Source organism: Pteropus medius, unplaced genomic scaffold (genome assembly GCF_902729225.1).
Source record: "Pteropus medius unplaced genomic scaffold, Ma_sr-lr_union100, whole genome shotgun sequence".
NCBI classification, from domain to species: Eukaryota; Metazoa; Chordata; class Mammalia; order Chiroptera; family Pteropodidae; genus Pteropus; species Pteropus medius.
In genome coordinates this window covers 7,474,855-7,546,943 of record NW_024349800.1, presented here as the reverse complement: position 1 = coordinate 7,546,943, position 72,089 = coordinate 7,474,855, and the positions used below count along the sequence as shown (strand labels likewise).

Here is a 72,089-nt window from a genome sequence, read left to right as displayed (position 1 = left end):
TTATTCTCTATTAATAAAGATGAAATTAACACTGCAATTCTTGCTAATATTTCTCCCAATTTAAAAATAATTCCTGAGAATTACAGTGTTTTTTTAATCTGATTTTTAAAAATTTTATTAGTTTCAAGTACACAGTACATTGGCTAGACATTTATATAGTTTATAAAATGGTCCCCCTAATTGCTCCTTTTCTCCCTAGCCCTCCACCTAGCCAATATATTAATGCTAACTGCATTCCCTATGCCGTGCTCCCCATCCCTGTGCAAATCTATCAACTACTAATTTGTACTTCATTAACCCTTCACCCCATTCTCCCAGACCCCCAACCTCCCTGTTAAATTATGAAATATATATATATATACTGCATTTAAGTCACATTAACTTTAATATTAGTTCTAAATTTCAATCTAGTGACTGTTAATGGACATTATTTTTATCCCTTTGTTACCTGTTAAGTCCAACAAAGCTACTTTTGCTTTTATCATTGCTAAACTATTATTTCCCTGTGTTGGACACAAAATAAAAAAGATGAATTAACTTTGGTGTCTATTTTGCTCTATTATTTTTTCTTAACTAGTCTTACCCCCTGGGTGATGCAAAGTCACTGGGATTGACTGAAGATATATCAGATGCTCAAGTCTCATCCCACATTACATTTGTTAGGGGCATATGTATACTGAGTTGAATGACAGGTGAAACTGACAGCACGCCATCCATTATTCTCATTCTTATTTTAATTCATTCTCTCTCTTTCTCCCTCTCATTATCTGGTGAGCATACATATTTTAAACACAGGCAAACTGTGTATGATGTGACTCCATGGTAAATAAAAACGAATGTGAATTCAACAGCAGTTTCTCCATTAGAATAGGCTTTCATATGCAGTGATGCCAACGGTGAGAAAATGAAAACCCCCTCTGGCACAGTTTACCAGTGATGGAAGCAAAACTAACTTTGTTGGACTTGAGAGTCTTTCGGTTTCCAATTTTTCTTAAAAATGTGGTTTAAAATTTAGTATCTGTGCTATAGTTTTGAAAGTGAGTATTTAATTCCAAATGTGTTCCAAAATCTCAGCAGCAAATCGAGAAGCAATAACTCTAATGAAAACTGAAAGAGCATTCATATCATGGCTAGATGACATGAATAAACCTGAAACCTGGCCATCCAATGCACCATATCTCTCTGGATATGCAAATCTCTATTTATTTAAAGCCAGCAAGGAGTACTTTATATAGTTTAGAAGGCCCCCAACCTTTGGGCCACTGACCGGTACTAGTCTGTGGCCTGTTAGGAACAGGGCAGCACAGCAGGAGGTGAGCAGCGGGTGAGTGAGCAGGAGCTTCATCTGTATTTGCAGCCTCTCTCCAGCGCCAGCATCACCGCCTCAGCTCCACCTTAGATCATCGGACATTAGATTCTCATAGGAGCACTGGTCCCTGGTGCCAAAAAGGCTGGGGACTGCTGGTTTAAGAGACAATTCAATTTAACAGTGTGAGGTGAGACCAGAGCTGCTTCCCAAGGAAGAGAGTTTCACTTGGAATTTTAACATCTGTCCTTAAACACCATTCTGCTATTCTATAAATTTAACTCATATTCATATATTCCCCAAACTACATCTCCACATGAATATCAAATAGACATCTATTACAAAAATAACTTTTTTCTCGCCTCTAATGGATATGCTCTATCCAAGTCATTTTTGTTCTGACTTCAATTAGCAAAAGTCTACTCCAGCTTTTTGCTCTGAAATATGGTTCTGTGACTACCCACTGAGCATTACACGGATGCTATCCAAAAGGACTCGTCTCATACGTTAACTTAACAATTTGCTTATTTTGTATTTATATTATCAGTTAATGAATCCAGCAACCCGAAAGGCTTATGGTGGTGTGAGGCTATTATAGGCAGTCCTAGAATGTAAACTCTACATTATTTGCATTTACCAAGTTTTTGAAATTGTTCACAAAGAGTCAAGTTTGGGCCTGTTTCCACTCCATATTCTCTACGTGGCGTGTCCAGCTTATATTTTGGTCAGACTACCCACAATATCATGAGAACAACTCATGTCCTCAGGGAAAATTCACATCAGTGAAAAATATACGTCAGCAATAATCAGATTGACTGACATTTAAAGTTTCCCTAAGCAGATGCAGAGAAAAAACATTGCTATTTTTCCCTCTTCTACTCAAACTTCAGATTAATGACAAAACGAAACAAAAAAAGTTCATATAACTTGGTAATTTTTAATCTTTTAAGTGATCCACACATATTTTTTTTTATTTTTAATACTATGTATTCTATGGTACTTTCTTCCCAGAGGATTAAAAATATTACTTTTCTAAAATCAGATTTTAAAACAAAAGGAGTTTAAGAAAACAATAAGCACATAGATAAACAAATTAAGAGACATTTTTATTCACTTACATTTACTTTAATAAAATATTTTTGTTTAAAATATTGTGTAAAATAATATAAATAGAGCCACTTGAATATGGAGTTGGAGCTACATCCCAAAGGAACAGCCTTGCATGTCTTACTGCTCAAACCTTTGGAATATTTAAACTGGGCAAAATAACCTTTGGACTGGGCCAAAAGCAATATTGTATTCTAAACAACTGTTTGCAAAATTAACAGAAAAGCAGACATCCTGACTACTGGACTGAAAATTAAAGACATTCTTTAAAATTAGCACCACCATATATAGCTAAAGAATAACTGAGGCTTATTAACACTAATAGAAATACCTTCCTTCTATTTACGTATCTTCCTTCCCTTTCTCACCAAAACCCCTTCCTTCATGACTAATTGGAATGCATTTAAGCTTCTGCCTGAATCAGTGCTTCCTGAATGCTACTCTTTTTGATCTCAAAGAAATGCTTGTTGCCTCTCACTTTGGTCTTCTATTTTTAGGATAACTATATGTAAATTTTTTATTAAAACTATAAGTCTCTTGATATTATTTGAAAAAATAACAACATTATATATGTGGGAGTGTAAAATTTCAGTAGTCGAACTTGCTATCGACAAATGTTTAATAATACCAAAAATTTTTTAAAAAGCACTGTTCTAGGCGTAGAATACACCAAAACATATAAAATTTCTTTTTATTCTCATGTTATTTATGATTTAGAAGGAGAAACAAACAAAATTATTTATAAAAGATTTGAGTGGCATGATAAAAACAATACTCTGGTCTTCACCTTGCACACATTCATTTCATTTTATTCTCACTAAAATATTAAATAAAGAAGAGAAAGAAAAAAGTTTGTGAGATAGGTATTATAATTATCTGTAATTTATAAATGAGACACCAAGATTTCAAGAGATTAAATGGCTCCTCAAAGCCTGTAGCTAATTAGTGGTTGGGTCAGCATTAACCTCAATCAATATGACTCTGGAATCCACATTCCAAGCATTATAACATGCTGATATAGATGCAATTGGGGACAGATAAAAGGTAAACACAACAAATTTTTGAAGTAGAAAAGCTTCCAGGACCCTTAATATCATATAAAGACTTATTTACATGAGAAAGAAAAGTCGTGGAAGGAATAGATGAAGCAAAATATGACACATCTGAGAACGATAGGTCAGTATGGCCAGAGCAGTGGCAGTGTATACGCTGGGATGGTGACAGGTGAGGCAAGGTGTAGAAATGTGAATGTAATTCTGCAGCGGCTTTGTTACTGACCAAAACAACCTTAATGTTTCCTTCAGTTTGGCTAAACTTTAGACAGGTTTCCTCCTGGCTAGAGGCCTCTGACTTTGCTTTGAGAATTTTTATATTACAAAACTTGTAATTGCAAATTTTATGTGCCTCTTTGAGATGGAAATGTTCTCCTGGCCTCTTATTAGTTTAACAACACAGAAATGTGTTTCTCAAGCATTCCTTTGAAATGTAATTATCAAGAATGATAATGCCCCGTTTCCCAGTCTCTGTGGGAGAGTAGAAGTTCAACTTGGATAAGCAACAATTAACAAACACAGACAGCCTGATCACTTTGACCAAGCTCTCCTCTAATATCTTTTCCATTAGTTCACCCTAGCACTTAATAATCCTCTGGCCGTCCTTTGGTTTCAGTAGTTGAGTTGAATCTCTTTCCCCTTTACATTAGTGTTGAACCTATCACGATAGTCTTGAATAAAGTCTTCGTTGCCTGTATTACTGTTAGGTGCAATTTTTCCTTGATATCATCAGTATATCACTTTCACTATTGCCCAGAACCTTATAAGAAAAAATATGTGTCTACCCACAACAGCTAAATTTAACATCTACAGTGCCGATTTTAAGAATGAAGGTATGTGTGTGTATACACATATATTCTTTGGCCTGGTAACAAGTAGATATTTGAGGTTTGGATATGTATTTGAAACACATATTGTTTAAAACAATAAATCTTCCAGAGACAAGAAGAAAAAATATTGAGGAGTTATGGAGATAGAATCAGGATTCTAGGTAGGCTCTCAGGGTCATTTGAGGTTTGGATATGTATTTGAAACACATATTGCTTGAAACAATAAATCTTCCAGAGACAAGAAGAAAAAATATCGAGGAGTTATGGAGATAGAATCAGGATTCTAGGTAGGCTCTCAGGGTCAGGCAATGCCTGCCCGTCAGAAAATGTTAGTAATGCCAGGAGTTTGTCATTTGATGGATAGACTCATCAGAACATGCCTCTGAAGGGATAACAGAGATCAAAAGATCAGTTTATGAAAAGGGAAGTGAAGTGGCAGATTGCAAGAATGATTAGCTAGATGTCCACGCTACAAGGTGTCTGTCCAAGTAAGGGCAACAAGTAGTCTCTGTCTCTCTCTGTAATGGAATGTGCACAGATATCTTTGAGATGAGAAAAAAGTTTACACTTGAACTAACAGTCCTGCATTGCCTAATATTAATGTATTGATGCTTCAAGTATGGCACTGGGTGGGCTTCAGAAGCAGGGTGCAATAGGCAGTTTTGGTTTATACCCAGTTTAAAATATAAACTTCAATTTAAAATTTATTGACAGCAATCTGAAGATGACAAAATTTATGCACATTTATAGCTCTGTCACATTTTCTTTCTTCCCAATTTATTATTAATGTCAATTTAAATATCCAGACATGTTTATCATTGAATTCTTTTCAACTTTTCTATAGCTATTTATATATAAGTATCTGAAATTGATCCAGCACTCAAACTATACTTTTTATGCTAAATTCTCCATTCAAAAACTAATTTGAACCACCATTTGTCTAACTGGTCTCATGAGAAAACAGGTTTTTTCTGAGAAAGTAAGAAAGTTTATGAATTAGGCATATTTTATGAATTCATCTATGTTTAAAATGCATTTTCCTTATATGCATATTGCAAAATTTATACTTTGTACTTTATAGTTGATGAATAAGTTTGTTTGGTATAATATCATTGGTGCAAAAGTTCTTTTTCTCAAATCTTGAACATATTTGTTCTTAAGCAAAGAGTATTTCTGAGAAAGTTTGAAGCCAGTCTACTTCTACCTGGATATCCATAGGATTATTTCTCTTTCCTCAAAATAAAATGATTTATTAGAATATATCTTAATAATTGCCATTCTCTATGTTTTAATAAAGATTTTATTTTAAAATAGGTTTAGATTCTTTTAAGAAGAATTAAAGATAGTGCAGAGGGCTCCTTTAAATCCTCATCCAGTTTTCTTTGTTGTTAACATCTTACATTACTGTAGACTTATCACAGCTAAGGAACAGATATTGATATTTTGTTATTAATTAAACTCCATTATTTGCTCATATTTCATTAGCTTTTCTCTAATGTCCTTTTTATGTTCCATAATTCCATTTGGAATACCACGTTATATTTAATTTTTATTTTTCTTAGTCCCCTGAAGTCTGTGACAGTTTATCAGACTTTTGTTGTTATTGATGATCTTGAGTTTGAGAAGTGCTAGTCAGGTATTCTGTACAATGTCCCTCAATTTTGGTTTGTCTGTTTTTCTCACAGTTAGATTTGTTATTGGTTTTGGAAGGATGGCATTTGAGACAAAATGCCATTTTCAACACATTGTAGCAAAAGCGCATACTGTCGCCATGACTTATTACTACTGATGCTGACTTTGATTACCTGACAGTGCAGATTTCTCCACTGCAAAGTTACTTTTTTTCTATCCTTTTCATATTCTACTTGTGATGCCTAATTTTACAAACTTGACTGAAGTACAGGGTGTCCAGATATTTTGTCAAACATTATTCTGGATGTTTCCATGAGGGTGTTTTTGGATGAGTTTAACATTTAAATCAATAGGTACTGTGATCACTAATAAGGCAGATCAGTCTCTAATGTGGGTGAGCCTCATCCAATCAACTGAAGATCCGAAGAGAACAAAAAGGTTGAGTAAGAGGGAACTCTTCCTGTGTGGCTGCTTGAGCTGATACATTGCTCTTTTCCTCTCTGTGTACTCAAAAGGAAACATCAGCTCTTCTTGGGTCTTGAGCTTGCTAGTTTTCGGAGTGGAACTAACACCACTGGCCCTGCTAGTTCTCAGACCTCAGGACTTGGGCTGGAACTATTCATCAGCTCTCTTGAGTTTTCAGCTTGCTGACTGTAGATCTTAGGACTTGTCTGACTTCATAATGAGCCTGTGCGTGTGCGTGTGCGTGCGTGTGCGTGCGTGTGTGTGTACAGTACTCCTTGGTTTTGTTTCTCTAGAGAACACTGACTAATACACTATTCCTTGGGAGCAAGTCACTAAGAGCAGAGAAGCAAACATATATCACCAGTCAAAACGAAGAAGTGATTGTATGTGCAATAACTCATGTATACACAGATATCTATAATTATTTTGTATTTATCCATATGTATCTATATGAAGCTAAGCATGTTGTATCGATATCTCAGAATCTGCTCCAGTACCATACGATTAATTATAACCTCACTCTCCAGCAACGAGAACCCTGGCTCCCATCATCTGCCATTCATTAATTATTTGTTTAATCTCTATATACAAACACTTCTTTTAATGTTAAGTTCTGTAGTTTTCGGGCAAAATACCATTTTCTAAAGATATTTACGTTAGCACTTTTTTCTATACCACCACATGATGAGGTTATGTCATACATACATGTGTAGTATAGTTAGATCATGTAGTATAGTTAGAACTAACAAGTTCCATTTGTTACATTTCATTGAAACATATCAGTAATATGTATTTCACCATTCACTTCTTTTTCAATGCTATACAGTACAACTTTCATCTTTTTTACTTTTTTTATTTTCTGTCTTTTGATATTTCCAAATCTATCCTCTGGTCAAAATTTTGTGTTTAATCAAGCATGTTCTAAATTTTTAACATCACATGTTTATTAATATTTTAAAATTACTTTAGATTCCAATAATCGCTAAGATCACTAGCTTTTTTACTTACCTTCTCCATGGTTTTATAATCATTTCAAAATCATGTATTTCTTCTTTGAATTTTTTTCCATGAGAATTTGGAATAAATTTCTCTGAAACTGTGATGAGTATTTTTTTCTGAAATAGTATTCTTTTCCCAGGGAATTGACTTTACAGTTTGCCTTATGCTCATATTCTTTTTCTCCTTTCATTTGAAGTTTCTAATAAGCTGCCCTTGTTAATGTATTTATATTTAGTATCCTTATTTTGAACAGCTCAGATTGTTAGCTAAACAATTGTGTGAGAGGCAGCAATATGCAGTTTTATATGGAAATTCCATTGATACTATTTACCTGTGATAATTAAAACCTTTTAAAAAATACAGTAGCTAGGTAGTTTGGTAGAAATCTTTCAAATAATGTGTATAAGGTATATGTGTGTGTGTGTGTGCAGTATGTTTGTTAAATATTTTATATATACATATATATATTATTCATGCCAAATACACATATGCTCATGAATGCATATAATTAAAAGAATGAGAAGACTGAATAAAAACTGAATAATCACTTTGTTTTTAGTTTTCTATCAATACACATAATTATATTCTTATGTATCATTTAACTAAAGATTAATTTTTTGTTCATTAAAACTGTAATATTTGTGGGAGTACCAAATATTTGAGGAAATGCCAAATGATAAGGGCACTGGAGATAATTTTAAAATGTGCATACTATGAATAAACTTCATCCCAGGGATTTGTTAATTTGATAGTTTACATTTTTATGGTAACCAACTGTCATTATTACACATTGATATTTAGTTTACTCTTACATTCAAAACATTTTTATATGTTTCATAAATGGGTCAGGCCAGTGAATATTTGAATGGAGAATCAAGTCTGATTAAGACATAGATTGGCAACTTAGCTTTAGGCTACTAGTCATATTTAGGCTTTATGCCAAATTAAGTAATGTACGATTTCTTTAAATCACATTGACATAAGAAGACTTCAAGTAGAAAAATTACTTCTCCATTGCAGTTTAATGTTTTGTTATAAGCCTGAAGAAAGTGAGTTTTGCACATTGGTTAAAAGGCAGACAAGATGTGCAAAGCACATATTGCCATATACATCTCAAGCCCTTAGTATATATTGTTTGGCTTTTGATCAACAGCATGCTTTTTCTGCCACTAATTAATAATTTTGGATATTTTTTAAAATTCAACACACTCATGTGAAACTCATATGAAAACACTATAGTAAATACGTTTTATTTCAGGTCTAAAATTCTGTGACTTTAAATAACTTGCAAGTTTAAAGAAATAAAGTAAAACATATTATAAGGCAATATAAATGTATGAAAAGGACACTCTATCTCAAATGAACATTCACCTTAACATTTATTCAATGTCCTTTCTTTCCTTTTCTCTCCTGTAAGAAGTTATTCTTTATATTTTTAACCAATCATTTGTATTTTCTCTATTTTTATGTTTTACTCTCCTGTCTCCTTTCTCTTTCTTTCTTACTTCCCTTGGTAATTAAAGATTAAAATCTAAATAACAGGATAACCGATGTACACATATACTTTGTTAGAATGTTACACTAACATTCACACAGATGTTATTTCTCATCTTCCCCAAGTAAATAAATGGCAATTCCACTCTTCTACTTTCTTGGTAAGTTACTTTTCATTCTTCCCCAGAAGATAAAACTTGTTCTTTCTCCTATTCTACTTATTATAAATCCTTCTTTCCATTCTACCTAAATATAACAGAATCCTATCATTTTACCACTTATTTCACTATATTGTTTTTTTAAAATTATGAATATCTCTGACCTTGATAACTGCAGCAATCTCCTAAAAGTAACCACTCATTATCTTACCTATTTGCACCAACACAAGCTATTCACAGTGCAACTATTATGATCTTTTTAAAACTGGGTCTGTTGTTTTCCCTCAGAACAAAGGTTCCGGTAGCTTCCTATATTACTTTCAGTAAGATCCACAGTCTGTACATGACTTACAGGACCCCAAAATATCTAGAACATGGCTGCCTCTTGGGTCTCAACACAAGATAACTCCTTACTTTGCTTAATCTTCACAGTTGTAATGACCCTCTTGTTCATTCTCAAATTTGACAAGCATGTTCCTGACTCAGGGTCTTTGAACATTTGTTTCATTTTGCCTGTGATGCTTTTCTTGCAGATGGTCATACAGCCACATCTCTCACTTTCTCCAAGAATCTGTCTGAGGTATCTTTTTCACAGAGACTTTTTCTGGCATATATCAAGATAGACACATATTTACTTATTTCTTTACAAGTTATCATCACCAAATTGAATGTGAACTCCATGAAAGCAGGGACTTATTGCTATTATCTTTAATGCCCAGAAAGATCAGAAATATGGTAGGTGTTCAAGTGGTATTTATTCAATAAATAAAGAAACTTTCCTATCTAATTTCACATATGTGCTTTACGTGTATATGTGTATTCTAATTTAATTGCCATTTAAAATAATTTAACAAAAAATTCAATTACTTCTTTTCTCTCAGTTTAGTGAGATCCATTTATATTTTGACAGTGATGAGCAATCAAACTGTTATGTAACATATGAAAAGAATTTCATTATTTTATTCAACAAGTTAGTCAACAAGTATGGTGCTTTCTATCCATCAAGACAATGTTCTAAGCACTGCCGACAGAGCATTAAACAAGAGGTCTCTGATGCTTTGAAAGTTACGTTTTAGTTGGATAGTCAACAATATTCAAATAAATAAATATGCAAATATTCTCTGATAAGTAAGATCAAATAATCAAAATAAAGCAATGAGCTAGAAAATGAATGAATGAGTAGACAGGTAAGAAAAAAAGTTTTAGTTCAAGGGTAATAATTATCAAAATGTCTGGTTATGTCTCCTTTTATAATACCTAGTCACCCTAGAAAATGGTAGTATGTCCCTTTGGAGAAGGTTAGTAGGAAGTTTTATAGTATAAATTTTTGCAATGTAGCAAGGTTCTTCCTGAAAGAACCCAGTTTCTTCTTTATTACAAGGGACTTTGGGTCTTTTAACTGGCTGAAATCTTTGGGGCTGTGTTTCTACAGTGGTGATGAAAATCAGAACTTCCCACTAACAGGATCTAACCATGAGGAGTTCGAAAATTATATCATTTCATGTCTTCTTTAATAGATGTTGGACTTAAAAATTAATTCAATAGAAATTATTAATATTCGATGCACATAGGCAAGAAAAAATGTAATAAATTATTTATTCCTTTATATATATTTGAATAGATAATAGTGTTACCTGTTGATATTGTCTATGTATAATTTATAAATATGCAATGGTTCTCTGGTGTTTTTTGGGGGAAAATATCTGATCTAGGTTAGTTTTATATCTGATCTGGCTTAGTTTTAAGACTCAATATCTGTAGTGGTATATTTATTTCCATCACGAACTCAACTCTTTGAAAAGTATTGGAGGAGAAAATAATCTGGCAAGAGACATGAAAAATAATAAAAAAATTCTGTCATGTGACTGAAAGAGAATTACATATTGAATGCTAATTGAATATTATAGGAGTGTATGTGGAGTTCAGTCACAGACATGGAAGAATAAGGGATGATGCCTATGACTGGGTCCATCTATTCTGGTATTTTAACTCTCAGCTCATAGCTGACAAGTTGAATAATTGGAGAATATATATGTTGGTTTAAAAGAGAATGTTTTGTTTTATGTGATCTGGAGTCAGTATTTCACCAGGACATCTGAACAGTTTCAGAAAGAAAAATAATGGGCATCTACTCTTAGTTTCCCAAAACTGTAAAAGTAAATTAATTTTCCCTGTGACAAATCGTCAAAAAATAAAATGCTTACTCTTCATATAACATGGAGTTTGAAAACTGCATCTGATCTGATAAAAATAAAATAGTGGTGAATGGCATTTAAACATCTTTATAGTGACATATGTGCTTTTATTTTTTTACAACTGTGCTTGCATGTGACATGATAATTTTTTCAGATAATTACTTATTATTGATGAACAACATAATTACTCTTTGAGCAAATGCATGTATAATTTAGTGGTACTTATGCTCCTACAGCTGCTGCTACTGCAATACCATACATGGTTTTTTATTGCTCTTTTAATATTTCTTTGTCTCATCCATAGATATGGACATCTATTTTCTCTGGTTTTGTCTTGTCTTTATTTTTCCTCTAGAACACATAATGTGTGAGGAAATAAATCACCTATGCTTTGTTTTTCATGAGAAAGGATAGATTACATAGTTATATTCTTGTTTAAAAATATCTTAGCCATTTGACAATTGTGAAGTTACTGTTTGAGAAAATTGTGTTAAATTGTGTTAGATATTACCTCCCCACTCATTATATACACTCCTATATTGGGAAGAAAGATAGAAAGAGAGAATGAAAAGAGGGTGAGAAGGGAAAAATAGAAAAATAGAAAGAATATTAATAACACAAATAAGCACTTATGAAATATATTTTTTCATAAGAGTCGAGCAACAGGTGGCATTCAATGGGTTATTTTAAAGCAATCATAGAATCAAATGTTACTTTGTTCAATACTTGCTTACTTGTTATCTCATCTTTGGATAGCATGTTCAAATTTTTAAATGTTTTTAATAAAAATATGAAAAAGTAAAACAAAACGTAATCTTTTTATGTAATTTTAGATTAATCATGTATAATGAATATTATTAAGCCTTTAGAGTGCTATATTTAATGCATTTAACTAACTGTATCATTTATTCACACAGTATGTATGTTAGTTTTCTCAGATTTTTAAAGCTGATACTATTTAACATGTACTAGGCCCTGTTCTATGCTCCTCACAGGCATTGTGTCATGTCACCATCATATCAATCTCAAAAACATGTGCTACTATTACAAATGCAACTTATTCTACAATCGGTTATTGCTGAAAATTGGACGCAAATTCACATCTAAGAAGTTTTCAACTTTGGCTTGTAAAAAATGTATGTATACTTCTAATAAGGATAATAAAACCTTAAACACAAGTCCTTATTAATCAAGAATAATATTTTTCTAAAGTATTTATAACAAAAAAAAAACAATTTAATATCATCAAAGGGAACAAGAAACCAAGAATAATTTATATTTTCAGTAATTTGACAAATGATTTTCATTTTTCTCATGTTCCTAGCTTTATTTGTTTAAACTCTTACATTGTGATGTTATAATTACATATAATTGTGCAATATGCTTTTTAAATTTTTTTTTCCAACATAATGTTTACACAGGAATGTCCTGTGCGAGAATCACTGCATACATTTTAACTTTAATTTTATTTTTTTCTTAAATTGCTATTATTTCCAATTTATATATATTATATCATTCCTTACCAATAAGCCACTTATTAATTTCATATAATCATTCCAATCTAGTAAGATATGTGATTTGAATTAGCATTACATTATTTTTTGTATGAGTATAAAAACTATGATGAAAGCAATAATAGAAATAATATTTAATTTAAAAGATATTTTTCTTTTTATTGTTCCTTAGATTCCACATATAAGTGAAATCATATGGTATTTATCTTTCTCTGTCTGACTTATTTCACTCAGCACAATAACCTCAAGGTGCATCTATGTCATTGCAAATGGTAAGATTTCATTTTTTTAATGGCTGAGTGATATAAAAAGAACAAACTAGTCAAAAAAAGACTCACGAATATAGTAGACAATTTGGTGATGGACAGAGGGGAGAGGGGTTAGGGGACTGGGAGAATGGGGTGAAGGGTTAAAGTACAAATTAGGTGTTGATAGAAGGTCATAGGGATGGGGTGCACAGCATAGGGAATGCAGTTAGTATTAATACATCATTGGCTAGGTGGAGGGCCAGGGGAGGGAGGGAGCAATGGGGGGGATCATTTTATGAACTATATAGATGTCTAACCAATATACTGTATACTTGAAACTAATTTAAATAAATTTAAAAAAAGATATTTTCCTTTTTCTTTAAAATTAAAATCTTAATATTATCGGAAAGGATTCCTCCTTTTCTTTTAACACCAATACTTACTGTCTAAAAGTTAATTGGCTAGAAAAGCTTGTTAATGCATTCATCACAAACATGTGTTCAGCTATGAGATTTTTAAGCTATATTACAATATATACCTAATGCAAAATTACATTTATATTGTCATATGTTTCTTTAAAAACTATTAAAGTTTTTCACAAATCACATATTTTTAAGTTTTCTTTTAAGAGAATGCCTGAGCATTTTAGGAACTAGTAAGAAAACTTTATTTCTAATCTTGGGAACAATAGCTCTTTAAATATAACTTCTTGAGTTTTAAGTGTGATAATAAAAAAATAATGCCTGCATTTTAAATTCCAATATCTATATTATCCACTAAAGAAAAATAAAATTACCTGCTACTGCAATAAAGAAATATATACTATCATATATTAAGTATTAATTGCATTAAATACTACCAATTACGATTTTCAAATAAGAGAAAACTCATGAGAAAAAAAAATGGAGACAAAAAAGGTTTTGTACATCCACACAAAACATGTCCATATAATGATAGGATATTAATATCTGTCTACATTTAAACAAAGATTTTGTTATCAATTAATTCTCCGCTCCCACAGCTCTGAAGCCTCATGCCCTGCCCTTTGAAGACTGACCTTATATCCTGTTAAGCATTTCTTTCTATTCTATAGCAACCTAGACCATGAAAATAATTATTCAATCCTTTCTCATCAGTAAAATTCTCCTTTTCTTATATACCTATTATAAATCTTTAACAGCTCACATTTATCATTGCTGATGAGTAAAAAATATTTTGTCAGGACAAAATATGTACGCTACGTTACATTTATTTGATCCATTGCTGTGTAATCAAGGATAATTCAGATTATGGTTGTCCTATTCTAGTGAAACACTGCCTCATTTACTACACTTCCTTGAACGAGTTTGCATTAAGATGCGCACATTAACTGGAATTACTATTACTTGTTATTCTCATATTACTCTGTTTTCTTCCATGAGTTTCATGGTGAGGCCTTGACAAGTTAGAGCACTAAAATGCACTATACAGATTTTCTATTAAAAAGGGAAATTTGTACTTTCTACAATCTTGGTATTTTATATTTATTGCCATAATAATTTGCATGTTTCTGTTTGTGTATGAGTGTATATAGCTGTAAGTATTGCCTATATTTGTCCTTTGCATTAATGAACTTGTCTTTATTGCATTTGTAAATTACAAAGGAAATAGAAAGGAGAACTTTTTAAAATTTATTTACATCTAGCTACTATGCTGAGAAACATTTAGGAAAATATAGTGTAACATTAAAAGTAGCAGACATCAGTTATAAATCCAATCATTAGTAGGCACAAGGCTGTTCCTGCAGTAATGGCTAACCAACTTATTTCAACAAATGCTCCCTTTAGAGTTTCTTTTAATATTGTTTTGCAAACTATCTTTGGTTACGTTAAGGGTGGAGTTAATTAAGCAAGGACTACTTCGTAAAGAGAACATGTAAAGGCAATGAAATCTTTCCTACATTGCTGATTAAGACTGAGGGCACTTTTCTTAATATAACTTGTATACAAAGTATAAAGGCATTTGTATAACATCCTCTGTGCTTCTAATGCATTTATGTGTTTTGTTCCATTTTAGATGGTCCTGACAAATAGGCTGGCCAAAGAACTGTTGGCTGCATTCTTGCTTTATATTTTGATAAACGTTGAGAGCAGTGGTAGTAGATATTTTCCTTACTATTGACAACTTTGCTCTGTAACTTATTTAGGTTAATGAAATATGAAAGCGACACATGCCAATCTAAGTAGAATATTTGAAAAATAATGTAGCCTCACTATCTCTTCTTTCTTACATCAGGATAAACTTTGTCACAGAGAGGGGCTATTTTTTAACCTGTATTCTTGAATAATGGCATTTAGGATTAGCGACATGACTGACTCAACACAAGCAAGAAGCAAAAAGTAGATGCTTGTTGTTGCTGTGGGAGCTAAAAAAATAATAACACTTTTTCTCCCACTTTCTAATTTCTTCTAGATGGGCTAGGAATCAAATTAGAGACAGATTAACAGGAGAAAATAAAATTTTAATACCTGGAATTCACGTAAGCACACAAATTCCAAAGACAGTGAGGTAAAATTGAGTCAATGTCATTTTGGACAAAGGAAAAAAGTAGGAGGTGGGATGTGAAGGGATTTTAAAGAAGTAGGCAATTTATAGGTAGTTGAGAAAGAGCAGAACATGTACAGCACATAAATTCTTGCTTCCATGGGACATGGGTGATCTAGCTACCAGGCCCCTGCTTGGCACCTTCCTACCTATTATAATTAATTTAAAGTAATACTAAAGTGACATCCTAAGATTTACTTACTGAAGCAAGCTTTTCCGTTTGAACCTATTAGGCAGAAAAGGAGGGGGTCAAAGGTTCTTTCTAACTCTTTTGTTCCTTAATAACCAGCTTAAAATCAATATCCACAAGGCAGCATTTAGGTGGCAAAACTTTGGTCTCTCATTATGAAGTTCTGGAAATTATTTCTTGTTCAATATAAATTAGCACAATGTAGATTATTATGACTAATGTACATACACTACATTAGAATGACAATGTAGATCAGAAGTGTCTCTGAATTTCATATTGTATATTTAAAACTTCCAGCTTTGGCTCTGATGTAAGAGTGTGGAAGTTCTCACTACTCTGATTAAGCAAGAAAAAGATGAATAAATTGAAAATCAATAATTCTGCTTGGATTCATCAGAGAATTGAGGTTTCAGGGAAAACCACCACCCCAAAAACTAGAGAGACAGGCACATACTGAAATTCAGAGGTTGGATCTGGTTACCAGAAACAGTAGCCACTGGAGCTATAAATGAGTAAGCATATCCAATGGGTAATTTTGACAAATTTTAGTAGGCTGATTTACACTAGAGTTAGAGTGAGACACTCCTGGGTAGGGGTACAGACTTAGGGGAACCCATCTTTTTTGGAGTTTTATCTCTAAGAACTCCTGAATGTGCTTACGATGAAGGCCAAGAAAAAAATACATCACTCTGGGAAGGGTGGGAAAAATGAACTATTCAAAAATACATTCAGACTATTCCCCATAACAAAGGCCATTCTCTATAGGAAAATAATTTACAGAGCCTTGTCTCACATAAATGGAAGGGCATTTACCAAACTCTGTTCAGCACTTTCCTTCCTATCTAACCTGAAGGGGAGTAGAAGCTAAGAAACATTCATGAAGATAATAGACAAGGGTATATGCCCATGAACAGACTTATATATAACATAAGATTATAGAATATTTCTCCTTCCTAATGCATTATTACCATATCAAAAAGTCCCCAGCATAACAACAATGAATTATAACTGAAAGAACTGAAAGACACAGACTCTATCTAAAGAGGAGTTCTTATGATAATCCAAGACAACAGAAGAGTCAAAAATAAGGACAATAATGAATTTGGGATTCCTTGTCATGCACAGCTATAACAGAATTAAACATAGTTCAAATTCTAGTCAAATGAACATAAACCTACATGCACAAAAAGCCTTTTAATTCAGTTCATATTACCCAAAACATGTCTAGCATTCAACAATATAAGACATGATAAAAGACAAATAGAAATGGTCAGAAGAGACAGTAAATATCAGAACCGAACTTCAATATGATAGATTTTAGAAATGACAAGTTAGGAAATTAAAATAACTATAATCAATGTTAATATTAATAAACTAATAAATAACTGTGGAATCATTACAATGGTAAACTCAAGTAATAGTGAAGAAGAATTTTCCACTCAAATGGCTAACCTTGTAATCAGCTCTTTTGTTCTGCTTCTGTAGACATGCTTGCTACATAGGCCGAAGGGCAGGGTGACCTCATGATCAACTGAAGATTCACCCTCCTCTTTGCTTGTTCTATCTAGATAACAGATAAATTGCCTTTGCTTGATAAGCCCTATAAAAGTAATGTTACCTCTGAGCTCGGGGACCAGATCTTCAGAGCGCTAGCTGTTCTGGGACCGCCGGCGTAATAAACCTGAGTTCTCCAACTGTCCAAGTGGTGCTTGGTTTCTCACTGGCCTAATTTTTCTGCAATAATTGGACTATTAGAAGGAGAAGAAAGAGAGAACTGAGAAAAAAATATGTTAAAATAATAGTAACCATGATATTTCTAAAATAAATGACAATTAACCAACAAAGCACAGGTGTAGGAATCTCAAAGATAAATACTAGAAAACTTACACCTAGACATTTTATATTCAAACTGCAGAAAATCAAAAACGATGTGAAAATTTCAAAAGAAACCAGCAGGAATGAGGGCAATTTAACCATAGAGGAATACAATAAGTATTACAGTAGACTTTATTAGAAACTATGCAAGCGAGAAGAGTGGAGTAAAATTTTTTAACGTATTAAAATTTTAAAAACAAAACAAAAGCCATCTACTTAAAACTCTCTATCTGACTAAATTGTCCTTCAAAAGCAAAAGCGAAATAAAGGCTTTCTCTGACAAAAACAGAGGGAATTCATTGCTACCAGCCTAGACTACAATAAATGATAAAAGAAAATTTTCACAGAGAATAAAAATAATATAGGTCAAAAATATGGAACTACATAATGCAAGAGCTTCAGAGAAAAAACATTAAAATGAAATACTTTAGATCAAACGAGACTATGAAAAATAAAGAATAACTGTTTAATATAACAATAAGAATGATATAATCTGTGATTATATCATGTAAACAAGTGAAACATTATGAGATGGGAGGGATAAACTGGGAATACTCTTATAAAGTGACAACGCCATGCGTGAAGCAGTATGCTGTTATTTAAAGGTTTTGTTACAAATAGTTTTGTTGTAAATGTATACTGCAAAACCTAGGGCAACAACAACATTTTTTAACAATAACAGAGCAGAAGTATACAAAAAAGAAAAGTTAAAATATGGTAGATATTAATTCAAATATATCAATAACAGCTTCTAATGTGATTGGTTTAAATGTACCAATTAAAATATAGAGATTGCCAGAGTAAATTTCAAAAAGCAAAACCAAATTATCTGCTTCTATAAGAATCTACAAATATAAAGATTCACATATGTTAAAAGTAAATGGCATAGAGACAGATAAACTTGCTCACACTAATCAAAAAAAAAAATATGGAGTTACTATATTAATCTCAGGCATGACAGGCTACAGAGCAAGGAAAATCAAGAGAGGTGTTACATGATAATAAAATGTCGATTGTCAAAGAAGAAATAAAATTCTTAATATATATGCACCTAATGAAAAAGTATAATAGGTGAAGCAAAAACTCATACCGTTGCAAGGACAAAGAGACAAATTTAGTATTATGGCTGAAGACTGCAATAGCCACTTTTTAGACTTTTGTAGATCAAGCAGATAGAAAATCAGTGAAGACAGTGGACCTGTAGAGCATTATTGATAAATATGATCTAATTGACGCTTAGAGAATACTCCATGCGACACCATAAGAATACACGTAATTCTCACGATCATATGGAACAGGGAAAGAATGAGTTGTGTGGCTTCAGGGCAAAGTCTGTAGTGACAGCTGCCATAGTCCCTTTGTCTAGTCCTTCCCCTGTGCAGCCTGCAGGTGAAAGCCATCTTGTCTGTGTTGAGCCCTCCCCCAACATGGCCAAAACTGAATCTGCATTGGCCTGGTGAGATCTGCTTGCTCCATCCCGTGACTCCCTGAGACCTCACACCACCCAACTTGCAAATTGCTCCCCCCCACCACCGTGGCAATTTCTCATGGTAATGAGCAACAAGCCCTATCTGGCCACACAGGACACCTACTACATAAGACCATCTGCCTAAGAGTGGGAAATATAGCAAATCTACCTAACACATAAAAACAAACTCAGAGAGGCAGCCAAAATGAGAAAATAAAAAATCATGTCCCAAATTAAAGAACAGGAGAAAACTCCGAAAAAAGAAATAAATGAAATGTAGGCAAGCAACATACCAGACACAGAGTTCAAAACTCTGGTTATAAGGAGAGCAATGAATTTAGGGGAAGAAAAGATGAGTTCAATGAGAATTTTAATAAAGAGAGAGTAAGCATAAAAAAGGACATAGAAAGAAACCATAAAAAAAAAAAGTCAGAAATGAAGAATACAGTAACTGAAATTAAGAATACACTAAAAGGAAATTGCAGTAGATTGGATGAAGCAGAAGATCGAATCAGAGATTTGAAAGACAAGGTAGTAGAAACCAGTCAATCAGAACAGCAAAAAGAAATAAAGAATAAAAAAAATAAGGATAATTTAAGGGATCTCAGGGACAACATCAAGCATAACAACATTCATACCAGAAAAGTACCAGAAGGTGAAGAGAGAAAGCAAGGGATTAAGAATCCATTTCAGGAAATAATGACTGAAAACTTCCCTAACCTGGTGAAGGAAATAGATGTATAAGTCCAGGAAGCGCAGAGATTCCCAAACAAGGTGTACCCAAGTAGCCCCACACCAAGACACATCACAATTAAGATGGCAAAGATTAAAGACAAAGAGAGTCCTAAAGACAGGAGGAGAAAGGCAGCGAGGGAGCTCCCATTAGAATGACAGCCAATTTCTCAACAAAAATTTTGCAAGCCAGAAGGGATCAACACAAAATATTCAAAGTGATGAAAAGCAAAGACTTACAACAAAGACTACTCTACCTAACAAGTCTATCAATGAAAATTGAAAATGAGATAAAGAGCTTCCCAGACAAAAAAAAGGTAAAAGAATTCACCACCAATAAGCTAGTGTTATAAGAAATGCTGAACCTTTTTTAAGGAGAAAGAAAAAAATAACATAAATTTGATTAATAAAATGGCAATAATTATGTAACTATCAATAATCACTTTAAATGAAAATGGAATAAATGCTCCAATCAAAAGACATAGGGTAGCTGAATGGATAAGAAAACAAGACCCATATATATGCCATCTATGAGAGATGCACTTCAGACTGAAAGACACGACATTGAAAGTAAAACAATGGAAAAAGATATTTCATGCAAATAGAAATGAAGAAAAACTGGGGTAGCAATACTTATATCAGACAAAATAGACTTTAAAACACAGGCTATAATAAGAGACATAGGACAGTGCATAATGACAGAGGGGGATCAATCCAAAAAAAAGAATATAACCCTAATAAACATTTATGCACCCAACACAGGAGCATCTAATTATTTAAAGCAAATATTGACAGACATAAAGAGCGACTGACAGCAATGTAGTAACAGTACGGGGCTTTAGCACCCCATTGACACCAGACAGATAATCTCAACAAAAAAGCAACAGCCTTAAATGATACATTAGATCAGATTTATTTAATTGTTATTCTTAGAGCCTTTCACCCTAAAGCAGCAGAATACACATTCTTCTCAAGTGCACATGAAACATTTTCCAATGTTAGGCCACAAAACAAGTTTCAGTAAATTTAAGAAGACTGAAATTATATCACGCGTCTTCTCCGACCATGATGATATAAAACTAGAAATCAATTACAAAAAAAAAAACTGAAAAATACACAAATATATGGAGGCTAAATAGCATGCTACTAAACAATGAATGGGTTAACGATAACATCAAGGAAGAAATCAAAAGATACCTGGATAAATGAAAATGAAAGCATAACATCTCAAAATCTATGGAACACAGCGAAAACAGTCCTAACGGGGAAATTCATAGTAATACAGGGCTTAATCAAGACACAAAAAAAAATCTCAAATGAAAAAATCTAACCTCATATCTAAAAGGAATTCGAAAAAGAAGAGCAAACAAATCCCAACATGAGTAGAAGGAAATAATAAAATCAGAGCTGAAATAAATGAAATAGAGTCTAAAAATACAGTACAAACAATTAATAAAACCAAGAGCTGGTTCTTTGAAAAGATAAACAAAATTGATAAAACTTTAACCAAACTCATCAAGAAGAGAGAGGACCCAAATAAATAAAATCAGACATGAAAAAGAAGTAACAAAAGACTCCACAAAAATATAAAAGATTGTAAGGAAATACTATGAACAATTATATGCAACAAATTGGGCAATCAGGCAGAAATGTTCCTAGAAACATATAATCTCCCAAGACTGAGTTAAGAAGAAACAGAAAATCTGAACCAACCAACTATTACTAATGAAATCAAATCAGTAATCAAAACTTCACAAAGAAAAAAAGTTCTGTACTGGACAGGTGAATTTTACTAAACATTCAAGAAGAATTAACACTCCTTCTTCTCAAACTATTTCAAAAAATCCAAGAGGAAGAAAGGCTCCCAAGTTCATTTCATCCTTATCCTGATTCCAAAACCAGACAAAGGCATTATGAAAAAATAAAATTATAGGCTGATATTATTGATGAACACAGATTAAAAAAAATGCTAAATAAAACAAGAACAAACCAAATTTAGCACCACATTAAAAATATCATGCATCATGATCAAGTTGGATTTATTCCTGGGCTACAAGGTTGATTCAATATCCAAAAATCAATTAATGTGATATACCACATTAACAAATTGAAAGATAAAAATTATATGATCATATCAATTGATGCAGAAAAAGCACTTGACAAAAATCCAGTATCCATTTATGATAAAAACTCTCAAGAAAGTGGAAATGGAGGGAATATACATCAACATAGTAAAGGCCACATATAACAAACCTACAGCTAACATCGTACTCAATGGGGAAAGCTAAAAGTATTTTCCTTAATATTGGGAACAAAACAAATATTTCCACTTTTAAAAGTTTTATTCAATGTAGTATTGGAAATTCTAACTGGAGCAATCAGTCAAGAAAGAGAAATATAAAGGCATTCGAATTGGAAAGGAAGAAGTAAAACTGTCCTTATTTGCAGATGACATGATACTATATTTAGAAAACCATAAAGCTTCCACCAAAAAGCTGTTAGAACTGATAAATGAATTTGGTAAAGTAGCAGGATACAACATTAATATAGGAATAAATTTAACCAAGATGGCAAAAGATCTGTACTCAGAATATTATAAGTAACTGAAGAAAGAAATTAAAGAAGATACAGATAAATGGAAGCATATCAGTGTTCATAGATAAGAATAATTAACATTGTTAAAATGGCCATATTACCCAAAGCAATCTATAGATTCAATGCATCCCTACCAAAATACCAATGGCATTTTTCACAGAACTGGAACAAATAATCCTAAAATTTATATAGAACTCTAAAAAATCCAGAATCGCCACAGCAATCTTGAGAAAGAAGAAGAAAGTTAGAGGTATCACACTACCTGGTATCAAACTATACTGAAAGGCTATAGTAGTCAAAGCAGCATGGTACTGGCATAAAAACAGACACATATGTGAATGAAAAGAATAGAGTGACCAGAAATAAATCCACACCTATATGGTCATTTAATCTATGACAAATGAGGCAAAAATATAAAATGGGTAAAGACAGTCTGTTCAATAAATGGTGTTAGAAAACCTGAACAGATAGATGCAAAAAAATTAAACTGAACTACTTTCTTACACCATATACAAGAATAAATTCAAAACAGATTAAAGACTTAAATGTAAAATCCGAAATCATAAAACTTTTTAGGAGAAAACACAGGCAATAAATTCTCTGACATTGTTCTTAGTAATATTTTTTTCTGATATGTTTCCTCAGGCAAGGAAACAAAGAAAAAACAAACCAATGAGACTATATTAAACTAAAGAAGTTTTCACCCAGCAAAGGAAACCATCAACAAAACAAAAAGACAATCTACTGAATAGGAGATATTTGCCAATGAAACATCTGATAAGGGGTTAATATCCAAAATTTATAAAGAACACATAAAACTCAAAAACAAAAAAAACAAACAACCCAATTAAAAAATGGTCAAAAGATCTCAATAGGCATTTCTCCAAAGAGGACATACAGATGGCCAATAGACATATGAATAGATGCTCAATGTCACTAATCACCAGAGAAATGCAAATGAAAACCACAATGAGGTATCACCTCACACCTGTCAGAATGGCTATCATCAATAAATCTAAAAACAAGTGTTGGTGAGGATGTGGAGTAAAGAGAACCCTCATTCACTGTCGGTGCAATTGCACATATGCACAGTTACTGTGAAAGACATTTTTGAGGTTCCTCAAAAAATTAAAAATAGAACTACTTTATGACCAAGCAATTCCACTTCTGCGCATTTATACAAAGAATACCAAAACACTAATTGAAAAGATTTATGCACACCTATGTTCACTGCAGCATTATTTACAATAGACAAGATATAGAAGACAATGAACAATTGTATAAAGTGGCATATATATACATATATATATATACACATATATATATATGTATATATATATGAACATTACTTGGCCATAAAAAATAAAACCTTACTATATGCAACAATATGGATGGACCTAGAGGGTATTATTCTAAGTGAAATAAGTCAGAGAAAGACAAATATTGTGTGATTTCACTTACATGTGGAATCTAAGGAACAAAATAAATGAACAAATAAAACAAAAAACAAACAGATACAGAGAACAAAGTGGTGATTGTCAAATAAGGAAGGTTGGGGACCGGGTGAAAAAGATGAAGGAATTAGGAGGTAAAAATTGGTAGTTACGAAACAGTCATGGGGATGTAAAGTACAGCACAGGGGATATAGTCAATAATATTTTAATAACTATGTATAGTGCCAGGTGGGTACTGAACAAACCAGGGGGATCACTTCATAAATCATATAAATGTCTAACCACTATGCTGTACATCTTGAACTAATATAAATAAAATTGAATGTCAACTCTAATTGAACAATAAAAATTAAAAAAATAAAATAAAAATTAATTAAATTAAAAAAGATCTCATGGAACATTTACAAAGAGAGATCACATTCAGAGCCATAAATATACCTTAACTAATATAGAAGAATAATAATCATATTAAATATGTTTTCTAACCACAGTGGGATTAAACTAGAAATCAATAACAGAAAGAGATCTGGGAAATCCCCAAATATTTGGAGAGTAAACAACACATACATTAATTGAACACATATCAAAAAAAAAGTCTCAGAAAAATTTTTAAATATTTTGAAACAATGCAAATGAACATAATTTTATCAGAATTTATGATACTTAGCAAAAAACAATGCATAGAGAAAATTTTATCAATTTAAATGCTTACATTGAGAATAGAGCAAATTTTAAAATCATGAATCCAGGCTTTTGCCTTTGGAAACTAGAGAAGTAAGAACAATTTAAGCTGAAAAAAAGCAACAGAAAATAAATAATAAAAAATAAACCTAAAACTAACATAATATTGTATGTTTCTGGCCATTGAAAAATAAACTAAAAAAAGAAAAATAAATTATAAGTGAAAAAATACAGCAAAAATTAATGAGACTGAAAATAGTAAAACATGTAAATAATCAGTGAAGCCAAAACCTGATTCTTTCATAAGAACAATAATCTTCTAGCTGGCTCAATGTAGAAAAAAAATTCAAAATTATCAAGATCAGTAATGAATAAGGAGTTAACACTACTGATTCCACTGACACTAAAATACTAAAACACTTTTGTAAAGAAATCTTATGCCTGCAGATTTGATACATAGATAATATGGATTAATTCCCTTAAAGAAACAAATTTCAAAACTTGTATAAGGAAAAACAGATAATCTCACAAGGCTTATACATATACGGTCACATGCCACATATTTGATGTTTTGGTCAATGACATTTTGAATCACATATATGATAGTGGTCCCATAAGATTATAATGGAGCCAAAGATTCTGTAAGAAATGGAAAGATATTTTCTTTAGGAGAATTTTTTTTTTTTCTCTGATGAGAGCTGTATCTGTGGGCCTTGACAATAGATTCCCTCTCACTCACACCTCAATTTTGAGTGCACAGATTACAGCCCAATCAGTCAGCCACTGACCTGTTTGGCACAGTGGAGCCTGATCCCACAGTGCTACATACCCAGAGGGCATGAGAGCCCCCCTAGATCTAGATTGATGATCTTTAGAGCACATTGCTGTAAATTCTTGATGAGGACCTAAGATGCTATACAAGGACATAGGTCCACTGGAGCAACCTTAACAAGCATTAAGTGACATTGCCACTTTAGTAAATGCTATATGGTAGTGTGGAGCCAGTCTGTCCCTGCACTTTGGAGATATTTTCAGGTGGCAATGATGTAAAGCATATGTTATTTCTCCTTTCAATTCAAGGTCAGTGAGACCTCTTTGTTCCAGATAGGGTCAAGAGAACCAAAAACAAGTTCCAAAGTTGAAATAGTGAGTCCTCAGTTCTACATCCTCTCCACGCTAAACACCATTTTTTTATGAATACCACAAAATTCTTTAATCTGACCACTGCTCTAACATGTAATAGCTAAAACCACATTATGAATATCCCCTGTTTTCCTTTATCTATCCATCTTGATTTCTTATTCCTACTGACCCTCAGGCCACCTTTCGTTCTTTCTGACATTCACTATTAGGGTTATTTATGCCTTACCTACTCAGTTTCTCCTCAATATTTATAAGCAATCTAGCCCACAGCCTGGTCATGGAGCAGCAATGACAGCTTCGGTGTTCTATTTCTAACCCTGTTGAAAGGAAACAGGAGGAAGTCTTGTAGGACAGTGTTTATAAAGCCTGCGGTGGTGTACAGTAACATCCTAGACCTTCACAGTCATTCACCACTTATTCATTGACTCACGCAGAGCAATTTCCAAGCTTGCAAGTTCCATTTATGGTAAGTACTCTATATATGAGAATCTTTTTTTTTTTAACCTTTTTTACTATAGTTTTATTGTACTTCTCTATGTTTAGATACATGAATACCAGTGTGTTACAACTGCCTACAGTATTTAGTACAGTAACATGCTGTATAGGATTACAGTTTAGGAGCAATAGGCCATATCATATTAGCCTAGGCATGTAGTAGGCTACATGTAGTAGGCTTAAATGACTATTGCTAGGTGAAAGAAGCCCATTTGAAAAATGACATTCTGTATCATTCCTATTACATAACATTTTGGAATAGAAAAATTACAGAAATAGTAAAAAGATTAGTGGATTTCAGGGAGAGAAGAAATGGAGGTGAGCAAGTGAGGACTGAATAGGTAAATCAAAGAGAGTTTTTTAGGTGGTAAAATTATTATCTATGCTACTGAAATGCTGGATACATGACACTATGCATTTACTAGGGCCATAGAACTATACACCATAAAGAGTGAATCTTAATGTATGCAATTTTTTTAAAAATTTAAGAGATAAGAGAATCTCAGGATTGAATGAGATTGAAACAAAACAATCTAACTGTATGAAAAATGTATGAAACAATCTCGCTGAAAGGGAAAAATTGCTTCCTTAAGTAATTTTGGAAATGAGTAGAGACTGTAAGACTAAGCCAAAATGAACTGCACACAAGCTTTGCATTCAACTTTATAAAGCTGTTTTGTATAGGGGTACAAGTCAGGTTAACAATTCTGATGGTGCTCTTATTCATGTATATTGGAAGCAAACAATTAAACTTTTGAATAATAAATGCTAGGATCCAGGGTACTCACAGTTGGAATGGAAGGTAAGAAAGGAAAAAGAAAGCTAGAATGATGAATGTGGTAATGGATTAATTTTGGAGTCAGACATATAAGCTCATGTCTGGCTTAATATAGATACAGATCATTAAATGGAAAAATAATTATATATGTGTATATACACAATTTTGTATACTCACATATATTCCTTTATCTGTCAGCTAGGAGGGCCTAGAAGAAACACTATCCCAGTAGCAAAATGTATACCTGTTATCCAGATCTTGGTTTCATGATTTTCCAATAAAAGGGGCCAGAGTAATGAACAAATGGCTGATTCTGTGACTGAGACAAGAAATCTGTGAGAAGTCTTAAGAAATTTATAGTGCCATCAAATAAGGACTTGCTAAAAAAAAAAAAATCATATTGATGAAAATATGTTAAAGATATAGAGGAGACAATGAAATGAGCTCTCAATGGCTGAAGGTAGAATGATTAGAGCAAGAGAATAAAGGAATGTTAGATTTCAATGGTAAATATGAAACAAATATCCATAGATCTATACTTAAATCAGGAAGGAAAGAAGGAAGGGAAGAAGGAACCAAGAAAGGAAAGAAGAGAGCAAGGAAAAAAGGTAGGAAGAAAAATGGAAAGGAAGGAAGGAAAGAAGGAAGAAAGAGAGGGAAACATAAAAATACCTCCCCCACCCCCCACAACCACCACACAGAACAATATCATTGTCTTAGAAACCTACTCATAGTCGAAGGGGTAAAATATGCTGCAAATGGATACAAAGAAAGAAAAGAAACAAAATATTCTTATTTGCTAGTACAAAGGCCCAGAGAAAGGAGTAAGAGCACTTTGCCCGGGGTGAAGTGAAAAATATCTGATTAGAGCATTAGCAAATACTGGTGATAGAACTAGATGATGGGGTACATTAAAATGATATAAAGACTTCTCTTTAATATAATTTATTTTTCTCTACTTGTGCACCATTAAGAACATTTAATATAACTTTTATCTCTGCCTAGTAACATTAACATTTTTAAGTATTTAAGTAATTAATATAAAATTATTTTAAAATGTATTGAAGTGGATTAAATGATGTGCACCTTGCTATTTATACAAAAAAAATATTTTGTTAACGGAATGGGAAGAAAATAAAGCAAATTCTTAAACGAGCATAGACCTGGATGAAGAACTCGGGTAGCATAATCAGCGATAGCAAGCATTACACTCTTTTTAAATATACAGTGACCAGAAGAAATATTTTGTTGATTATTTGATTTGATTTTTTCCCCCTTCGTAATGATACTTTGATGGTGTTTCTTCATTCTTAAACTTCAGCTGACCTCCTTGAACGTATTCCTCCTATACAACATTTTTTTAAAACACATTTTCCAGTTTTGACTCTTAGATCTTTGTACTGATATCTGAGAACCAGCTTTTTTTCCTGGACCGTAGAAACTTGCCTGTGATATCTGGTACTGAATACTTTATTGGTTTTTGTCACCCTGTTCCTGTTATGACCCACTATTCAGTCTTTGATCATGTCTCTTCTAACATGATTGAATAGGCAAGTGTAGGGGTGAATGATAGACAAATCTCAGTGTGTTCTGAAGTTTAAAAGGCTTGAACAAAGTGTAAAAATCCATAGAGAGATTTGTTAGTGAGGTCTGGAAAACGAGAATATTCTGCAAGTTTCGGATACACAACAGTCAATAACTGTACAATTTGAGGAGTTCTGCAGACACAATGGATAATTAAAATTAAGTCTATTGAGGAAGAAATTTGTCACAATACAGTATATTCGATAATGTCGGGCACTTTAAATGTAGATAAATGATCATAAGTAGAAAGTTTTGGAATCTATTATTGTTTCCAGGTATTTGTTTGGTCATTTGTAGAATTAGTTAAACTGCTTCTTTTTTTTCTTTTCTTTTTCTTTTTTCAGGATTTACCCATTAGTGGGGAGATAGAAGCCAATACCAAAAGTTAAACGCCCCACTTCTCCTTTCTCAAAATACCAAGGTCCTACTTCTTCTTGCATGCATAATCTTAGCGAGTTTTGTGTAGAACAAATATTTACATGGAATACTAGACATCAATAGTAATGCCTTTTGGAAGCACAAATGCTTAAATGCCTCCCTTAGTAGTCAATTGCCAAATGGAATGATGGGCCATGTTAAGTCAGACCCACAATTAGATATTTTAAATACAAAAATACAAAAAAAGTATTTTTAACAATGTCTCCTAAATCACTGTCCCGCATTAAATGACATATAGGGAAAACTATTAAAATCCGGCTTATCTAATACATGAATATAGAAAATACAGTTTATTATTCACCTTAAAGTAAGTTATGGTAACATTATAATTAATGGCTTTTACAATCTAAAATGTAAACATTACTAAAGTCTTAAATCACTACAGTGTAAGAATGAGAAAAATTTACCTAGTTATATATAGTTTTATATAACTAGGTAAAAATGTGTATTCCAATTGTTTCATATTTTAACTAGCAAAACCATAGCAAATTGTTTCGGCAAGTAATATTTTTTCAATGCTATGTATTAAAAAATATAAAACTATAATAATTTTTCTGTAATGTAATGTGTTTTTTTTTATTATGTGTGGTAGGTATTATCTATTATTAAACTTTCAGGTACTATTTATATTGTTCTGTCATTTGAAAACAAATAAGGAAACTGCCTTTTAAAAACAATTTGCACAAACCATTCTGAGTGAGCAGTCAGAATTTCAGATTCAATACAGAGCTAATTAGTGTCTCTTTTAAATTGAGATTGCTCTTTAACACTAATGGTATTGGAATACCACAAAATTATTGAAAAAATGCACAGAAAATTAATGTTATTGAAGGAAAATATATCCACAAGAATATGTGTAGTTGAACACACGCAAAAATTGATAAACGTATAGTTTTTCCTTCTAGCATTTCCTTCTTTTATGTTCCATTTATTTTTGTTGTAGCTGAAAATATTACTCATATCTACTAATTATCAGATTCTCTCAATTACCTACAAAAAGAATTTGAAATCAAAGAATGAGAATTAGAAGAAAAATGTAAATTTCACAGATCCTTTTACAAGTGGTTTGTGATAATGAGAAATGTTTGATAGACAAAAAAATACCAAGTCACAGATTCCTTTAAGATTAGCTTCTATTTTCAAACCCATAAAGATTAGCAGTGTTGAGAACAAATATTTGTGTGAAATTTGAGCTAAACAACTACAGAATCTTTAGGTACAATTAAAAACTAAATATTATTTTAGAGTCATCCTTTACTTTCTATAATTCAATTTCTAAATTCAGTAATTTTCTTTTTCCAGAAAATTTTTAAATTTTTCATCTACCCTATAACTCTAATGAAGACTTATTTGCCTAGCACTGGACTATTTATTTTTACACAGATGGCATCACTTAATCTTTTAGCTATTTAATGAAGTACAACCATTTTCCCATTTTATAGATGAGAAAAACCAGACTAGAGAAATTATATATAATTTGTCCAATGTCAGATGTCTAATAAATGATATGTAATGAAGAAAAAATAATATTCCCTCTATCCTTCTGAGTCCTAAACTGAGATCTCTGTAATAAATGACAGATTAACAAGAGAAAACAAACAAAAGTTTATTACCATGTATACTTCACGTATATATGGGAGATATCCAGGGAAAAATAAGGAATTCCCCAGGGTGGCTAGAATTCAGACTTAAATACCATCTTAATAGGGAAATGGGAAGGAGAATGTAGGCCTCTTATGGAAGAGTAAATTATTTTTAGGAAAGATGAATGGTCCCTTAATATTATAGATGAGAGATGTGATAGTTTGTGTGAGAGTTTGTTTGGAGGTGGTATCACTTCTAGTCTCTTCTCCCTGTAATAAGAGTCAATTATCTCTGGTGATGAAACTCCTGGGAGGGGATTTATGACAATTTAGTTCCTTCTGGAGGATCTGTCTTCAGGCAGATAAGGGAAGTGCAGAGAAAGCCTCTCCATGAATTTGCTGTTTCTCAAGTGCTTATGTGAAAAGCTCAAAAGAGTCAATCTATCAAAGTGGTGTATTTTGGGGTGGCATGTCATGAACTTGTACAGTCATATTTGGGGGTGATATATTCTCCTACCCTTGGGCAATGCCAGGCATTTTGATTATCCAACCATGCTTTTGAACACAGTATTATATCTCTCTGTCATCCTAATTCTTCATGCTCAATTGGTTAAGAAACTCATTCATTCATTCTTTCATTCATATGTCTATTGGTTCATTCATGAAAGTTAAATGAATTTACTGGTAGTCCTGAAGTTTCAGTTTACCACCCCATTGGTCAAGTTTGGCTCACAGATATGTTTAATTTGGCATGGAAACTTGTTTTGTTTTAATTGAGTCAACTAGAAATATTAAAAATTTGGAGAAATCCAAATTCCTTGCTTCTCCTTGAAAATTCAGAAAATGTGGAAAATTGAGCTTGCAAATATACATAACAACAGTTGAAGCTCAGGGACTCTTCCACATTCCTGATCTTTTCTTATTGAAACTTTGGTATTTGTGTATGTATTAGTGGCAGTTTAGATTACATGCTCACCAATTACCTGAAATTAACAATTTTATTAGGAACATGGAGGGAATTAGCTACTTTTCATGAATTTCAGTAAACTCTAGTATAGATAAAAGAAAAAAGAAACATCACGGTATTTTGTTAGTCTTTTCAATCTAGTGCCTACATCCATGATTGTTGGGTATCAGATGATTCCATGCCATGATAGATTTCGAAAGTTAACTTTTTCAAGCTATAGTCAGTGTTCAAATTCAAGGAGTCAGTAAGAATAAGAAAATATATTATTGGCAGCTGAGAGATTTATCAAAATAGAATAAACCTGAATTCTTCACTCCACTAAAATATTTTCTGTTGTAATCTCTGCCTTAGAAAGTAATACACCTCTATATCTTCAAGCCCTATCTATATTAAGGCATCTTCCATTAGGATGCAGCTTAAGTCAGGGACCAGATTAGCCATGCATTTCCATCTCAGTCTATTGTTTCAAAACAAAGGCCACAGAAGTAGCCAATCATTAGTCAAGCTCTAGGCACAGTTTAGAGACTTACTTCTAAGACAAAAATAAGAACAATGTTCAGATTCAAAATCCTTCTGTACTACTCAACATGAACAACAACAAAAAAAATGTGTGGTTTGGGTTGCTACATTATATTATGCCCAGAGATTTAAAACACAATTTGCCTATTATTCTTACAAAATTTATGGCCAGAGAAATCCCAGCCCTGGCATAAAGTATCTTCTATAAATATGAAATCATTGAGGCGGTCTCAGAAAGTACTGAGGCCTCTGGTGTTGATATCCTTCTATCAGGCAGAACCAAGTTTGTCCAAACTGACTGACAAAGAATTTACTACGTGACCAATAGAGCAAATTGTTGCTTACTTGACTCAAGGTAAGCCTGTAACAAGTGATGTAAACTAGCGACAACTATATGTTTTTTCCTATATTTTTCAGCCTAGGTTTTGTGCAGAAACAAACATCCTAGGAATCTCAGTGGCTTCACTGATATTAGAGAATAAAGCAAGAGAGAAATTTGAGACAGAAAAATAGGTAAAAAAATATTTTTAAAAAATGCCATCACTAGAAGTAAATTCAGAATATATTCCTTTAAATTCTTAGTGAGAGAAACAATAAAATATACATAGTAATTTGTCCAAGCAAAAAACCAAGAATTGAGAATGCAGTATAGAATCAGTGATGGTTAATATTCAGTGTCAACTTGACTAGGCGAAGGAATGCCCAGGTAGCCAGTAAAATGTAATCTCTGGGTGTGACTGTGAGGGTGTTTCCAGGTAAGATTAATATTTGAATCAGCAGGCTGAGTAAAGATCAGCGCTCATCAACAAAAAGTGGGCAGCATCATCCCATCTGTCAAGGCCCCAAATAGAACAAAAAGGCAGAGGAAAGGTGAATTCTTGCTTTTTTTTTTTTTTGAGCTGGGACAATCATCTCCTCCTGCCTTGTGGGTAGCAAGGCTCCTGGGTCTCGAGGCTTCAGACTCTCAGATTTACACCAGTAGCTCCCCTTTCTCAGGCTTTGGGCCTGGGGTTGGGTGTTAACCCATTGGCTTCCCTGGTTCTCAGGCCTTCGGATTTGGACTGAATCATATCATCAACCTTGCTGATTCTCCAGTTTACAAAAGGCAGATTATGGGACTTCACCTTCATGGCATGAGCCAATTTTTGTAATAAATCTTCTCTTACGTGTGTGTGTGTGTGTGTGTGTGTGTGTGTGTGTGTGTGTGTGTGTGTATCTATTGGTTTAGTTTTCTGAAAATATAAATCAAATAGTCACAGGAAAAAATATAAAATCACAAGTATGATAAATAGAACTGATTTAAATATATAGCAGGGGATCCCACCCTGAGTTTCAAGGAGAACTTTCCTGATTAAATGGCATTCAATCTGAGTCAGAAATTTTTAAGAGCGAGAAAGTATTTAATTTTAGGTGCAATGGTCATATGGGCAAAGGGAATGAGATGAGAAAGAGCACAGCACCATGAAATAAATGATAGTTCTACTATAGAAAGAGAATTTTAATTGCTTAACAAAACTCTACCCACTTGCAAGCTCTCTAAAAGATATCTCCATGGAAGTATATGCAATTTAGAGTAAAAACAGTGGGCTAAGATATTAAGAAAAAAAAAGTTACATATTTGAATTGGATTTAATAGAACTGTATATTAGAGTTCTCAGGAAGAGCAGTGTTTTGAGAGGGATTGTTGAACTAAGAGTCAGTGGGGTTCTGGGGAACTGCATAAGTAATCATAAACCGTTTTTCATTCACTTTTAAAAAATGAAATGACTGAGAGAAAATATTAACTGAAGATGGATTAAAAAAAGGTCTACAATTAATTTTATAATATTAAAAATAAGACCAACTACTAAATCTATAGAACACAAACATTTCTCACTACTTCCATCTGCACCACCCCTTAGTTTTCCTAGCATCCTACTTGATCACACATCCACTCTCTTCTTCTTATGGTTGAATGTCCACATGAGGGATTCAGTTAAGTTATAAGACAGATCACATCACTCTTAAGCAAAATCCTCCAACTGCCTCCTATATAACTCAGAAGAAAACTCACGGTCCACACTGTCCTACATAATGTGCCTTCCTCACTCATCTTCAGATATCATGTGGACACACACGGCAAGCACAAGTCCCCCCATCCCCAGGGCCTCTGCACTTGAGGTTCCCTCTGTATTCAATATGTTTTCTCCATCTATTTGGTTGGATCACTATCCATTTCATTCACGTCTCTGCTAAAATAATATATAAAAAATAGATTTTTCACGATAACCCTGCTTAAAATAGCAACCCTATCACTTTTAATTATTTTTATGGTTATGTGTCTTTATCTTTATGGTTATGTGTCTACTTTTTGTTTACTGTCTGATCTCCACTATTAGAATGTATGTTTATGGGAAAAGGAACTATGTTTACTTCAATGCTGCATTCTCAGTACGGAGAAAATTGCCTAGGATGTTATAGGCACCGAGTACATGTCATAGGCATTTAATGATAAATGAATGAATATAAATAAACCAACTGAGGAGTGTTTGTTACCTATTAAATTAAGAAATATTAAGCCTCATAAATAACATGTGTTTTTATTGGTATAATCCTGGTTTACTATTAGTAAAATGTCAGTTTTCTGAATTATTCTTTGCATACTTGCCATCTCAAAAGTGTTTGGTTTGGTCTTCTGAATCTCTGATGTTAAAGCTTAGATGAATATAGAAGGACTTTGCCATGGAAAAGACATGAAGTATGAGCTGCTGTGGAAAGGTATGAATATGAATTATACTCCAAAGCTAAAAATGAGTTAGAAATTTTTCTTTGTTTTAATGCTACGTAGACCTTTTCTTTCCCCTCCATTAGTGTGAATAATTGAGAATTAGATATATATTTAATCATTTTCGCTCATGCTTTTCTGAATTCTAACAAATGAAAAATCATGTAATTGCCATATGCTTAAGTTAATTCTGGATTTCACCATTAAACGTTTGAAAAATTATATCCAAATGGCATATATTGTGACGAAGATTTAAAAATAAAAACTGTACATTAAGATTGTCTTATAATGAGAAATTAAGAGGTAAAATTCAGATACAATACAGAAGAAATTATGATGATTTTCAACATTTTAGTTTAAGAAACAAAAAAATGAGTATAAGCATACTAATAATGTCATACCTGCAACCTTGTTTCTTGACTCTAGATTTATAAATTGTAGAAGCACTTTGTAATAGTAATTTTTTGGTCTTGGTTGAAAGTGAAGACATTTAATTGCATTACTTTTCCAATATTGAGTATGTTAATTGATACCACTTTTGAATATTTTGCAGAAAATACAAATACAAATCATATATTCCTGAAAGTTCCTTACCAATGTTAACTCACATATATGTGTATATATTTATATACATTGAGGTTATGACCACACCTATGTGATAATTTACTAAATAACCAACTTAAAAAGAAACTGTTAGAAGAAGCAATGTGTAGAATGAATGGTATGTATAGTCTTCACCTAACACATCTAATGAACAATCTATATCTCTCCAGTTCAAGTAAAAGAAATATTGTAGTCCCTCTTTTTCCATGGAGGATACTTTCCAAGACCCCCAGTGGATATCTGAAACCATGGATAATACCAAACTTTATACATACTGGTTTTTTTTTTTCTTATAATGCATACCTATGATAAAGTTTAAACTATCCTTGTACTTTGGGGACATTATTAAATATCACAAGCACTGTGATATTGTGACAGTCAATCTGATAACCGAAACCACTACTAAGTGACTAATGGGTGGTAGCATATATAGTATGAGTATGCTGGACAAAGAGCCAATCCACATCCAGGGCTGAATGGAGTGGGACAGAGTCGAACGTCATGCTATTTCGTCACACTACTCAGAGCAGTATGAAATTTAAAACTTATGAATTATTTATTTCTAAAATTTTTATTTCAGATTTTCATTTATTCACACTAATGGAAGAGAAATGAATATTTTCAGACCACAGTTCACCATGAAACCACAAAAAGAGAAACCACAGATAAAGAGGAAATACTGTGGTCATATGTGGGATGTGTGTTTATGATATTTAAATACAATGCATTCATCATGAACAAAACTACTAATTGAAATATATATATATATATATATATATATATGTGTGTGTATATATATATAAATTGTTAAGTGTGTTGTTACCAAAATTATTTTTTTAACTTTTCTCTGAAAATGATGAGTTAATAATCAATGTTGCTTTGCATACAGATTTTATCAGTCTTTATAAATGAATATATACAATGCTGAATTTGTCTTAAGGAGTGACCTTGCGGCTGATTAGCAATCTCTATTCTAGGCATCTTCATTCCCTCATATTTATCTCAGAGATTCTTCCATCACTGAACAGTATTTTTATTTTCGCCTCTTTGGTATATGTTTATCTTTGCTGCAGTATGTGTCCATCTGATGCTACACTCCTTGAATAATGGCCATTGGAAAAGCATATTAAATTGTAAGTAGTACTGGGTTCACAACAAACTGCCTTGTAGAGGAGAAAATAACCCAAACTATATTTTGTTCACTTGTAAGTCCAAGATAAAAATATAGAAAATACAGCATACATCTCTCTTAACGCTTATGTTAGTCTGGGTTCTCCAGACACACACACGCACACACGCACACACACACACACACACTACAATATACAATAAGGAGTTGAGATCATGTGATTAAGAAGGCTGAGAGATTCCAAGATCTACATTTGGCAGGCTGAAGCCCAAGGAGGACAAATAGTGTTCCAGTCTGAATCCAAGTTCTAAGGCAGGAGATGACTAATGTCTCATTTCAAAGACAGGCAGAGAGAGAGAATTCTTCTTGACTAATAGTGACTTTGATTCTATTCAGGCCTACAACTGATTGGGTGCGACCCACCAACATTTGGAAGAGCAATCTTCATTCCTCAGCCTAAAGACTCAAATGTCAATCTCATACAGAAACAACCTCACAGATACACCCAGAAGGTGCCAGTCAAGTTGACACATAAAATTAACCTTCACATAGCTTCACAGCTAACTTGCAAACTGAAGAAGTCAATATCTTCAGGGATTCCAAAGTCCAATCGTTTAACATGAAAAGAGAAATTCTACCATTTTCATTTAAAATTAAACCACATTTTTTTCTAAAGTGTTTATCTTTAAAATTAAAATTTCTATATTATTAAAAAATAAGAAAAGATATAGGTAAAAAGCAGGTTCTCTTAACAGTTGTGTTTAGATTGGAAATGTATGTCATTTTTACATTGATGGAATTGTTTTCGAAAATAAATGTGAAAAACGTGTTATTCAGAGTACGCAGTAGGATTAAATTAATTTATCATGTTATGTAATAAGTTCCAAATTGAACTTTAGAAATACTTTATAAAAGACATTATTTAATAAAATCAAAGTTCATACTGTACATGTGTTCATTTTGCTGAAATTACTGAATGTCAACAAGACAAAAACTGGAGATTCTCTTTTGGATTTTGCGATTGGAAGACTATCATAATCTAAATAGGTCCATTCTAAGTAGAATAATGCAGGCAAGTGGAGACATTAAAATTTAAAAGAAAATTCACTCTGAGCAGTCATGGTGCATCGCCTAGTTAAAGAAAACAAAAGATGAATCAACAGTAGGAACATTGGAAATAGTCCTAAAGAACTTAAAATATGAGTTCCAACAGTGGAAGCATGTGAGAATCACTGCATGGCAAGGGGAATACGTGTCCAGAACAAAAGAAGGATAGTTTCTCCTGAACTCATATACCACGTTGGAAGATATAAAGAGTAGTGGTAGAAAAAAAATCAGAAAGACTAGATTAATTTTGAGGTGACTGAATTACACCAGAGGTAATTAATTGTCTTAACATTCTAGATTGTTCTCTCATTCTACTAATATTGCTCAAACTTCTTGCCAAGTCTTCTTTATCATACTTTATACAGAATGCGTGTGGTCTCTGTCATTTTTGTTACCTCCCCCATAATAACCAACAACAATTATTTACTTGATATGAAGAATTGTGATGTGTGATTTTATTCCATTATTAGCTGATGGTATAGGTTTTAATATATAATGTAACAATTCAATGCATTTTTGAGATAAATATAAACTTAGAAAAAAATTTGTCTTTAGAGAATAATTAATTTTGTATAGCTCATGTTACCTGAAATTGATAATGAATCATTGTTGGAAAAATATGTAAAGCCAATGAAAATACAATTATTTAAGTACTTACGAAGAGTTATGCTATAAATTTTTCAATTATAAGATGTGTTTACAACATGCTGATTAATTCAGTGGAATCTGGCTCAGATACATACTGCAAATCTGTAAACAAAGTTTGTTAGTATAAGACAAAGCAAAAGGTTGGATAACCTACTGTGACAAAGAAAGGATTAGGGCTGTCTTAATATCCTAAATATTGTTATAAGAGAGTAAATGCAAAGTCAGGAATCTCACAGCTGGTGCTAAAAGAGAAGGTAGAAAAAATGCTAATAGGGACAATGAAATAATAAAAGAAGTTGAGAGAGAAAAAATGTGAGAAAAATTTTCATGAGATGATACGAAAAAAGAAAAGAGTGGGTTTTTTTTTTGTTATTTTCAACATTATGATAGTAAGTATGTAAGATTGATGGAATATATTCAAAAGAGCTTGAAGAAAGTTCGGAGACTTAAAATCCTTTATGAAGAACAATTTCAATGGGTTGGGCAGAGTGATGAGGAGAAGCATAAGGCTAAAACAGTACCAGAAAAGATTCTTGAAAAGGAATTTATTACACATATCAATTTATTAAACATATCAACAATACAAAGAAGATCTCTTTAAGTGTTGGCTGGAAGGGTGGGAGTGATGGGTTATTTCAAAATAAAAAGAATTTTATTGAAATGTAGTGTTTTCTCTATGATACATAGCTTGTATATCATCTATTTGTCATCATTTAATACCCAGATATATGACTGAACCCTATGGCCACAAAATCTCATCTTTAAGATTCCCATTAAGAATTACTTTTAGATAATTAATTAAGTGTGGAAAAGCAGGAGCTCAGGAGATAGATTAAGGCTAGAATTCCCTACTCCAACATTTATTAGCTTTGTGAATTAAGCAAGTTAGTTGAACTCTCTAAATTACTATTCTCTCACATGTTAATAGAGCCGGTACCACTAACTTACAAATCTATAATAGCAGAGTTCGTGTATGTATAGAAAATACAGGTTAGGGTTGTTGTGAGAATCAAATGATAATAATATATGTAAAGTACATAGAACAAGACTTAGCACTATATTTGTTTGCTATTTTTATGCTATTCCATGACCTCAATATCACTTTGACATATATGTAACAGAAGTTTTTGTTTTGTTTTGTTTTCTGTTGAGAATCCGTAAATTGGGAAACTTAGTAAATAATAGGTAAAGTGAGTTAGTTTAAGTAGTATACAGTTATAAGTGTTCAGTTATAGCATTTGCCTTTTGCTATACCATTTAATGATTTTTTAATATGCAAATATATGAAACATGTAAAGTTTATTTTGTTACATGTACTTAACCTTTGCAACTATAAATGCTTAAGTTACTTTTGTCTAAAGTCACTTTATCCACACACAGCTTTGCTACTTATATTTTAGCAAAATCTGCTATTTTCATTATGGCATAAATGACTATCCTTCCAAGTAAAGCAGCCGAGTGTGAGAAAAGGCTAAAGAGCTCCCACAGTGGGCTACAAATATTTTTAGAACCAGTGTCCTAGATCTGCAGTTCCAATAAATAGTTGATAATAAATTCATCTGGGACTCTTTTTTTAAAAAAACAAAACAAAACAAAAACAAAAACAAAAACAGATTAGCGGGCATCTTCCTTGGAGATGCTGAATATCTAGCACTGAAAGAGAGAATTCATAGCTTTATAAAGCTCCCTAGGTGATTCTTATCATTAGCCAAATTTGGAAAACTGGCTTAAGCCACACCACTGGTTCACATTTGTATCTTTCTATGTTTTAGGGAGGAAGCAAATGTTCCTTTGTCTCACTGTGTCAAAACAAAATTTTGTATGTGTTAAATATATAATTCTTATTCAAATACATATAAGCACATGCAAAAGTTCTGTCTAACTCAATGAAAGGACTGGCAGGATGATAATGGAGTTCAAAAAAAAACTGTGGAAGAAGAAAGTCTAAAGTAAAATTGCTAAATCAGATGCAATCTGGCTGATGTTCTATAGAAGAATAAACCCATCACTTTTTGGATCGTCTTGTCTTCTAAATAGAAATTAGTTACGTCTTTAAAAGCCTGGAAATCCTTTTTTATCTTTTCAATTTGCTTCTCATTATATGTAAGTTTCCAGGGCTGTAAAGTGGCAAAATATCTGGAACCTATTTAATTGTAAATAGTGTGTCAGAGTTATGTTTTCCTTAGAGAAGGAAATGATCCTTCAGTGGACCTCTAATGCCCCAGTGATACTGAAAGACTTGATGTTTTGCTTCATTTCTAAAGCTTGAGTAATTTTTCTTAACAAGCAAGGGTACATAAATCATATATTTGCTTTTACTTTTCTTTACATTTACTTATTCAGAATTTGTTTTTTTGCAAATCGAGTAATAATGTATGGCCTCGCAAGTTGAGAAAGATTTTTTTTTTTTCCTTTAAGAGGTTTGGCTCTGGGACAAAAATGTGAGTTGAAAACTGATTGTATTGAGTGGCTATACCTAACCCAAACAAAATTGAAGTGATACAGAACTGGGGAAGTTTATCATAGGTAAATCTCAAATTAAAGATTGAAGTAGTTTTAAGTAAATTACCTTTACTATGAAAATATGATTAATTGAATATTTCATAGCAGTACACGCTTTCATGCACATTTTTTTGTGAAGAAGTGATGGTTACTGAAAAATCATCTTAGCGAAAGCCATTATTTCATTCACATAATGATGCTTAGATACCATGAATTGATTTCAACTATTTTATTTAAATTACTTTACCCTGCTTGACAATATTTTTAAAAATATATAAATATTCTTTTCTCTTGGTAAAATCATGAATATAGACTTAGTAAAATAATGGTCATATGCTTCTCAAAAGATTACAAAAGCTGGTTATAAACTTCCTTTTAATATAATTCTATGCATACCATTAATTCATATATTTTTAGGTATAGAAAAATGTCAATAAAAACAACATTTAATAACCTTCAAAAATGAGAAACTAAAACATCCTACTCCCAATAAATGTAAGCCTTGGGTTCAAAACAAAGTCACATATTGCACATGCATATGAATCTATCTAACAGAATACCACAATAAATTATATGAGGTAGTTAAAAAAAAATACCAAATATTTTACATAATTGTCATATTTATACTCGCCTATTTACCCCTTTTTAATTTTTCTGCAATATCATGAGATAATAGAAAATCTATCTATCTATCATCTATTACCTATCTATATTGGTCTCTTCCTCTGTTTCTTGACCTAGTGCTCCTAAAACCCTTGTGATTTCCTCAGTAATAAGAACACTAGAAACATCTTTGTTGTAATGTTTAGTCTTTGAACCTGGTTCCTAACACAGAGCTCCCTAAGTCCCTTGAAATTTCCTGGGTGATAGCAGTGTGTTTTGTTCTAATGTGATTCTTTGTGGATTCTTGGATAGGGGCTGGTCACGAGAATGATCAAGCCATGATTAGAAGCTTGGAATTGTCAGTCTGCCTCTCATTCTCCAGAGGGCAGAAGGACTAGAAATGTAGGTAATGACTGATCATACATACATGGTGAAGCCTCCATAAAAATCTCTGAAATATGAGGTTCAGACAGCTTCTGGGTCAGTGACTACATGGAGGCATAGGGAGAGTAGTGGCCTGAGAGGGGCATGGAAGCTCCATGCCCCTTCCCACATACTTTGCCCTCCATATTTTTTCCATCTTAATGATCACCTGTATCTTTTATCATATCATTTTATAAAAAGCTGGTAAACATTAAGTAGACTATTTTTCTTACTTCTGTGAACAGCTCAAGAAAATTGGAAACCGAGGAGGTGGTTGTGGAAACCTTCAATTTACAGCAATGGGTCAGAAGCACAGGTAACAACCTGGACTTGCGATTGGCATCTGAAGTGGAGCAGGGGCAGTCTTGCAGGACTGAACCCTTAACCTATGGCATCTGATGCTATCTCCAGGTAGATAGTGTTAGAATTGAGTTAAATTGTAAGACGCCCAGCTGGTGTTACAGCATTGCTCAGTGTAGGAAAAACTCCCACATATCTGGTGTCAAAAGTGTTGTGAGTGTGGGTGGGAGTAGGGTGAGGAAAGAAAACACACAAGAGAAGTGCAGTTTTCTAAACAGATATCTTATTCTGTAATGTCAGTTAAGGAGAGATTTTAAAAGACATTTGGCATTGACATATGATTATAGCATGAAATACCTACATTTCACTTTTATGTATTTATTTATTTTTAGGCAAGGCAACCCTTGGTTGACCTCACAGATTGCAAGGACCTTGACGGCTTAAAAAACCCTTATTTTTTTTATTTTTTACGCCTACGGCACCTGGTCTTCCGAGGTGGTCTCCCATCCAAGTACTAACCAGGCCCGACCCTGCTTAGCTTCCGAGATCAGACAGGATTAGGCTTGTTCAGGGTGGCATGGCCGTAGAAAATTATACATTTTAAAATAGAAATATATATATATATATATATATATATATATATATATATATATACACACACACACACACACACACACACACACACATGTTATATAACATACATAAATATATGCATATATTTCATTATGCATTTCATAAAATAAAAGCAAATTTTTTTCTAAGAGATAATATAAAATATACCAAACCCAATGTTATTTATGTGACATTTGAATACATTTGTTTTGTTTCATATTTTCTTATATGTTTATTATTAAGATTTCAACCATCATTTTGTGTCAGTAACTCTGCGGTGACACTCCTCCTTTCAGATGCTGTTTCTAACGTGTCATGATGTAGAGAGAAGGCAAGAGAACCATAATGTTAAATCAAGCTATAGTCAGAGATTGCCAAGGCCATCAAGGAGACAGCCTTTGCCCTGACTTAAATTCAGAAATAACTGGATTCCATAGCAGGCCTAGTACTTCAAACTTGAAGAGCCTTGGATCTTTTGACAGCAGGACAAGGGGGGATATGTGTCTACCTCAAAGAAGAATGCAGTTTCTATGTCAACCAATCAGGAGAGGTTTCCACATCTATCCACAACGTCCTTAAATCTGCAGACAAGATAGAACACCTTGGCACAGGCACTCTAACTGGAAACTGGCAATTGTGGTTACAATCCCTTCTCCTACCGCCTGTTTTTTCTTTAATCTTACTTTTTATTCTCCTTCTCCTAGGACCATCCCTCCTAAATCAACTTGTTTGATTTGTTTCTTCCAGGGTCCAGGCAATTTATCTTTAGATGGTCCTCCAAGGGAGCCATCACTGCTTCAGTCAACAGATCCTATACCATACTGTGGAAACTTAGCTGGACATCAACGAACATCAGCCCCTGTTGACAGAGAGCAAGTATAGGGAACCAGTCTTCAACCTTCAGCCATTCTCAGCCTGAAGTAGCTAGAGAGGTCACTGCCCCCCAAACCCTATGATTTGGGTCCCTAATACTTTAGGTGGGGAATGTTAGGTAGATAGGTAGACATGAGCACCTGGGGAATGAAGGCCTCACCTAAAGACCTCCCTTAGGACCTCCCTAGAACACCCATTTTACTGTTATAAATTATCCCTACATCTTGAGGCACAAAAGAGTGAGGAACCATAAAATAGCCACTGGTTTGGTGTGGCCAAGAGTGCTTGCACAGTTAGTACTACACTAATCTCCCTGTAAACTTAGTCACATTATACCATCATTATAATATTATACATATGCCCAGAAGTTCATTAATCTAATTGTAACAGACTGAATTCCGGGTAAGTGCATACACATTAGGCAAAGTGTTATATAACAGCCAAATGTCAATCAAATGACCTCACATGCCAATCATCTGGCATCACCCTAAAACCACCCATCACAGCCACAATATAAGGTTTACTTCCTGAATTTTATGGCGCTACAGCCTTCTTTGGCATAGCCTTTTTCTTTCTTGAAACGTACTTTCAATATACTTTACTTTTCCTAAATCTCACTGATCTGTAATTCTTCAGTGCATCGACAGAAAGAACCAAAGACCCCTCCATGTCACCAGGCAACAACGGATTTTAGATTTCCCCAATGGTAACAATGACTTAGGATTATAGATAAATCAGTATAATCAGAACATGATATAAGATATAATAAAGGCCTTGGAATTACTAGGCTTTCAATAAATGTATGAATTAATTCTAAATTTGAAAATGTCTGACTTCATGATAGTTATTAATATAAGCAAAGGTCTATTTTATGAAATCAAGTTTTAGCTCGTATTCCAGAAAGTAATATTTGCTAAAGTCTGACCCTAAGGTAAATTTATACAGCTATAGTAGGTTTATCTCTAAATGCGTTAGCTTAGATTGCTTTTGAAGAGATCTTTTTCACTCTCTCATGAGAAAACAATGTGTAAATGCATAGATTTATGTTATTTCACATTTTACCCCCAGAGGTTGATTTTGATCAAGGCCAGTGCAATTGTTTATGGCAGGGGACTTTTATTCCTTATACACCACAGAAGCCAAGTTGAAAACTAAGCATTTCATTAAGGTTATATATATTTAATAACTCAAATTCTTATTTTTGGCTAATAAGTTTCCTTCAAGCACTCTCTGAATGTCCACTCTTTAAAAAATCCTCTGGTACCATTTCATTAGTGAATTTGCAGATTTACTCACATGCAGCCTAATGAGATAAAGGCTGATATATAATTAGCATATATAGTAACGTTTTTATATTTATTTTCATAAAGTATCACTGTAGACTGCATTAGCAAAATTGGCGTAATTCTTTATAAGAGAACCATGTTTTCCTCATTTTTTCTGGCCATGATTCAATTTAACAAATGTACACTAAGAAATCAACACTGCAAAGTAAAAATATGAACGACAAAACATATTATTTGTTATAAAGGTGGACATAGAAATACTTTCATGAATCATTATCCCCGCAAATCGAATTTTATATATTGAGTCACTAAATCTATCATCATTTATACGTCAATATATACATCCCCCTTTCCCACTTTGGGAGAGATATGAATAAATCATGTTGCCTGTTTCAAAAGAAATTACAATCAGTTTTGGAGATAAACACATAAACAAATATACGCCTCCTGAAATAGAAAGTGTCATGCTACAACACAGGAATTACAGCGGAAGGAGAGTCAAAAGTAATGGAACAAAGAGATTTGGAGATTTTGCCTTCTTCCTTGAATCCCTGTATGTGCTTAGGTATCTGTGATCCTCACCCAACCCTGCCCCTTCTCCCTTCCCTTGACCGAATTCAGGGTTTCTCTAAGATGGATTTGAGAAAGCAGTAAGGCTCCCCCATCTTCTCAAGCAGGCACCTTCTAAATAAACCTTTCCTTATTGAAAAAAAAAAAAAAAAGTTATATGAAAGTAATATGGCAGTCTAACTACCTTGAAAATTCTTCATGCTAAAATCCAAGAAAATTATGAATTAAATAAAAATTAAATCTGTATATATGCATACATAGAGAATATGTGTGCATATGTACATCAAATATATAATAGTTTAGAAATTAAGTAAAAATCATCAAAGACTAAAACATATAATGAAGCCAAAATCCAGAAAAGTAAGCAAACATACATGCTAATTTATGGTATTCCAGAGCTTCAGTTTTAATTGATAAGAAATAGAGAGAAAAGAAAAAGAGAAGAAAAAAAAAAAAAAAAACTAGGTCCAACCAAGGTCAAGAATTAGGTAAAAGACCCTGCATAAACCTTGGCCATGCCCACAGTGTGTAAACTTGAAATTTAACAAGAGAATTAGGAAATGTGTAATCTCTATCTTTACTCTTGATAAAAGGGCAAAACACTAAATTTATCCCACGAATTGCATCCAGTGGTTTTGATCCTCCAGTTGCCCTGCAGAAACAAATTGAATTTCTCTCTGTTGCACATCTTTAATCCAGGATTCAATTAATTTCTTCAGAGAAAAAAACAATTCTAAAGAATGTGAACTCACAGTTCATCTAAAAAACATCACTTAGAAAGAAAGGACCAATTATAAACACAAAGATTAGAGTGACAACTGACTTCCCACCATCAATAATGGACAGAGAACAACAGTAAGAGAAAATGCTGAGCAAAAATAAATGTTAATCCATAATTATATGTTAATGGACGATTTCCTTCATTCATAAGAGAGAAATTCAACAGGCTTTTTGGAAAAAATACAGTCCTTATCATTAATTAATCTTTCTTAAAGCAACCCCTATATCATGTGGAAGAAAACAAATGATCCCAGGAAATATTTTTGACAAAAAGAAAGCATGTTTAGGAAAAAAAAATGATTTAAATACAAGCAAATGACCATAGAAAATAAAACATAACATCTAAGTATTTTAGAAATGGCATAGTCATAAAACTAAAGAGAGAAGGTATCCAATTAGGAAAGGAATATTTAAAAGAAATTCAAGTTTTCTAAGCTCCTTTAAATGAGTGTTGAATAACTTAAATTTTGCTATTTTAAATAAACATATAAACAATATAGAGTAACAATATAAAATATAAAATATAAAAATATTGGACAGAACTTCAAAATCAGTAGTTGGTAAACATCAAGAGAACGTAAATAAGAAAGGAAAAAGAAGCTGGAAGTAGGAAAATGGCAATTGTATAATTGGGGTACCAACAAGAACACTGAAATGCTGGATCCTCCCTTGCTTCTCATCCATTCACCTAGTGGCTCTGGACATTATTTCCAGAAACAAATGTAAGATGGAAATCCACAAACATATTAAATCCCATTACTGTGATTTTTATCTATTATTCTTTATGCTTTAATAAATTAGACCAGGGATTTAAAAAGGCTTCTGGAGAAGAAAATGCATGCTCAGAATTGAAAAACAATAACTTGTTGGTGACAGGTATAGAGGTATCCATACAGACATACCAGCATGTAAAAAAATTCTGATCATCACAGCTAAGATTTATTGTCAGGAACTTTCCTGAATGTTCTATGTACATTAGTTTATTGAATCACTCAACTTACGACAAAGTATACATTTACTTATGTAGGCTAAAATAGTTTGTGAGTTTAAAATCACCTAAGATCACCACCATGAAGTGGTAGAGACAGAATTTAAATCCAGGCAATCTACCTGCCACACAAGCATTTCCCAATGTGGGTTAGGCATTTTACCTATCATACATTTAGATGATAATGAAGGTGCAGAAGGAAATATGTTAGGAAGTAGGGCTATACAGGAAGTAGGGGACAGGGACAGGGACAGGGAGAAAGAATGGAATAAAGAGAGAAAGAACAAAGTCTGGCTGACAAATGTGGCCCTACCATGCACAAACATTTCCGTCAAAGGCTCTGTTGACTGAAATAGTCTTCATAGGACTTCTGGAACAAAGGTGTGCTAGTGACAGTGATATTCCCCAAGGATGGGTCATTGTGGCTCTGGGCCAAGGCGCTTGGTGATTAACTTGGGTCTAGCCAAGTGAGGATGCCAGGGTTCATGTTCTCTATGGCAACTGTAAATAATATGTGTCACTAAATTCTGATTTAGATCTCATAGAAGAAAAATACTTGAATGTGTAGAGCATATTTCTGAACATGCAAATCCTGGGTTCAAACCTTGGCTCTGCTACATATGAGATACGTGTCATACAAGTCATTTTATCTCTCAGAACTTCCAGAAGCTTCTGGATGTAAAATGAGGACATTGTATCTAACAACAAGTCTCCTGGGGCCAAACATAATTAGATGATAAAATACTGGAGTAAGTATTTTCATATTTTGGGGGTAGATACCCAGAAGAGGGATTGCTGTGTCATACAGTATTTCTATTCTTAATTTTGTGAGGAATCTCCGTACTGTTTTCCATAGTGGCTGTACCAATTTACATTCCCAGCAGCAGTGTAAGAGAGTTCCTTTTATTCCACAGTCCCTCCAACACTTGTTATTACTTGTCCTATTGATGATAGCCATTCTAACAGGTGTGAGGTGCTATCTCATATGGTTTTGATTTGCATTCCCCTAATAGCTAGTGAAGTTGAGATCTTTTCATATGTCTGTTGGCCATTTATATGTCTTCTTGGGAGAAGCGTCTATTTAGGTCCTCTGTCCATTTTTCAATTCAATTGTTTGTTGTTGTTGAGTTGTATGAGTTCTTTATATATTTTGGATATTAGCACTTTATCAGAGGCATTGTTTACAAATATATTCTCCCATTCAGTTAATTGCCTCTATGTTTTGTTGATAGTTTCTTTAGCTGTGCAGAAGCTTTTTAGTTTGATATAGTCCCATTCATTTATTTTCGCTTTTAAGCCCCTTGCCTTTGAGGTCACATGTTCATTGCAGCATTATTTACAGTGGCCAAGACATAGAAACAACCAAAATGTCCTTTGATAGATGATTAGATAAAGAAAGAGGTGGTACATATATACCATGGAATATTATTCAGCCATAAGAAAAAAATGAAATGCTACCATTTGCGATAACATGGATGGATATAGAGACCATCACGTTAAGCAAACATCAGACAGAAAAAGTTGAGGACTGTATGATTTCACTTTTATGTGAGATATAAAACTGAAAGCAACAAATGAACAAGACAAAAAAACAAAAACTCATAGACACGGACAACAGTTTAGTGGTTCTCAGAGGGAGAGCAGGGAGAGGGGGAGGTAGGTAGGGGTAAAGGGGCCAATAAGTGCTGAAGAAAGGTAATTTAACTTTGGGTGGTGAGCATACAACACAGTACACAGATGATGTATTATTGGATTGTACACTTGAAACCTATATAATTCTATTAACCAATGTCACTTCCATAATTTTTTTAAAAAAGAATGCACTCTTATTTCTCAGATTAAAAAATAATAATAATATTTGAGTAACTCATCAGGACAAAACACAAGAATGGATGCCAATCTGGGGAGAGAATCTTCACAGTTCCCAATATATGGTAGTAAATTATACAAAAGGATTATCGTGCACAATTCAGAGATTATAAAAGGTTCTCGTAGATATAAAAACCATCAATGAAAATTTCACTGACATTTATTCACTAATGTATGAAGCATTAGTTTAGAACTTACGATATGTCTAAAATAATATAACAGGCAATTAAATTTAAAGGTTCCTAGTGCTCTGACTTTTACAACCTTGTATAACACATACTCACATAAACTAATAATAATCGCACAAAGACACGACTTATAACACAAAAGTAAAACTATGTTTACACTAAGGCTAGATCAAGAGTCCCATTTTGGTATGAAACTTTAAAACTATGTTTTACACTAAAAGACACAGGGAAAATACATCTTCAGAACCCCCCTCTCTATTATTGAAATTACTGACACTAAACAAACTTTTTTTTAATTAGTTCAAATAATATTATAGGAAATAAGTGCACATATGCCTGTTTTTATATAGCAATACCAATGTGCTCATGATTATGTATGCCAACTAGTGATTTTTCTAACATTTGCTTCTGAGAATTAATATTGAAAAGAATATGCTTCATTTGAATTTGTATTTTAGGGTAAAATTAAAACTACCCAAATAACAGAGGATAACTATAACGAAAGGCATTATCTACAGCTTCACTTACTTTTGGGACTTCCAGTTTAATCTAAGTGCACACAAAATATTTGAGGTTAAAACACTTATATTTCTGTAAGAATGCCTTCAAAACATGTCTTTATTCATAATTTAGTACAATTACTCATATGTTTCAAATATGGAACTGTGCATCTATTTAAAAATTAGCTGCCTTAAGGAAACAACTTTTAACTTTTCACCTAATGGTCAAAATCATGGTTATAGTATTAAATGTGTTGTGAACTACACTAATATAATAAAATATAATTAACAGAACCACACTTTCAAAGGTACAAGGAAAATTTTGAAGTGCTCAGAAAACATACACACACACACACACACACACACACATATATATATACAAACACACTTATAACACATACATATTATGTGTGTGTGTATATCTTTTTTCTGTCTTATGAAATAACACCATTGTAGGGGTTACACCCCAAAATATGTCTCTTTGGTACAAGGATTATTTTAGGCTGATTATTTTTATGGAACAAAAGGCTCAGAGCTTTTTATTTTCCCTTAACCGTCTGAAATAATTTAGGTAAAAGGCCTAGTCCAAGAAGAGCGCCATCACCAGAAATCTCTACAAAGACTATAGGCCAGGTGTGCTAGGGGGGAACTTAGCAGGGCTCAGAGACCTAAGTCCTCTCTGCGTCCCACTGTCGCTGCACGGTGTAGCAAACACTTTTTACCAAACATTATTTTTTCTATCTCTAAGTGAGTTGCCTTCCTCCCCTGTTGCCAGACCCCCACTTCTTCCCCTTACTTTAGAATGTCATATAAGCACTAAATGCCTGTCCACCTGTGGGCCTGAATATTCTTATGGAGCCCCCGTACATACGAAATTAGATTTGATTTTCTCCTATGAATCTACCTCATGTTGATTTAACTCTTAAACCAGACTGAAAAGTATAGAAGGGTAAGGGTAGAGAAAATACTTATTTAACGGCTTATTTTCATTGTAATTCTATTTTTCAGTTTTATACTAAATTATGTAAAATCATTTCTTCAGAGAAGTATAAATTCTGGAAATGTATCAAACTTTAGCTACTCACATATTAAGCCATTAGAAAGAGAATCAAAATAAATGAAAAGTTATCTTAGCTCGTGTGTAAGATAATGTATGTTCTCTAATGCATCCCTAATAGTTATTTTTCAACAATGCTTTATTATCAATAATAAATTTTTATTCTCTGCATAAAACAATATATATTTAATATACTTTAACAGTAAAATCACTTGTTTTAAAGATGAATAAATAAACAGTAGTAAAACTTCAATTTTAGACTATTGCCAATATTTGAAGTAATTATTAAAAAAAAAAAAAAAAAACAATTAAATCCAAGCTTAAAAATTTGAGCTAGCTAAAAAACTAAGAAATTTCGTTTCTGGTTTTTATTTGCTTCTAAAATATCTGTTCTTGGTGAATAAAATAAAAGAGAATAGTTAGACTAAATAATCTCTAATATTCATTTAAAAACCTACTATCAAATATTTAATTAACTTTCTCCTACATGCACAAAATAGTATTTGTGAAACATAAAAATCTTTATTTGTTAACATTAAAAAAATTAATATGAATTATATTTTCTACAAAAGGTAGTACAGAAGTTAAAATTAGTATAGAATTTACATTAGAATAGAATTTAAAGTGATTTGATATGAATTTGGTGGAGATCTTTGGTTTTAGGTTTCATAACCAAAGTAAAATAATATTTAAAAATTCAAAGGAAAATATGTCTCAAAGATTTTAAAGTCGTTTATATTATCATTTAAATATTAAGAAAATTGGTATACATATGCAATCATATGAGAAACTATTTTAATATGACACAGACAGCCAACATATTAATAAAAATGAAGAAGCCACAAGAGTAAGCTGATAGAATAAAAACCAGTATAGAAATGAAATTATACAGTGATGTATATAATGGTTAGAGAATCAGTTACAAAGTCAGTAACCACAAACCAAATTTGTAGGAACTTTAGTTTACAGACTAGAACATAGCAGAAATAGGGATGCATTACGATTAGCAATTGTGTTCAGAGCAGCATATAATTACCACCAATAAAGTAGTGGAATGGATAGGAATATCCTGGGTTCTATGTCCTGAAAATTCATTTGTTAAAAAAACCTAATGTCAAAGGTAATAATACTTGCACATGGGGACATCAGGAAGTGATTAAGTCATGAGAGTGGAGTCTTCATGAATGGGATTAGTGTCCTTATAAAAGAGACCCTGAAGAACTCTCTTGCCCCTTCTACTATGTGAAGACACAATGAGAAGACACCAGTAATGAACCAAGAAGAGGGCCCTCACCAGAACCTGAGCACTCTGGCATGCTAATCACGTACTTCCCAGTATCCAGAACTGTGATAAGTAAATGTTTATTGTTTATAAGCCACTCAGTCTATGATATTTTTAATAGCAGCCTGAACAGATGAAAACACTGGGTAAATAACTAACTTTAGATCATAGGTCGCTATATACTCCATTGATTAAGGGTTTCTAAAAACCAGTCTATGGGTCGGTGTCAATTCCATATAAATTTGCCAACATATCATCAAGTATCTACATGTCCATCATTGGACATCTTTTACTCTGCTGGTGAAAAACACTAATTTTGGATAGATTTAGTATTTATTTGTTGATATGAAAAAATGAGACTTCTGGAAATAATTTGCAGAACAGATGAGAAAATCACTATGAAATTTTAAAGAAAACAGTATCTTGAAAATGAATGGAGTACCCTATTTTTCAATTCAATGGGTTGACAAGTGCAATAAGTGCATGTTTAATTTTTAAAAATACTATCGAAGACAAAAAGACATATTATATACAAGAGAGAAAAAATCAGAATCATCCCTGATTTCCCTCAGGTAGAAGACTTTTTTTTTTTTTAATTCTTGATGTACAGGTCTCCTAGTACAAATTTTTCTCAAGATTTTTGTTGTGAAATATCATTATTCTGCCTTCATTGAGAAGAATGCTTTCTTGCATATAGAATTCTGTATCTACAATTTTTATTTGTTTAACTTTTAGCATACTTAGGATGTCATTCTATTGTCTTTTGCCTGCATTTTCTTAAAGATAACCATGGAAAATCTTATGTTTTCTCCTGTGTATGTAATATGCCTTTTTTGTCATTTTTAAAATATCACTTTTTTCATGATTTGATCACAATTGACTTGCAGTCATTTTGTTAAGAGAAAGTTGCATTTTATTTTGATTAGTAATTAAGCTTAGAAAATTTTGTTTGTTTAATTTCCACATATTTGGGGAATATTAAAGTGTCATTTTGTTACTGAGTTCCAAATATTTTTTCACAGTATCCAATTTGTTTCAATGGAGTGGAATTTTTATTCCAGTGTGGTACTTTTCAGTTCTAGAAGTTCCATTATTTCAGATTTGATTCCCTTTCTATAATGAGATTTCCCATCTGTTAATGCATTATGACTGTTACTTACTTTATGCCTTTGAGCACATTTTTAAGAGTGTCTTCCAAGTTGTTAGCTGCTAATTTTACAATCAATCGTCTCAGGGTGTGTTTCTGAGATATATATATAGAGATATTTTGGACTTGGTTATTCTTCTGTGAATAGTTTTGGTTTTCCTCAATCAGGCACTATTATGAATTGATAACCTTACATTGTTATGGCTTATTTTATGCTTTGTGAGAATGTGACATTTACAAAACCTGGGACATTTATGAAGTCCCTCTAACTTGGTGGAAACTAAATTTCTCTTTTGTTAAAAAAGCAACTAAAATATCTGATTCAGTTTTCCAAATTTTCAATTGTTTTGTTTTGTTTTTATGTTTTAATACTATCTGGCTCACTGGCTTCTCCCCCACACACGCACATTGGACAACTAAGAACATAACACGTATTTTATGTAGATATTGGGCCTTACTAGCTATGATTCTCTCTTTTCCAGGGCCTACCTACACAACTTCCAATCCCTGTAGCAGGCCTAAACTTTGGCCTTTGCTACGAAAACCCAATAAAACTTCAGATTCTGTATTTATTTCTTTCTTCATTTTAGCACGTGAACTGAAATATAACCTTGGCAGAAAGGGCTTATGGATGTGGATATCATGCAGTATGCTTTCATTCTTTCAAAGATAAAATTTCTAGCAATTTCTGTCTGCTTTTATTTATCCCCAATGTTTTCAAATATTTCTTCCATCTTTATTTATTCCAAATTTCATAATACTTATCTGCAGGAGAAGTCTTCCAACATGGTGTCACCTTTTGTAAACTGAACTGTATTGTTTATGCTTGCATTGCATTCCTACTACGATTGAGTATTTGCAAAAGTGACCTCATGGCCCAAAATGACTAAAATATTTACAATCTGGCTATTTACTTAAAAATTTGCATATCATGGATGAACAGAGTAAAATTAGTCAAGGAGTATTCTTTCCAAGTGTAATAATAATATATAAAAATTTCTTAAGGATAAGTAGTTTACACATTCTCCTTTTACTTTCAAAATTTGAAAAATATTTATCACCTCTTTCTGTTTATGAAAAAAAATTTCCAGACATACTGAGTGGGAATAATTTCAAAATAGAAACAATTTATACATGTATATTTACAGAGACTACTGTCATAATATGAAAAGATTTTCAGCTCTACAAAATAATATTATAAAGGTTAGTTTGAAAATACTTGTAACTTTAATAGAAGCATGATATATTTACTTTGGTTGAATTTCAGGATGAATACCTCTATGTACAATATTAAGCAATATATTTTCTCTTTTTGTACATTTTTTTATTTCACACATACACTTTATGGAAAAAATATAATTTCCTACTCTTACCCTAAGAATTTTCCACCCACATAATATCCTATTATTATTTTTTGCTTTGATATAACTATGCAGAGATTTTACTAAGTGTAAAGGCGCTATCTTCATCAATATGAAAATAATTGCATACTTCAAATGTTTCAGAGATATATTATTATCTACATTATGACTTATTATTCATTGTAATCACTATTCCTTCTTTATCCACTTTTTTTTTTTTGCTCCTTCTGTAGGTGATAAAAGGCAATTTATGCATGATTATCCAGCTACATTTAAATTTGACTCATTTCTGCTTTTGTTTTTCCTTCTACATCAGCAATGAATCTAACACACTTCTAAATTCAAATTTTATAATTGGTGTTATAACATTTGCTGGTGACTAGTTCTATTGTACTTCGAACAAAACACATGAGCACTTTTTTTGTGTTTTTTTAGTGCAAAATCAAATGAACGAATTTGGAAAATAAGTAAATCAATTAATTAGAATGGTATACTATTATTCTAGAAAAATTCAAAACTTAAATGACTAATGCAAGAAAATTGCTCAGACTAATATGAAATTCAATTTACATTATGATTTCTTTCAAAAGAAATTATATTTTAAGACATAGTCAAGAAAAGGTTATCAATGAAGTATCTCCATAGATGTACATAAGAAGCAGGAGGATATAGATCCTAAGAACACAGGGTCTGGAGCAAAGCTGACCGCATTCACAATTTGACTACCACCTACCTACAGTTGTGTCCTTGGGCAAGATACTAAACAGTGTGCCTTAGTTTTCTTTTATTAATATGAGAATAACAATATTACTTTTATCATAGGGTTGTTATGAGGATTAAATGTATAAATATATTTAAAATGTTTAGCACAGTTCCCAGCACAGTGTAAGCAACTAAAATTATTAGGTGTTCATTTATATGTGTATATTTTCCATATTAAATGGAATTATGTATGTTCTTTTGATGATATTTATTAATACTTAATAATTCATTAATTTATTAATGTGTTTATTTAAAATTTAAGTGAACATAGTTATGAATATAAAATTCTGATAGTAAAAATTTTAGCTTAATACTGGTGAAGAGAGCTCTCACAAGCTAACGAAGAAAAGGCAAGCAATTCATTAGAAAACAGAAATAAGAAAAAAAATAGAAGAGCAAAACGATGAACATCAAAATGTTCAGCAAACAAATGAAACAATATTCAAATAGATTTGTAGCCAAAGAAGTAAAAATTAGAGATATAAACGAATATCACTTAATGCTTTGTATATGATGGTACAAATTTAAAAAGTGCTTTAGCATCTTTTGTTCTTAGAGATTAAGGAAGAATACTTCTAAATATTGTTGGTGGACGTGCAGTGTTAGAAATTCTGGTAATCGAGAATATATGTAGAATTAAAAATACATTTACCTAGCATAGCCTTCCTGTTTCTAATAATTGTTAAGTGTCTTTACCAGAAAAATTCTCCTTCCAATGACAATTAACTTTTTAAAGACACTCTAGAGTGTACAAATCAGACTGAAACTAGAGGTTAAATGACCCTAGAGAAAATGGAAACCCATTGGGTGATATTGCGGTTTAACTGACTTTTCCATAAGGACACTTCCTAGTCTGCTTAACACATAGAGTATTTCACTAAACAGAATTTAGTCTTACTGGGTAGTAATACCATGAGTCAGAGTTTGGGACTGAAGAATAACTTGGAAATGATCGAAAGGAGGCATAAGCAGGCATCTCTGAAATCTGAGTATAAACTCTCCCCAATCTTTCACTGGCTCATGATTTGGGCATACTTGGGGCAAGACCAGAGGGTCTTAGGGGAAAAAACAATGGCTGAAAGGTTGAAAGACCTGAGCTGAAATTTCAGCAGCTAATTGCCGGAATGGAGATAAGCCAACTTCTGCCCGTTTAGGAGAATTTGGTAAGCAATTAGAACTTTTCATAGAAAGAGGTCATACTTTAGGAAAAAAGGACCTGCAACCAAGGTGTAGATCCTTGGACACAAGGCAGCTGTGCTAAACCTCTACTATCAGCCCACATAAGGTCAAAGTCATCTGCAAGTAACTTGCCTCTCTGTCTGAATGAAAGCCAACATTCATTAAAGAAGATAATAATCCAGATCTAAACAACACAACAATGACAATGGCCAGTGTAAATGTAAATTATGAGACAAGCAGTAAACCAGGAAAAATGTGACCCTTAATCTAGGTGGGGGGAAGTTAAAAACATACATAAGTTTCACTGATGTTGAAACTAGTAGACAATGATTTAAAGGAAACCCAAAGTAGGCACGTTAGATTTAAAGGGCAGAGCTGAACTACATGACAAAGATAGCATAAGGACAGTAGAGGATAAATGGAATCATAGGACTAAAAATTTCTTACATTATGTATGATATGGAAATATCGATTTCTAAAACAAAACTCATTTAATAGACAAAGAAGAAACACAAGTAGCCAAGACAAAGGGGAAAAACAATTAGAATGATTACTACTAATCAGAAGATAATCGCTGAAATACGATCATGCATGTGCAACACTGAATTCAAGGATCCATGTGGAAACAATAACTAGAAGCCTTAATGAACTAAACAGAGGTTTCTGCTGCTGTCCTAGGGGAGACATGGGAGTTTTAATACCAACAAGTTAGAGGCTTCATAAATGCTTTGGGGCTTCAATACCCCTGCTCTATGAAGCAATAAATAACCCTGCACAAATTCAACATCATTAGCCATTCATTAAACTATGTGATAGAATAAAATACAGTTCAGCTATGCATAGAGGTAAACATACCCTTAAACAATTATACTGGAAGAGAAGCAAACTGTTGATCAGCTATTTAAATATTTTTAAAAATGATTAAGCATACTATGTTATATCCACATAATTTAATATTTTTATTAACATTATTTTCTGTTGTATTTAATGATCTAGTGATGTATGTATATGTACCTATGTGTAATAATTTAAAGGACTATATTATAGTGTACATATCATTGGTGAATATAAACACAATACATTCATTGTAAGTATAATCTTAAATATAAAAATAATTAGTATAAATTACATTGAGAGACAACTGCAGAAATATTAATTCTGCCTAGTGAGTTATTTTGTTTTAAATATATTTTACTTTAATTTCCACATGTTACACAATTTTGATGCATAACTTTAAAATGCAATTCAATAATAAAACTAAGTCCGCAAATATCTCTTTTTTATTCCACTTGTTAGCAATATACTCACTTCTTTAAGTATAGTATATCGTATGGTTAGATATATATTCTACCATTTCTGGCATATGCATCAAGATGAGCATTCCAGTTTTGGATAACGCCATCTATAACACAGCCTAAAGTTTATTCTTAAATCCTTCTTTGACAGTCTGATTAATATATAACTGGTTTTATGAAATGTGTAGAATATTTAAGACTATGTAGGAAAGTTGGCATAAATGTCCCATAATCAGTCTCTAAGGCATCCTAAGAAAATGTGACAATGCAATGAAAAATTAAGCACAGCATTTTTGAGTTTAGAAATAAATATATTGAATTTTTTACTAAGTATTATCCATTTTCAAATGTTAATTTTGTGCAATTGAAGATGTTTCATACATTAAAAATTGTCACTAGCACAAATGCTTATTTTAAAATAAATTATGCGTGTTTTCAAAAGTCATCCTATTTTGAAGTTGCTCAAAGTTTCATGCAAAAGAAATGTTGTTGTTTTCTTTGTCATTTATTTTATTATAGCCTGAGACTGCAGTCTTGGACAGACTTCAGTTTCATAGGCAACATGATTCCACCCTGCAGTTTTTTGATACTGTATTTAAACAAGCCTTTGAAAGAATAAATAGCTGCATTTTATATTGACAATTCTATTAAATGACATTTTTAGGTTTCTCTATTCATTTACTAAAATCAGTACTGACATTTGCTACACTTTATTTATTTTTTCGCTTTAGTTTTTCTGGCTACAGCCAGAAATTACATCCTGATACATAATGTTTGTGATTCATTTCCTGGAGAATGGTTTTTCAACTAAATGAGAGAGGAAACCAAAATACATAGATTTAAAACACACAAATATAGAAGAATGTCCTTCATAATTATGTCAGTGTATTTATCTTCTACTATAATCTATAATTTTGATGTAAAAAAAAAGTTTATATGACTAGAAAAAACTGGATGGAATTTATTACCAAAACAATTTTAACAAAATGCTTATTTTTCAGTGTATAAAATGAATATATTCCACATTCTTTTCCTATCAACATCAAGTTTACAGAAAATAGTATAAAAATCTTATGAAAAATTAAAATTATAAAGAGTACTTAGTTCTAAAAAAATAAGACAGACAATGCTTATAGTTCCAGAGGTTCTAAAGTTTCTCTGCAAATCGAGAAGGCAGACACAACTGCAGAGATTTAGCAAAACAGGTTAAAGATTAATACTTTGAACCTGCAATTGGTGTAAGTTAGGAAGTAGAGAAAGAACATCAATACAAAGCAAGATAATTATTTGAGGCACTGCCACAGAAGCAGCAGGGCTTCAAAGTCTTGTCTTCCTGAGATAAGCAGTGGGACTCTAGGATCTACCTCCAGGTGGACATTGAGAGTAAAAATTTGACATGAAGATGCATGGCATGGCTGACATTACCAGCTAGAAATCAGGAAGATCCACATAAGATGGTTATGTAACACATTGGTTATATAAATGTGTTATATGTACATAACACATGTATGCATTGTTATATGGTTAAATGACACACATTGAGAATTTACACATTAAAAATACAATTATTTATATCAATAATATTTGCATTGAATAGTAACATGAAAATAACTGAACAGTAAATTAATGAATGGGAATTGAACTAGGAATTTTTCTAGAATGCAATCTGAAAGAAAAGTTAAGAGGAATTGAGAATAGGTTCATAAATTTCAAAATCCATTTAAGACACAGGAGAGACTGAGACTTCTCTAGACAGTTAAATTCAGAAGTTTTCAGACATACAGAACTCAGAAATTTTATCAGTCACATAGCCACTTTGCAAGAACAACTATAGATTGTAGTACAGCGAAAAGGACAACCTTAAAGGATATAATATGAGAAAAAGTAAAGGATCGCAAAGCCGTATATATTTTGTTTATTAAAAATTAAGAAAAAATAAACTCAAGGCAAATAAAAGTTTGAAAAACAACTGGTCACAATTTACCAAAACTCTGTAGTAAACAGAGATCTGTGACCCATTTACTTTAATTAAGTGCAGTAAGTACAATAAATTACACTTTATCAGACACAGAAAATTTTATCCATCCTTCCAGCAATGTTTTTTTAATCAGCGTAATCAATCATAGAGCAACAGAAATAATATACACCAGTTAGAATACTAGAAGTCACGTCTGAATTCCTTCTGATTCCTGAGTGATGTCAAGACGAACGCTAAATGTCACATCGGGTAGTGTGGGATATATAAATATGAGTTGAGGCAAACCTGATGTGTTTTCAAAAGCTTACCAGACAAAACAAAGAACACTTCAAAAGCATACTAAGTACTATTTAGTATTTGAAGTCTATGTAAAAAATCATAAGTGTAATATTTTACTTATATATTTCTACATTTTAATTTTTAATATAATGCATTAAAAAGTCTGCAATTTAAGATGTAAACATTTTTTAAATGGTTTGGAAGTTAAAATCCAAGAAAGGTGATTAAATATAATTATGACTTTAGGTGACGGTAAAAATCTTAGTATTGCAGGTACCTTGGGTTGATTGGGGGAACCATCTTGCAAATGTTCAGTCTTTATTGATCAAGCCATAAAACCTCTTTTTACTCATTTTCCTCATCTATAATATAGTAATTTATTTCATACTAATTATAATTATGCTTCCATTGCCTTTTTACTCAACTTCCTGTTTATATAAAACAAAACAAAACAGAAAATTAAAACAGAGAAACAATGGTGCCCTGACAGAGCCTTGAAAAGGAAGGGGAAAGGATGATAGAGAGATTTTTAAGGGCCCTAAATTCCAGGCAGCTGCACTTTAATTCAATCACTGATCCTGGAAGCACGAGCCCCTGCTAGGGGGTTGCTTATCCCCGGAAGTCCATGAAGCAGATGAGACACAGAAGCCAACTGCTCCCTTCACGTTGATACTGAGCAGTTGTTACATCGACACCAAATGTTTGCAAGGAGGATTTAGAATAGAGGGAAGACAAGACCCTTAGAATGAGATGATTTATAAAAAGGCATGATTTTTTTTTTTTATTTTTAAAGTGGCTGAGAAATTACTGAAGTTTAGAGGGGAAAACCTAGAAATTAGTTAATTGCACTCTCATTAGTGGGCTGAGTGCTCAGAGGTAAATATTGCAATTATTATAAATACAATCATTTGGCATTGAGTATGAAGTTTACACTGATTTCAAATTAGTTAATTCATTAGCATACAGTTTCCTCTTACTATGTTGACACATCACATACAGTCTATTATAAAGTAATCTAATACCCATTACTAATGTAGAACTGAAATATCATTTTGTTTTTAATCACAAGATATATGTATATCTCTTTTAATTTCATGTCATCTGTGTACACATTCATCTAAATTTATTTTAATTATTTTGCTTCTTAATATAAGTTGATTTGTCAATAAGTATTTACTATAAAAATAAAATCTATCATACTTTCCCTACTTTTGCCTTTCTCTTTGAATTCCCTAATTGTTGACTGGAAATTTACTCCACTTCCTTTATTTATTATTTTTTATTAAAAATTATTGGGGTGATGTTGATTAACAGAATCAAATGTTTCAAGTGTATCATTCAACAGGAGTCAGTTTTATATATATATTGTATTGTGTATTCACTACCTAGAGTTAAATTTCCTTCCATCACACCATTTCTAATATAAGCATTAATACTATAATGGGCTATAGCCCATAAACTTTGACATGTTGTATGTTTACTTAATTTACTTCAATATATTTTATAATAATCGTTGTGTTTTATTCATTGACCTAGGAATTATTTATTTGGAGATTAAAACATCCTTTGGTTATTGATTTCTAAATTAATTTCATATTTGGTAAGAAACAATACTTTGTGTAATTTTAATTCCTTTAATTTCATTTAGGCATGTTCCAGAATACAGTCTAGAAGGACAAATGTTCTATGTGCACTAAAAAAGAATATGGATTCTGCATTTTGGGAGGAGAAATATGTCATTGGGTTTGTTTGTTTTATAGTGTCGTTCAAGTCTTTTATAGCCTTGCTGATTTTCTGTCTACATGTTCTAAATAGTGAGGGAGGAATAATAAAATCTCTGACCATAATTGTAGTTTTATCAATTTTCTTTTTATTTATATCACCTTTTTCTTAATACATTTGGATTGTTTTAAAATGTATCCTCATTTGATAAGTTCACACCTTTTTCATTATAAAATATAGGTTTTCATCTCCAATAATGTTTTTGCCTAAAATATAATTTGTTTATTACTAACATGCCTCCCAAGTGTTCTTTTGATTAGTGTTTGCCTGGTATATCTCTTTTCAGTCTTTTTACTTTAAAACTCTTTGTTCCTATATATTTTAAAAGTTCTTTTCTTAGACAGCATATAGTTTTGGCTTGCATTTTTATAAACTCTGAGAGTACATATATTTAGTTGAAAGATTTATAGCATTTACATTTAAAATGTGTTTTTATTTTTTTAAAACTTAGAATCTTGTGAGTCTCTTTGTTTTTGTTTTCGTTGCTTATTCTGCCATGTTATTTTACTTCCTTTTGTATGTAGTTATCTTAGAAACTTTGCCAGACATTATGCTTGAACAATTGCTGGTAGGATTCATTCGAGGTTTACTATTTGCTTCTGTCAGGTATTTGGGGAAAACTACTAATAGAAGAAACTACTAATTGAAAAATCTTAACCTATTTTCAGAGCCATGAAATTTCTCTTCCTACTTTCTCTGATTTGGACAAGAATTTTCAGTGCTCTTACAATCAAAAAGAGAAGACAACATACAAAATCCGAGAGAGATCTTTATTTTGATAGTCCATAGTCATCACTACTCCTGCAGCACAAGAGTACTGTCTGATGGTGAGGACTACTCCTGAGCAGTTCAGTGGATGGGCACTTGTCTACTGAGCTGGAGATGTTCTTGCAAGTTTATATAGTTGGCCAAACGACAATAATGCTCTTTGTTGGGAATAAGTTATAGCTCGTTTAATTCATATTCTGATGATTATTCGTTGCTCTCCAATGTGTAATTACTATGCCAGTATGGCAAGGTCCAAGTCTACATTCAGCATCAGCCATAAAGTAAGAAAATTAAATGCACCTCACATGCTGATGACAACCACTAGTACAAACATCCTTTATTCAATTTATTTCTGGTAATTGTTGTTTGAGTTTCTTTTATTTTTTATTTTCTTTCTCAGTCTTGTTGGAATTAGGTCAAATTGGCTCACCCCTGAGATATACTTTTAAGTTATGATATGAGGAGATTTAACTTTTCACATAATTTTATGTTCCATGTAAAACAAAAAATTAAACATATAATACCAGACATTCATTATTAACCTCACATTCTCTTAAATGTTGTATAATTTTCAAGAGCATTTCTATCTACTTTCTGGAAAAATACTTATGATGATGTTTTTTATTGAAGTGCAAAATTCTGATTTGCTGAATGCTTTGAATTTTATGAGAAATTTATATGAATTGTACCTTTTAGCTATCTAAATTAACTAATTCTAAAGTTCTTGGATAGAAATATGGGTAGCATATTTAAATGATAAATTGTTATTCACTATTTAGTGAATATTTACTTAATACAGGGTGATAAAGATGTACTAAAGAATCAATTAATACAAAAACTAACTCATAATGTATTAAAAATGGCAACTTACAATAGTGCCATGAATAGAAAAATGATATTATGCAGAGAATAACACCTATTTTACATTATTGACAAGATAATTAAAAGATTTATAAGTGAAAGCATGGAATAGTATCTACAGCAATAGATTGTGACACATTCACATCTTTTGTTTTTGTTTTTGTTTCGCTTAATCTTTGCTAGAATGAATATATATATTTATATATATCTGTGTGTATATGTATATATATTTCTATATATAATAAGAACCTAGTATCTTACCTATCTAAAGCAAGCACAGATTAAAATTTATACATTTCAAGTTACTTATTAAACTAAAATTTTAATGTTCTTCATTGTATTTGTTTTGATTTTTTCAAAAGTCACAGGGTAAATTTTCTAACAGAAGTCTTACACCACATATTTCACAAATATGCATTCACAGAGAATGTACACAGGAATTCTTTTTAACATCATCAGAGATAATGGTAATGGTATTCTTAGTTTTTCTATTCACATTATAATTTTATTCTGTTCTTCTCTTACTAGGTAAAGCCCTATAGTACCTAGTTTTATTAAAAGAAAATATTTATATGTGAAGACTTAAACCAACAGTAAATTATCATTGTTCCTAAAAATCTATTATATTAATACTTTAGATTGAATAAACTTTCCCTGTGATTTTTTTATTGCTCTCTCTAAACTGCAAAATAAACTTTAACATAATTAATAATGTTAATTTGAAAATTATTTTTTACAATTATCTTTAAAGGCTGCTGATAATATGGCCATAATTTAATATAAACTAATGGTAGATCTTAGAGATTTAATAAAATCTAATAATTAAAATATTTTAATAAATATTTTATACTGCTTTCCTAAATATTTAAACTTAAAATTGGTGCTAAGATTTAAAATGGGCAAAAATTGACACAAAAGGGAGTATATAACTTGAAATTGCATAAATATTTGACATATAATAATCTATATAGCTTTACGCAAAGTTGAATTTACACTAAACTGAAGATTTTCATGTATAAGATATAATATTTAAATGAAAATTTTATCAGTTTTAGATCACCATAATTTGAACAGAAAAATATATGTTGAACATTTTATTTAACAACTAAATTTCTAAACAGATTGTAAACAAGTATTTGCTAATAGGGTAACTTTAGAAGGCTACTGATTTCATTTCAATTTACCTCATTTTAGTTAGCATTCTAAAATATAATTTACAAGAAACATTGTTTTTATTATATATCACATTCTTAAAAAATAAAGGTGAACTTGCAAAACATATTTATATACATGTCTATAATAAATAGCTATATCCATATTCATATCTATCTAAATGATGCTGATATTGACTATTTCATTGATTATTACATTTGATATCAGAAAAACGCTAATATAAAAAATATCTGACCAGATAATTAAGTATACCAAGACTGAGTGCTTATTTTTAAATAATATTTTAAACTGAATATTAAAAATTCTACTCTAAATCACTCATATTAAACAAATAATCACTCATAAAACAAGTAATACCATCAATTGTTATAAAAGGAAAATAGTCTAAAAGTTTTTCAATAATCTCAAAAAAAAAGTAAAGATGAAATCTGGGCAAAAAAGTACTTGTGTCTTCGGCTAATTATATATAAATTTTTTTAAAGATGCATTTGAGAGAACTAGTTTAAAGCTGTAGTAACTTGTATTTAATAAAGGTGTCTTATGTGTTGGCTCAAATTTAAGAGCATCTTGAAGTCTGTATCATCTAATTTGCACAATAATTTTATGACTAAATAAATTTGTAATTCTGATTGTGTTAACCATGTATGCAAAAGAATAGCTATAATATGAAGTTTGAAATAGAAGCTTGTCTTAAATATATGTGATTTATGGCATTCATTCAGTTAATTTTAACTTTAGACCACATCTCAATACCACACAGTGGCTCCATCTGCCTATTTTGTCCATTTATCAGTTTTGTCTTCTTAATTAGACAGAAATGTGAAACATTTAGCTTTCCCAACATGAATATACATAGACAAATTATTTCCGCTGACCTCTTTTTATATTTCTATGAATTCCCAGTCCCTTCTTTTCCACTCTTTATTGACTATGGATGAGTTAGGAGTTCTTGGCTCTATTTCAAAGTATGCTATTAAGTAACTATCCTGTTACTCTCCAATTATTGTATTAGTCAGCTGCAATTTCATAACACAGAAATTATTCTATCTAGTTTAAGCAGAACAAAATTTAATACAGGACATTTTTGTGCTTCCAAATTTGTTAAAAGTACTGCATAAGCAGATGTTTGTGTGGTCTGGGACACCCATAAATAATTCTAACCAATACCAAAGAATTGACACAGAAAGGATCTGCCTCATCTTACACCAGAATACAGTGACCATGACTACACCGTAGGGACCAACTACCACCACTATGATTTAGTCTCCAAGTGATAAAGTACCTGCTACAAGCTAAACTATTAAAATAGGTGGTTTGTGTACAACCTCCTTCTGTACTTAACTCGGTTCCAAATGTAAGTCTCGCTTGGATGAATCTGAGTATATATATGTCTTTTGTTTTTTGTTTTTTTTAATTACAGTTGAGATTCAATATTATTTTATATTATTTTCAGGTATATAGGTGTACAGAAAGTGGTGAGACATTTATATAATTTACAAAATGATTCCATGAGTAGTCTAATACCCGCCTGGTACCACACATAGTTATTACAATATTATTGACTATATTCCCTATTAGGCATATACATTTGTTAAGTGAAGTAAAGAAGGTTCATTTTTAGCTTTGCAGCCTCTGACTCCAGGAAGGCACACTAGAAAAAGATGGGAATATATGTGAATGAGTCAATCTATAGTATTTGCTACAGTGACCTTTCAAAATTCAAATTATCTTCTGATCCTAAGCTAACTCAACTATAAAATTAGGTGGCTGGACTAGAAAATACCAAAGATTAATGCCAGCTGAATCATTCTATGAATATAAGTCATGTGAAAAAGCACTGTAAGACATGCTTATAGCTCGGAATAGAATGAACCAAGCACAGTGAGTACTAAAGAAAATAGTAAAGACTATAAATATTAAAATATATGTTATTATTGACTACAATTTTAACTTAGAATCTTTAAAACATGAGCAAATTGATTTTTTTAAAGAAACCATTAAGACTTTTGATAGAAAATGTGAAAATTATGCTTATTCTCGTTATAATGGATAATCTTAACAAGTTCTGACAAATATGTCTTGTGAGTCATTGATTTAAATACACACACGCACACTCCTTTTTTTGAAGAATAAGATACAAGCAGGGGTAAAAATGAGAGAGTACTGTACAAAACTAAATGATTCTAATATCTGCAGTATAACTTATAAACAGCTTCATCCAATACTCATAAATACAATTTATGCCTTTTGGCTGTAAATCTAATAACAACAAAAATATAAAGAAAAGTTGTATTGCCTTATCTAAAACAAATGATCGTGATTTCAATTTGTTTACAAAGGGAAATTACATTTTCCTGCCTTGCAATTAGTAGACTAACACAGATAGCATTTGAGAAGTATTGCTAATTAATTGTTAATAACCTGCTGGGAACATAACCAAGCCAGACACTAAATTGCAAAACTAGTTATCAAGTGTGTTGGAGCAGAAATGATTTAAGGATTTTAATCAGAATCCTTTGCACAAAATATTTATTTAGCTTGCCTACCTAAATAAATGAGTCATTAAGTAAAGAAAATAATCTGAAAAGGGGTATGGTCAAGCTTAATTTACTAAGCATAAAGTTCTTTATATTTTCTTGGTAATTTTACATAATTTCCCTTGACTTCTTCTTGACATAATTTGACATTTTTTAAAGTTATAACTGTAAAATTATTTGTTATTTTATTTTTTTACCTCTGTAGCTTTAGAAAAGAATCCAACAACTAGGAATCACAGATCAATCTATATGATATAATATATAATGTTATCATAAATTTTGTAAAGTCTATTCAGAATTGACTTGATTTAAAAAAATGCCACAACAACAAAAGCCTCGGTAGTTTTCCTATGCAGTCCCTATTTTCTCTCCTTGTATCTTTATCATGCATTATAATTATGCAAGTCTTTTATATTGACTTTTTCCTCTTTCCATTTTCTTCACCTGTTCCTGAAAGCTTCATTTCTCATTTCTCCATTTTTGCTTTCACATGAAAATCTCACTCTTCAATATTTTCCACATTAATTAGCTTTATCAAGTTTCAATTTAAGAAAAAATCTAACAAGAACAGTCTATACTATGTTTTGCTGTTGAGATAAGCTATGACAGTTTATCCATTCATTCATTTATTCAACTCATAATTATTGAAATCTTTATATTGCAGGTATCAATCCAAATGCTGGGGTTAGAGCATTGATTTTACAGATTGAGTCAAGTTTTTCTGAAGCTTTTAATTTAGTGAAAAAATCATATATTTAATGTAATGCCAGTCAGTGATGACTGTTTTTAAGAAAAAGTAAAATGCTTTAATGGTGTAGAGAATGGGAGGAGTTGCTTTTTTAAATAAGATAAACAGGAAGAGCAAAGAGTAGAGTAATAGAAAATGAAACTGGAAAATTATTCAAGACCTACGACATATAAAATCCTGTAAACAATTAAAAGTACTTGAGGTATTATTTCAAATAGTGTGGGTAGCAGTTAGTGAGTATAAAGCAGGGGACATGATAATTTGATTTTTTTTTTTTAAATTACTTTAACTGATGTTTAAGTATTGACTCTAGATGCAAAAGGGACAGTAGAGAATCCTGTTAGGAGGGTATTTCAGGGGTCGAGGTGAAAAACAAGAATGGTAGAAGTTGGTATATTAAGAAGTGGTTACTTAAAAAATAATTGCAATGAGCTGAAGACATAAGAATTTTTTTTCATTTTCTTTTTTTATTTTATTAAATTTATTGGGGTGACATTGCTTAATAGAATTATATAGGTTTCACGTGTATAATTCAATAATATGTCAAATGTATATCACATGATTTTGAATAGAAGACACGTGAAAAGTAGAAAGGCAGTCTTTCAGTTTTTCAGTACAAAAGTATTGTTATAGCAAGCAGTTTAATAATCAGAAGAGCTAGATTCATCATTCTTCTTCTGAACATTTAAATGAGTGGTTATAGCTGGCTGCTTCTAGATTTCTTTTTTTCTAATATTTTCCCTGATAATTCCCAACCTGAAGTTGCTATATTTCTACAAACTTTTTTCTGGCTCTTATTACTTCGTATTTACTTTGAAATTTTAATGTTTATAAGTTATTTTATTTTTTCACATTTAAAATGCTTTTAAACTATATTTTTAGAACTAAGCTTTATTCATATTTTTAGAAATAAAAATATATTTTAATTTTGAACTATTATTTCAGAATATTGAGACTAACTAGTTTATAATATTTCTTTAGAATATAAAAATATAGCATTCTATATTGTTATGCATTAATAATATGAGAAAAACTGTATAAGAAGGAGATATCTATCATATGTCAGAGATATGGTAACTTCTAAGAAGCAACTTCAACTAGCCTATGCCTAATGGGTACCAAGATTTAAAATACATTACATATTAAAACACAATATGACAAACCAGTATGAAATATTCAAAATTATAATAGTTTATAATACAATCTAGGTAAAACATATCTATAGCAAGTATAAGTTTAATGTTAGTGACAAATATGAAGTAAGTTATAAGTAAGTTAAAATAAGTTACATATAACACATTTTCTACCTTAGGTTCCGTGTATAAAGTGAAGAAGTAAACAGATGTGATCCTTGCCATTTTAGAACTAATGGTGTCATTTAGGGAGAGAGTCCTCTAACAGATAAATGCAATAATGATCATCACTTTTGATTGCAAACTGGACAAAGTACAGTGAAATGTGTAAAAGGAAAACTAATAAAAATATTTAGATTAGGGAATATTTAAATCAAATTTCTTTGATAAAACTCATTTATTAAGAGTTGGGAATAAATCAGCAAAAATGTGAGAATTTGTCAGAGACTATCCACATTTTGGCAAAACAGGGAGGTAAATATATATTCTAAAAATAAGACAAGGAGGTAGTACGAACATCTGATGATCATGGAGCAAATGATTTAGAATAGACCTAATGGAAAGGCTGAATTGAGGAGGAGTCTGGGAAAAGAGATGTATAGAGAGTCACAGTCTTTTATTACAAATGGAAAAACAAAAAGAATTTAAAATACAGTGACAGACCCGATGGGACAAAATTATCATGGAAAGGAGGCAGGGTGGACTAAATACCTGTGAATTAAGGAGATGGTCCATTGTGCCTATGATTTTGGTCCTAAGATTTCAAATGATGGTGTATCAGAGTATAGGCAGTTTCCTCTGGCAGAGCACGGTCACTGGAATGTAGCTACCTGATTCCTCTGTGGCTGAATGTACAGATTTCATAGAAATATTTGTGTGTGGGTAACCAGGGGCATTTCATTATTTGCAGAACTGTGAATTTTCTAACCAAAGGATCCAAGGAAATCAACTGGAAAGCAATTCGTTGTAATATGAGAGTTACACAAAGGAACCAGAAACAATGTCAACAAATAAAAATCAATACATGTTTTTTCTGTACACCAGCAATAAGCTATGAAATGTAATGAAAAAGGTTCTATTCACAATAACAAAAAGCATTTTTGAAAATACTTCGGATAATACACTAAAAACAAAAAAGGTAACTTAAAATAATATGTAACATTACTGAAGAAATAAGAGATTATATATACATACACACACACTTGAGCACATACACACACACCGTATACACAATATTACTGAATGGGGAATCGATATATGTTTTAAATATAATAACTTAATCTACAAATTTAATACAATTTCAGTTAATAATCTCAACAAAATTTTTAATGGAATTTAAAAGCTTCTAAAGCTTATCTGAAAGAGAAAATATACCCACAGAGCTAGTTAAGTTTTTGAAAAAGAAGAATAATTAGAGGAAAATTGTTTGATCATGTAAAATATATAATTAGTTAACAAACAGTTTTGCATTGCTACTGAAAGAGAAAGTTAGAAAAATAAACAAACAGAAGATATAATCTTAAAAAGACAAATGTTGAGACAGTTCTAACAGATAGAAACTGCCTTTGTCTGTAATAGAAGCTTGGGGACAGAAGGTTATCTGCTGGATTCAGTCCTAGTAGGAGCAGAAGCTATATGGACAAATTGTAGGAGGCTCAGTATGAGTGAGCGCGCGAGAGAGAAAAACACTGGAAGCCCAATATTAGGGATGTTCGCACATTTCCATGGATTTTACCCCCAGGAGTCCCATCAAGTTCTCAGGGTAAAGATAAGGAAGAAAAAAAAAAATCCCTCTGTACTTCTAGTTAAGAGGAGGAGACCTGTAACCATTTTTGAAATATGCCCAGGGCCTATGCTCACCTAAGGACTGCTCTCGAAAAAGAAAAAACAAAAACAATAACAAACAAACAAACAAACAAAGACAACTATCTTATTATAGCCTAGCAAACTGGTAATTTTCTAATAACTAACTCATATGCCAGAAGGGAAATACCCAATTTCAGTATCTCTAGCCTTTTTGTCTCCTCTAAAGTGGAAAAAAAGCTGAGACGCACTTGTGAAGGTCACAGCAAAGAGGCAAAGTCTCACTAGAAGACTGAGACATAATCATATGATTTTAGAACACTTTACCACCAAATCAAGCAGGCTCCTGTGTAACTGTGCATCACAGCTAAAATGCAGTAAGACTCAAGATTCTAATTTAGATAGAGTCTCTAGAAAACCTGAAGACCATTGTTTTATATAGTAACATGCTGTGCAAACTTACAGTCTAGGAGCAACAGGCCACAGATTTATAGAAAAATGATACTTAGGTTCAAATCTAACAAAATATGTGCAAGATCTATGTGAAGAAAGCTACAAAATTCTGATGAAAGAAATCAAAGGTATAGATACATGGAGCGATATTCTATGCCCATAGATAGAAAACTTTGATATTAAGATGTCAGGGTTTACCAACTTGATTTTATATATATATATATAAATTCCCAGCAAGTTCTTTGTGAATATCAACAACAAATTCTCATTTACACGAAAAGCAAAAAATCCAGGATAGCCACCACAAGACTGAAGAACAAAGATGCAGGACTGACATTAACAAACTTAAGCACTTACTATAAATCTATAGTGTCCTATGGGCAAACAAATAAATGGGTAGAACAATGGAACAGAATAGAGAGTCCAGAAATAGACCTACTAGAGGTGCAGAGCTAACTAATCTTTGGCAAAAGAATAAGGATAAAAAAGTAGAGAAAGGATTGCCTTTTCAACAAATTGTACTCTAACAGTTGAAAATCCATAAACATATATATAACTTTACATAAAAATTATAATTAAACTTAGGGTTTGCATTTTAAATATCGATTGATAAAAATCCGAATGGATGAGTAGTACTATTGTATGGTTTATATAGCTTTTC

At 32.1% G+C, this 72,089-nt stretch overlaps 1 pseudogene; it reads right to left on the bottom strand.

Moving 5' to 3' along the window:
* Positions 1-42,634: 42,634 nt before the first annotated feature.
* LOC120622265 (uncharacterized) lies at positions 42,635-42,753 on the bottom strand (annotated as a pseudogene).
* Positions 42,754-72,089: the final 29,336 nt, after the last annotated feature.